The following is a 67,032-nucleotide window of genomic DNA, read 5'->3' as shown; positions in this document are numbered from 1 at the left end:
ACACTCCGCTCTTTTGGCCTGCTGGGACTGCACTGGGCTCCTGCAGGCAAGTGGGGGCAGCACGGCTGGAGGAGCCATGGGGGCGGGGCGGCACAGCATGGCCAGAGGAGGCATGGGGGGAACCGTGGGGGTGGCCGGAGGAGGAGCCAAGGGGCCGTGGCCAGAGGAGGAGCCAAGGGGGGGGCGCCTGTTTAATGTTTGCTCCCCCTGCTCTTAGAACCTGGCTACACCATTGAACAGGGCCACTAGGAATTAATCTGAGCCCTCCCCTCCCCCATACAGCTCAGGGCAATGACTTTCTGCAGCTGCGGTGGAGCTTCCGCAGGCATGACTACGGGAGGTCCACCCAAGCCGCGGGACCAGCGCCCCCTCCGCAGTCATGCCTGCGGCAGGTCCACTTCTCCCGCGGCTCCGGTGGACCTCCCGCAGGCATGACTGCGGAAGGTCTGCTGGAGCCGCCTGCCACCCTGCCGGCAAAATGCCGCCGTACGCGCGCGCTTGGCACACTGGGGTCTAGAGCTGGCCCTGCCCCCACGCAGAGGCAGGATTAAATACACCTAAATCATCCCTGAGAGGTGATTGTCTAACCTGTTTTTAAAACCCTCCAATGACCATTTCCCTAGGTAACCTGTTTCAGTGCTTAACTAGCCTTATGGTCAGAGTTTTTCCAACCTCAGTTTCCCCTACTGCAGACTAAGCTCATTACAGCTTGTCTTGCCCTTGGGGACATGGAGAACCATTGATCACCATCCTCTTTAACAACCTTTTACATATTTGAAGACGTATCATGTTCCACCTCAGTGTTCTCTTTGCCTTTGTTTCATACCTTTCCTCCCAGGATCTGAAAATTCTTCAGACTCTAGTGAATGGCCTACCATTCTCCCCAAGTGGTACAGGAGACTTAATGTCCCATTTGACAGAAGGGTAGACATACAGAGAGGCCAGGTGTGTTTTTAACACAAAGACTTCATGAGGCAGTAGTCATGCTGAACTGCCTGGCACTGTGCTGTAATCACTGGACAAACACTCCCACCATGTGGCGGAAAGAAATGTCCTCATGATGATTTAAATTTGAGCGGAGTCCTAGTTCCATATTTAAACATGATTCTTCTTGAAAGTCTTAGCACTTGTTTATCATTTGCATTTTGAAATTACTGGAGCAGCAGGTGTCATGGAGTGAAATTGAATATTTTGAAACCCAGTGATGCAAAAAGAGGAAGATTACCATGCATAGAGCAGCGGGCCCATGTAATTTTATTTTGACACAAAACTGTCAGGTTTCTTTTCTCCAGCTTTAGGTTTTATTGAATTGCAATATGTATCAGAGTCTAAATGCAGAACAGCAGAGAGCAAATCTCTTTATGTCAAGGCCAGTTCTTTGTTCATAGTATTTGTCTAGCTCTTGAGGTGTGATGCCTTTGGAAGGTCAAATCAAGGTCAGAAACCAGCCAGGCTAACCAATTTCACTTGTGTTAGGCTGGCAATTGCAAAACAAATGCATGATTAGCTGTGTTAAACTGGCAATTTTTTTTTAAAGCTCTACCAATATTTGTTTCATTGTTTCCTTGTCCTCCACTGTCAGCATCCATCTGTTCTCTTGTCCTTAGACTGGAAACGTTTTAGGGCAGGGACTGTCTTTCTGTTCTGGCTTTGTACAGGGGTTGGCACAGTGGGGTCCTGCTGTGACAAAGTGGGACTGTTCTTAATGTTTCCTCTGAATACCGTGTGGGTGCCTCAGTTTCCCCTATGCATTTCTTAAGTCTCCAGCATGCAGAAATGGCTGACACTCTGTCTCCCGGCAACAAATGACCCGGGCCCTTTCCCTCTGCAAGGGGATCCACAGGGTTCTTCCCTTTCGAGCTGCTGTATGGGAGGAGAGTGAGGGGACCCCTGGACCTGGAAGGGGAGGATTGGGAGGAGAAGGGGGAAGACCCCCAAGTGGATCTGTTCCCTGAGGTGGGAGCCAATCTTCCCATCAGGCGTTCCCCGTTCAAAGTCACTGGGAAAACAGCCCAGAACCTGGAGAGAGAGGTCTAGAACCTGCCGGCTTTAGATGTGATCCAGGCATTCAACAGCCCATGGGCCTCACCTGTGGGGCTGGCCCCCAAGGAAGATGGAATGATCTGGTTCTGTGGGGACTATCAGAAACTTAAAGCCATCACCGTGTCCGATGCCTACGCCATGCCTAGGCCTGGGGAGATTCTAGACAAGCTGAGGGGGATGGAGAACTTGGCCCTGGCGTACGATGACATGTGTGTCTTTACCCAGACCTAGGAGAAACATGTGTCCCAGGTGAAGAGGGGGGCTGGGCTGCCTCAAGGAGGCAGGACTGATGGTAAAAGCCAAAAAGTGCAAGGTGGAGATGATCAAAGATTGGCCCATTCCAGGATGGCGGGATGCTACCGGAGGTTTGTACCTCACATTAGGCCCCTAGCTGCCCCCATCCCTGAGCTATGTAAGACGGGTAAGCCAGACGAGGTGGTCTGGACCGAGCAGTGCCAGAGGGCTCTCTGTATACTTAAGGAGACTCTAATCCAGGGCCCGGTAAATCTGGTAAACCCAGACTTTGCCAAGCCCTTTGCAGTGTTCACCGATGCCTGAGATGCAGGGCTGGGCACGGTGCTCATGCAAGCCGATGCTGACGGGGGGGAGACACCCCATTAGGTACCTCAGCAAAAAACTGCTGCCCCAGGAGCAGAACTCTGCGGCCTCAGAGAAGAATTGCCTGGCCATGGTGCCGGCCCTTAGAAAGCTGCAGCTGGATCTATTTGGGGGGCGCTTTACTGTGTATACTGACTACTCTCCTCCAACGTGACGGCATCAAATGCAAGGGGCTGATGCCGAGCAGCTGGGGACAGAGACATCTGTTCAGAGGGTGGCCAAGGTCAAGATGGGGGCTCTTAACCAAAAAAGCCTGAATTGCAGCCCTCCAAACTGGAGCACTGGGAAAAGACCCAATCTCAGTTTAAACCCCAGGGGTATTGGGGTGGGAAAAGGGTACGGGCTGCATAAACCTTCCCACATGCAGCTTGCAGGCGCCATCAAGCACAACAGACCCACGGGAGGGTGTGAAACTGGAAGGGCCTGGTGTAACTCCCACCAAGGAATGGGAGAGATAATGGGGTATCCATGGGAACGTGGGTGGGTTTGAACTTCCCCAGGTCACTGGCTAAAGTGACCTCGCTCAGTTCAATCTCGAAGGGGGAAGAGAGGCGATAAAGTGGGACTATTCTTAATGTTTCCTCTGAATACCGTGTGGGTGCCTCAGTTTCCCCTATGCATTTCTTAAGTCTCTAGCATGCATAAATGGCTGACACTCTGTCTCCTGGCAACAAATGGCCCGGGACCTTCCCCCCTGCAAGGGGATGCTAAAGGTGTGGGAGAACAAAGAGGTCAGGTGACCTCCTGGCCCGGAAAAGGAACTCAGCAGAGAAGCAGGGGCTGGAGGGGGTTTCAGTTTGGAGCTGGCTGGGGACAGGAAGTGAGGGCAGACGGGGTTGTCTAGCTTGCTGGGCCCCAGAATGGACCCAGCCGAGGGGTCCCGTTCTCTGTACCTACAAGCTCTGTTTTAGACCGCGTTCCTGTCATCTAATAAACCTCTGTTTTACTGGCTCGCTAATAGTCACGTCTGACCCTCTGGCTTCCCCAGGACCTTGCCTGGGCGGATTCGCTGTGGGAAGTGCACGGAGGGGCAGAGGATGCTGAATGCTCCAAGGTCTGACCCAGGAAGGTGAAGCCGTGTGAGCTTCTTGCCCTGAAGACAGTCTGCTCCATGGGAGAGGAGGCTTCCCAAAGTCCTGACTGGCTCTGTGGGGAGCAGTTCCAAAGTATCGCCCGGGGACCCTGTGACACCTGCTTCATGCCTAACACTCCTGGGCACTACTGCAATACACCTACATACTAATATGATTGATTGTATTGCTGTAGTGCTTAGGAGCTCTAGTCTTGGATCAGGAGCCCATAGTGCTAGGCGCTGTACAAACACAGAACAAAAAGATGGCCCCTGCCCCAGAGAGCTTCCGGTCTGGGAAGTTGGCAGTTCTAGGTCCTAAGCATTTTGGCAGGTGTTAATGGCCACTGTGTCGACTAATTCACCTGGCCCCTGTGTATATGAGGCACCTTATGGATAGGGTTCACCTGGCAGCTGTCTCGTATAAGCAAATACAAGTAGTAGGAAGGCTTATTATTTGTACTGTGGTAGCAAGGAGGAGTCTCAGTCATAGATTTTTAAGGTCCAAGGGACCATTGTGACCATTTGTCTGACCTCCTAGCACAGGTCAGAGTGCACCTCGCCCAGTGATTCCTGCATCACATCCATCACTTTTAGAAAGATACTTTTTTAGTCTTGATTTAAAGGCTTCAGGGGATGAAGAACCCACTATGACCCAAGGTGAGTTGTTCCAGTAGTTAATTACTCTCACTGTTAAGTAATTGCACCTTATTTCTAGTCTGAATCTCTCTAATTTCAGCTTCCAACCATTGGCTCTCATTCTGCCTTTGTCAGCTCCACTGAAGAACATTCTGCAACTGGAAATCGCCTCCCTGTGTAGGTACTTGAGTTCAAGTCACCTTTTAACCTTCCCTTCAATGGTAACCACTTCCTCTCAGCCAGGAGCCCATTGGTTCTCAACCAGGGAGACGCGAACCCCTAGGGGCACACAGAGGTCTTCCAGGCGATACATTAACTCATCTAGATATTTGCCCAGTTTTACAACAGGCTACATAAAAAGCACTAGCAAAGTTAGTACAAACTAAAATTTCATACAGACAATGACGTGTTTATACTGCTCTATAGACTGTACACTGAAATGTAAGTACAATAGTTATATTTCAATTGATTTATGCTGTCCGTATGCATAGAATGTCCTCCAAGAACTCATCTATAAAGCCACTCGACTTTCCTTGAAATCCTTCCTCCCAGCCCCCACCCCACCCCCGACAAGGAATTAGCCCTGGCCCAGTAGGGGCCCCAAGGGAAAGAGCTGAGAGACACATTTGACTCTCTATTTTATCCCTCTCACTCCACCCTTGGTCTTTTCCACAGAATATAAACTCTTTGGGGCAGGGACCCTCATCTCTATATGTGCAGGCAGTGCTCAGCTCAGCAAGGGGGCTAAGAGAGGGCAAATCACACACCACGCAGCAACACTGAACCACTTTTCCAGGGTTTTTGTCCTTTGTCCTTTCCTGCCAGTCCAATGGGTCTGTGGCCACTTCATCCATTGTGATCCACAGCTTATTCCATGCTAAGAGGGAATCCTGCCCCAACTACCTGCGCTTCGTGTTGGGAGCCGTCCAGCTGCCTGTACTGTACACGCAGTTTGGTGCTCTCAACCCAAAGCCCCAGTGGGCATATAAGAAAGGGGGCTGAACGCGGCAGACCCACTAGCCAAAACCCAGCATTGGGGTGAAAAACTATGGCCAAAGCTTTCAAAGCATCTAACGTCCAGTATCTGAAGCCAGATCTAGGCACCTTGATAAGCAGCTTGATTATTTGGAGACACTTGACTCCTGCTGATTTCAGCAACTCTGAAAAATCAGCCCACTTATTTAGGTGTCTAAATAGGGATGTAGGTACCAAACTTGAAAGCACCCAAATGGGAACAGATTGGTCCAAATACCCATCCCTTGGTCAAATTCTGATGAACGGCCAATGACCTTCAAAATGCTGGACCTCCCTGGCTTCAGTTCGGGCTGATGCAGATGCTCAGCAACCCCTTTGCAATTTGGGTGCTGTGATTACAGCTGTGGAAAATTCCCAAGCCATGATCCTGGCTGAACCAATGCTTCATAGGAGCCAGGCCTTGGCTTTTCTTTATCTTAAAGGTAATTAGAAAATAATTTAATTTAAAATTAATTAGGTCCATTACGTCCATCACTGGCTATTAGGATGGGCAGGGATGGTGTCCCTAGCCTCTGTTTGCCAGAAGCTGGGAATGGGTGACAGGGGATGGATCACTTGGTTATTACCTGTTCTGTTTATTCCCTCTGGGGCACCTAGCATTGGCCACTGTCGGAAGACAGGATACTGGGCTAGGTGAACCTGTGGTCTGACCCAGTATGGCCGTTCTTATGTTAAAAATTAAGTGGGGAACTCAATGAAAATGAGACACTGCATCTAGCTCAAAGGTGCTAAACTTGATCATGCTAGTACAAGTGTGATCAGAATCAGGTCCAATATTTTAACCTCTACTGAAAGTCAAAGCTAACGTCACTCATTTCTGGGCTGTTGAACACTCATCAGACTTGTTTGCCGAGTGCACAACAGACAGATTTGTCAGGCACCACCGCTTTGAGACAGCCGTTACTGAATGTAATGAAGCCTGACATTGGTGTGTTTGTTTAGGAGGCCCTATATCTCCTTCTATATAAATTCCAATCTGTTTGGGATCTAAACAAATAACATTTATGGGTCAGCGAAGATCAGTATGAACAATTTCACTGCGATTATCGCAGCTTACAGACTGAAGATGGAACGTCGTATTTAGATGCATCTGATGGAGACATGGGGAAGATGCCTCATGCACAGCCTGCATGGAAGGGGTTGTAATACTAAGCCAGCAGACAGCCATTTGGGAACCTTACATTTTCCACGGCAACTTTAAACAAAGCTACAGGAGACACGAGCAGAGCCAGCAGAAAGCAACTAATTTGCATCAAATGAACCATACTGCAGGAACTATTGTCTTCAAAGTGCTTTTGACTCTGAAAAGAGAGACTGTCTAAATTTTATCAAGGGGGCCCATGTCCATCATCTCTCTGAGGCTATGGCTACACAAAGCGCGAGTGTGGTCGGAGAGCTCTCCCAGCGCTGTCCGTACTCCACCTCCCTATGGGGATTAACGTACAGCGCTGGGAGCCGCGCTCCCAGCGCTGGGGCTCTGATCACACTGGCGCTTTGCGGCGCCGCAACTTGCAGCTCTGGAGGGGGTGTTTTTTCACACCCTGCTGCAGCGCTGCAAATCTGCAAGTGTAGCCAAGCCCTGAGACGTCATAGTAAATGCGCTCACCTTGCAAGGAAGCAGAGGTTTTCTTCTACTCACCCCGCAAACTAATGCCAGGATCAAAGAGTTAAGCTGGGCTTTTCTCCTCATGCATCATTGCCTGTAATAACTGTTCTGTGGGTCAATTTCAAGGACACATGTGCTTAGTTGGCACAGTAGTAACTGATTAAGATTATGAGCAATCAGAACGTAAAAATGGCCATACTGGGTCAGACCAATGGTCCATCTAGCCCAGTATCCTGTCTTCTGACAGGGGCCAATACCTGGTGCTTCAGAGAGACTGAACAGAACAGGTAATCATCAAGTGATCCATCCCCTGTCGCCCATTCCCAGCTTCTGGCAAACAGAGGCTAGGGACACTTCAGAGCATGTGAGAGCAGTGCACAGAGAGACCTGGCCACTAAGCGCTGGACCTGCTGCTGGCCACTTTCTGGGTGCAGCGCAGAGCCAGGGCAGGCAGGCAGCCAGCCTGCCTTAGCCCTGCTGTGCCACTGACTGGGAGCCACCTGAGATAAGCCTGTGCCCATGCCCCAACCCCAGCCCTGAGCACTGCCCACAAACCAAGCCCCCTCCTGCACCCCAACCTCCTCATCCCTGGCCCCACCCCAGAGCCTGCACTGCCAGGTGGAGCCCTCACGCTCTCTGCACCCCAACCCTTTGCCTCAAGATGCAGCCCGCTCCTGCATGCTGAATCCCTTGGCCCCAGCCTGGAGCTCCCTCCTACACCCCAAACCCCTTATCCCCAAGCAGAACCCTCACTCCCTCCTGCACCCCAACTCCCTGTCCCAGCTTGGAGCCACCGCCACACCATAAACTCATCATTTCTGGCCCCACCCTGGAGCCTGCACCCCCAGTTAGAGCCCTCACCCTCTTCTGCACCCCAATCCCCTGCCACAGCTCAGTGAAAGTGAGTGAGGGTGGGCAAGAGCAAGACACCAAGGGAGGGGGAATGTAGTGATTGTGGGGCAGGGTCTCAGGGAAAGGGCAGGGCTAAGGTGTTTGGCTGCATTGGCTTCCCCCCACCACCACTGTCCCAGCATCCACGTGGCCCCTTAGCCACACTCCCACCACGCCCTGCGCCATTCCAACCCAACCCCAGGGGGCGCTGCCGCTAACTAAGCCCAGCGCAGGATGCTCAGGCACCACCCCCACAGCCCGCCCCTCCCTGCGCTGCCCGGCTAGCCCCGCCCCTTCAACTGGGAGGGGTGACTTGAGCAGCCTCGTTATGGTGCCCGAAACGGGGTGGAGGGGTAGAGCCTCGCTGTGGTCTCACAGCGGCGGGGGAGGAGTTTCACAGTGGCTGCTCCGGAGCCGAAGGAGCCGCCTTCGCACTGACGCCACGTGCTGGTCCGCGCAAAGCCTGGTGGGTAACGGCCGGCGCGCGATTCCTCTCAGCACGGCCGGGCGCTTCCTCCCCCTTTCCTCAGGTGCCCCCGGCCGGGTCGTTGGGGGAGGGGCGGGGGCTCTTCTCGCCTCTCGCGCTAGGTGCGGGTGGTTGGGGGGGGCGCCCTGCTTGCCGCGTAGGGGGGCCTGGGCTCGGGCCCTGCTGCCGGCCCGGGGCTGACACCGGCTGCCGTGCCCGGCCTGGCCCCGGCTGTGCGGGCGCTGCGAGCCTGCGCGGGGCCGTGGTGGCGCCCGGCTCGCGGTGTGGCGGGAGTGGCCCGCGCCACGGGGATGCCGGAGAGCCCGGGTCCTTGGCTGCCCGCGCCTCAGCCTCGCGCTAGGTGCGGGTGGTTGGGGGCACCCGCTTGCCGCGTGGGGACCTGGGCTCGGGCCCTGCTGCCGGCCCGGGCTGACACCGGCTGCCGTGCCGGCCTGGCCCGGCTGTGCGGGCGCTGCGAGCCTGCGCGGGCCGGGGATCGTGTTGCTCGGCGCCCCGCCTCGCGGTGTGGCGGGAGCGGCCCGCACCACGGGGGATGCCGGAGAGCCCGGGTCCTTGGCTGCCCGCGCCTCAGCCTCTCGCGCTAAGTGCGGGTGGTTGGGGGGGGGGCGCCCCGCTTGCCGCGTAGGGGGGCCTGGGCTCGGGCCCTGCTGCCGGCCCGGGGCTGACACCGGCTGTAGTGCCCGGCCTGGCCCCGGCTGTGCGCGGGCGCTGCGAGCCTGCGCGGGGCCGGGGGGATCGTGTTGCCCGGCGCCCCGGCTCGCGGTGTGGCGGGAGCGGCCCGCACCATGGGGGATGCCGGAGAGCCCGGGTCCTTGGCTGCCCGCGCCTCAGCCTCGCTCTGCGCCGCCCCCCAGGCTGTGGTCCGTGCCCCCCGCAGTGTCCTGTGGCTGATGGCTGCCCCCCCCCCAGTGCCCCGGGGGCAGGTGGGGTAGGACACACCAGTGCCTTTGCTGGGGTGCCCTAGGCCAGACCAACCAATTTGTCAAAGGCACCTCGGACATTGTGGTGCCAGTCAGATCTGCAGCTCACACTTTAGAGAGGGATACGCAGCTGACACATGTGGCCCATGTGTGCCAGTTTTATTAGGCATCTCCTTTTTGGCTTTTTTTTTTTTTTTTAAAGCAGCAACCATATTTTCTGGCGGGCAGCCAAATCTGAGATTCAGATTGTCTCTAGAGTGTGTGCAGTCCTTTATAAATCTAAATAAGACAGAATTTAATCTTGTGAGGAAGGATTTTTTAGATGAGTGATGCATTCAAATTGTATGAATTGCGGTGAAGACAGGAGAGAATCTAACTCTCTGCCTTTTTTTCTTCATACAGATCCTACTTTCTTCTTCAAAGTAGGTGTAAAAGTGTTGACCTGTCAGGCAGGTGGAGTGGCTCAGGATGAAGCACTAAATTGTGTATAAGAGATAACTGAGCTCTCAAAATACATGGCTTAACTTTTCTTGGGAACTGGTTCTTTTAACCCTTTTAAATTTATTGGGCAAGGAGGATGTTTCAGACAAAAAATCTTTGGATTTTAGCATCTTGGAGGAAACCTTTCTGTGTGTGGCAGAAGAATATGAGGTTCCAGGTGCCCTACGTTATATGTGGGCCACCTTATAAGCTTGTGTCCTAAGCATACATAGCATAGATATAAAGTCTACTGGCTGCTGTCATGCAGTTGATCATTGACCCTTAGTAGCTGTGATGAATAAATTGAAATAACTTTCAAGTTATTTCCAGTGCTTGCAAGTTGAAGCTAGAAAAATTTAGAGTGGAAATAAGGCTTATTTTTAACAATGAGGGTAATTAACCATTGGAAAAATTACCAGCTGTTGTGGTAGACTCTCCATCAAACTTTTGAAATCAAGATTGGATGCCTTTCTAAAGGATCTGCACTAGGTCAAATGGGAATTAAGTCAGGGCAGTCCTATGCCTTGTGTTATGCAGGTCAGCCTAAATCAGTAGTTTTCAACTTTTTTTTCATTTGTGGACTCTTAAAAAACTTCGAATGGAGGTGCAGGACCCCTTTGGAAATCCTAGATATAGTTTGTGGACCCCCATGGGTCTGCGGATCACAGGTTGAAACCTCTTAGATGATCATAATTGTCTCTTCTGGCCTTAGCAATCTGTGAATCTCTTCATTTTTGGTCTATAGGGTAGATATTTTAAGGAGGAGAGTGACACTCAGAGACTGGCTCAAAGGGTCCTCCAGCAAAACTTAAGTCAGCGTTCTTTCAGCATCAGTAAAATGGATTTAGAAGACAACTATGGTAAGTATTTCTTTGCTGGCTTGTAACATTCATGCAGGGGTCTGGACTAGATGACCTCTGGAGGTCCCTTCCAGTCCTACAATTCTGATTCTATTCATGGTTCCCGCAAAGATACAGTGAGAGACAGCTTAGATCTTTGAAAGTATTAAAGTATCTTAAACTTGATTAAAAGGAGGGGGAGTGGCTTCTAGGGAAGTAACTTTCCCCTCTAGGCATTAAGTTTGGTGGATATATGCATCTGTGTATTAGAGCAGTGGTTCACTGCACCTGATTTTGGGTTCCAGAATGAAAGAATTTGTGGTCTTCTTGCAGTTCAAAACCACACAAACTTTAGAGGCAATAAGAGGATGATGTGGGTCAATATCACAACAAGAACCCATACCTAGGTTTTGTAAGGTTGGTGTGAGACTACTTGGGTGATATGTAGTTCCTGGGTGGGTGACTGGGTGTACTGAGACAAACTCTTCTAGGCAGCATATTGGGTGCAGACATGCAACACCATGCCCCAACCTTTGTGAGCCGGGAAGGCTGGAGTGGGGGTGTAACTCAGCGGTGTGGGGTTCATTTTATTTATTTAGCATATGCAATCTGGCTAAGGCACAGCGTTCTTATCAGTAATGTTCAAGGCATGAAGGCCTCCAGGAAGTTGTCATTTTACAGTCCTCCACTGTGTGTGTGGGTTCCCACACTGACCTAGTGGACTATGTCCCCCAGCTGCAGCATGTCAGCGGTCTGGAGAAATGGCCGATCTAACTAGCAGATTTGCTGTGTGGGGTACAAACTGGTTACAAAACTACAGTCATGTCTGGTGCAGACAGGGCCTAAATCAGTTTCCTGGGGATCATCCCAGTAAAGTGACTTCTTATTAAGGCCCTATCCATGCCACATTTCATAATTTACTTTATTACCAGTGGCTGGCTCCAAAACATGGTTAATATCCTGTTAGTGCTAGGGCTGTCAAACAATTAAACAGGTTAATCACACGATTAAACAGTAAGAGAATACTATTTATTTAAATATATGTGGATGTTTTCTACATTTTCAAATACATTGATTTCAATTACAACACAGAATACAAAGTGTACAGTGCTCACTTATATTTATTTTTTATTACAAGTGTCTGTACTGTAAGAAAATAGTATTTTTCAGTTCATGTAATATAAATAATATAGTGCAATCTCTTTATCATGAACTTACAAATGTAGAATTATGGACCAAAAAAATTGCATCCTAAAACAATCTAAAACTTTAGAGCCTACACGTACAGTCAGTCTTACTTCTTGTTTAGCCAATTGCTAAGATAAACAAGTTTGTTTACATTTGCAGGAGATAATGCTGCCCACTTCTTGTTTACGTCACCTGGAATGAGAACACGCGTTCACATGGCACTGTTGTAGCCAGCGTCGCAAGATACTTAAGTGCCAGATGCGCTAAAGCAGGGATAGGCAACCTATGGTACGTGTGCCGAAGGTGGCACGTGAGCTGATTTTCAGTGGCACTCACACGGCCTGGGTCTTGGCCACTGGTCTGGGAGGCTCTGCATTTTAATTTAATTTTAAATGAAGCTTCTTAAACATTTTAAAAACATCATTTACTTTACATACAACAATAGTTTAGTTCTATATTATAGACTTATAGAAAGAGACCTTCTAAAAACATTAAAATGTATTACTGGCACGCAAAACCTTAAATTAGAGTGAATAAATGAAGACTCGGCACACCACTTCTGAAAGGTTCTGACCCCTGCGCTAAGGATTCATATGTCCCTTCAACCACCATTCCAGAGGACATGTGTCCATGCTGACGACAAGTTCTGCTCAATAACGATCTAAGGCAGTGTGGCCCAACGCATGTTACTTTCATAATCTGAGTCAGATGCCACCAGCAGAAGGTTGAATTTCTTTTTTGGTGGTTTGGGTTCTGTAGTTTACACATTGGAGTATTGTTCTTTTAAGACTTCTGAAAACATGCTCCACACCTCATCCCTCTCAGATTTTCGAAGGCACTTCAGGTTCTTAAATCTTGGGTTAAGTGCTGTAGCTATCTTTAGAAATCTCACATTTGTACATTCTTTGCATTTTGTCAAATCTGCAGTTAAAAATTGTCCTTTAAAATGAACAACATGTGTTGGGTCATCATCTGAGACTGCTAGAACGTGAAATATATGGCAAAATGTGGGTAAAACAGAGAAGGAAACCTACAATTCTCCCCCAAAGAATTCAGTCTCAAATTATTTAATGTGTTATTTTTTTAACAAGTGTCATCAGCATGGAAGCATGACCTCTGAAATGTGGCTGAAGCATGAAGGGGCATATGAATGTTTAGCATATCTGGCATGTAAATACCTTGCAATGCTGGCTACAAATGTGCCATACAAACTCCTGTTCTGAGTTTCAGGTGACATTGTAAATGAGAAGTGAGTAGCAGTATCTCCCATAAATGTAAACAAACTTGTTTTTCTTAGCGATTGGCTGAACAAGAAGTAGGACTCAGTGGACTTGGGGGCTCTAAAGTTTTATGTTTTGTTTTTGAGTGCAGTTATGTAACACATCTACATTTGTAAGTTGCATTTTCACAATAAAGAGATTGTACCACACTACTTGTATGAGGTGAATTGAAAAATACTATTTATCATTTTTACAGTGCAAATATTTGTAATAAAAACAAGAGTGAGCACTGTATCTTTTGTATTCTGTGTCGTAATTGAAATCAATATATTTGAAAATGTAGAAAACATCCAAAAATATTTTATACTTCAGTTGGCATACTGTTGTGTAACAGTGCAATGATTAAAACTGCGAGTAATCGTGATTAATTTTTTAATTGTGATTTTATTTAATCGCATGAGTTAATTGTGATTAATATACAGTCCTAGTTAGTACCATGGTCGGGTAAGGGAGCTGCCCTCTTCAGAGGCCTAGCCTGGCATATGGCGCTGGTTTGATGCATTGGGGATGACTCTCCTCGGGGCCCCCCCCCCACCACACACACACAGAGTAATTCATGGGTACACAGGCTTGGTGCTCTGGAACCATTGGATGAAGTTCAAGGCTTGTCTACACTACCTCTTAAGTCGATATAATTTATGTCGGTCACAGATGTGAAAAAGCCACCCCCCTGATCAACGCATCACCTGAGCTGTCCACACCAGCCCTAAGTCAGTGGGGGACACTCTCCTGCTGTCATAGCTTCCGTCTCTTGCTGAGGTGGAGTAATTATGCTGATGGAGAGGGCTCTCCAGTCAGCATAGTGCGTTTTCACCAGACTCACTAGAGCAGTGCAGTAGCGTAGACTAGCCATCAGACAGGACCCTCTTGTAGTGTGACCACCCCTCGGGGCGCACGCTCACTAGGACAAACCGCCTGGGCTTCAGCTCCTCCTGGGTCTGAGCGTTCAGCATCCCTGTTTCACGCCATAAGCTCCCTGCAGCGAGTCCACCTGAATAGAACACCTGGGGAAACCTTGCATGCCCCCCTAAGGGGCCATGCACCCCCGACGGTGTAAAACCGAAGGGTTTATTAGTCATCTGAAACAAATCATAGAGCAGAATCTTGTTAGCACAGAAAGCAGGAAGTTAAAGCAAAGTCCATCTTAAGGAGACCCAGAGCCCTGGGTTCTCCCGCTCAGTCCCAAACCAGGAGACTGACCAGCTTTCAGCAGCTCACTCTCAGTCACACCCAGTTGCCCCTCCTCCATCCTGTATGCTGTTGCCCAGGCAAACTGGTCACCTGGCCTCCACCTCTTTGTTCTCTAACTTCTCCGACTGGCTCTTGCAGAGAATGGGCCTCAGGATACAGAATGTCCAACCATTGGCTGGGCCCAGGTAGCTAGATGGCACTTGTACCTTCCCTCTTGGGGTATCTGCAAAGCTCTCACACCTTTATCCCACCGCCTAGATACTTGTGCAACACATAGGGAAAACTGAGGTGCACACAGTATTCATACAAACATTGACAATTCCCACTTTGTCAAAAGTAGCCATTTGTCCTAGTGACCTGTGTCAGTCTTTCTCAGTGGCCTGTCCCTCTGGTCTGTCTGACACTGTTTAGAAAGGCTGCAAGCTGGTCCCTGGTATTAAAAAAAAAAATTAAAAACACTGGTTTATGTAATCAGTCTGGCCCTTCCCCTTACTTCCAGCTCTCTAGAGAACATCCCACAGTCTGTTGACCCTTGTTCCTTTGTGTGCATGCCCTCTGTACACTGATACAAATGTGGGTAAATAGCATGGAAGGTGTGAGGGGAGACACATTTGTAGTGGCAGGAAAGCTGCTGCACGAACACAAACTGAATCCTGAAGAAGAGATCTGTGTATGCTTGAAAGCTTGTCTCTCTCACTATTGGAAGTTGGTCCTCACCTACCTTGTCCCTTCTATGTAACTTTTAAGTGATTAAGGTGACTCGTGCCTCTCTGAGTCCTAGTGTGGACTAGGAGGGAACATTTTCAAAAAGTGCCTGTGACTTAGGCCCTCGCTATATTCAGTGGGTGTTGGGCTCTTAAGCACCTGCCAACCTCTGCACTTTATAGAGCCAAGTGCTCTGTAGTGCAAATTGCAGCCTTAACTCCAGCCATGTTTGTTTTTAGTTTGATTTTTTTTCTTACTCCAGCAGAGATGGCCTTTGAGCATTGAAGATAAATGCAAAAGGATTTACTTCAGAATGCCATGCTTCTGCTGACCCTTAGCATGTCACTGCTATACAGCTAGCTAATTTGGTAGCTTCAAAGGTTTTTATAGTAATGTGTGTATTTCCAGCTCACTGTTCTACATAAGTGTACTCATTGATATGTACTGGCCACTCTGCACTACTGACTACACTTTCCTCATTTTTAATTTAATATTCCATTCACCAAAAGTCCAAAGTGAATTTGGTTGGGTGTACACAATGAGTGCCAACGTAGCAATTTTAAATTTTTGTCTAGGCTATTAAAAATTCATGGCTTAACCCCATTAGAGGAAAGCTCCAGTACCTAGTATGTTTCCACACTTGTTAATTGTGTTGATGATGTTCTTAGATCTTGTCTGGCAGAATGTTTTCTTGTCTTTTTATTCCTTCTCCTCCAGTTGATGCTTTGGATCCAGAGAAGTTAATACAATGTCCATATGATCGCTATCATCAAATCCGAGCCTGTCGGTTTCCCTATCATCTTATAAAGTGCAGGAAGGTAGGACAGGGTGTAAGGTCTCTAATGCACTTGGGAAATCATATTTTTGTAAATGTTAATGCATGGTGAGCTCAGTATGCTTTGTTGCCTTTTGCTAGAAGGATGCATTCACTTGCTATTAGACTGGAAGAAGCCATCTTTATTTCATATTTATATCTCTGTTATCCATTTACCACTTAGTAAAAGCATCCAGTTCATATTTAGTAATGCACTTCAGATCAGTGCATTTGCCCTGAAGAAAGGTGATATAGGTTCTTCAGAATACCTAGGTTAGTGATGGGGATCTCTTCCAGCAGTTCACTCATGGGACCCAGGTATTTGCTTCCCACTTCAGGGCATGGAGCAGATGCAACCAGTGTTATATGGATGCCTTCTGGCTGGCCAAAGCAAAAATGATCTGATGTTGCAGCTAATTCTTTAGCAGCTGCACTGCTCTGATTGCAAAGTAAACCATCTTTTTTTTTTATATTGCTAATTATTCTATTCAATGTACATCGGTCTGAAACTTTTTATCTCTTTTCAGTCTTCTATTCTGGGCTAGAATGCTATATATTTAACAGAAGAAGCTGCTCCTTTCTTTTGTCCTCTCAGTCAGTAGCTTATTTTAACCTCTCCAGTGCTAGTGTATATTAGTTGTACTGATAGGAGCACACTTATACAGGTATAACTGCATCCACATGTTAAGATGATGTACTGTATAACTGTATTGGTTAGGAATTACACCCCTAGCCAGCATAGCTATAGTAATATAAAAACTGTGCAGAGCAAGCCTGAGCAGTGTGTGTTCTTCCTCTCTGTTGCCTTGCTCTTTTCTAAGGGTAAAGGCTCTTCATTCAGTGGGGGATAGTAGTGCTCTTCTGTGTCCACACTAGTTTACTTATACTGGCAGAATGCCCCCAATATAGATGTGGCCTCAGCTGGAACATTGAGTAACTTCCCTCCTGTTTCAGGAGAGTTAAATTTACTGCAAAGACTTAAGCTCTAGTGCAGGCAGGAACTTGTTCTCTAGTTTGTTGCTTACTTAATTTAAAAATAAAGTGGCTGAATTATTTAGGGTTTCAAGGCACTTACTCCCCGTGTAGGCTTTTTAGGGCGATTTCATCTGTGCATCGAACCATGCCAGTGATGACACTGCAACGGTTTCACTGTGTTTGTTCTGGGGCTGATCTTCAATGAGAGAAAATCAGGGTGGTGTTTACATGTAAAAATGAACAACCATAGCATATATCATAAAGGATGCATATGCTTCACTGTTTCTACACTGCATTTGTGCTCAGGACCTGAGCTAAGTTTTGTCTTTCCTTGTTTAAATGTTTTCAACCTATTTCAGGATGCAGATTGCACAAACCCTTCACTAGTGACTAGAAAATACAAGGGCTAGGATGAATTCAGTGAGATAGCACGTACTTTTTCTGTTTCTCTAGAACCACCCTGATATTGCACAGCAGCTAGCCACATGCCCCTTTAATGCCCGCCATCAGGTTCCCAGAGCTGAGATCAGACATCATATATCAAGCTGTGATGACAAAAGCTGCATTGAGCAAGACATTGGTGAGAAAATATTAGACTCCTTTGGCTCTGTAAAGTCACTTCTGGAACTCTTGGGCTAACAGCGTTCTAACTTAATTTTTGCTGTTAAAGATTGTTTTAATACTCTATTATTCCATAAGCAACCCTTTACCTGTAGTGCTATGTGATACAGAAGCAGCAGGAGCCCTGGGAGACTTGAGCTTCATTCATTCTGTGTCCATGCAAATTCTCCTAAGCATCTGAGAGGCAACTGGCTTGCATTACGTTATCTGCCAGAGATTTTAGCGTTAAAATGGGAACTGTACATTGTGCCCTAAACTGTGTGTGCTGAAATGAGATCTAGATGGTAATCTGGACCGCTTAGAGCGGGAAAGATAGTGGTCATGAGAGAGGTGGGTCTCCAATGCAGATCTGACCTGATAGTGACCAAAAATCTTCATAGCCTGTCTAGTGGCATATGTGAAATAAATTGGTCTCAGTCCAGTTCTTAATGGACAAGTGTCCAGATCATAACAATCCTCACTTCTGTGACTGGGCCAGGAAGGCCGAATAACTTTCCCAATTGAAGGTGGGTTCTTCCAGTTCAGAGTGGGGCAAGTTGGGGAGGGGACTATGGGGAAGCTTTCCTACCACTGCCCATGCTGTCGGCTCTGATGAGGAGTTCACTGTCCAGGTCTGTCACCCCAGCACCTAAATCACTTGGTTATGTGGGTCGTGTTCCAATGTCTCCCCCCACTGATGTCTGTGGCTATCACTACACTGGAAGACGTACCTGTTTTCTGGCAAAAGTAGAGTTGTACTGAAGCTAGCAATGATGTGCATGTTCATGAAGACAGGGCTTGGAGCATGATAGTAGTGAAAAAACCCTGAGCAGATTTTTGTGACATGACAATAGAAACACACCTGAACTCTCTCCCAATGCATATGTTGGAGCAGCTGCACCATTGCTGAAAAATGTGTGCAGAATTGTTTAGCTTTAGAAAAGGCTTAAAACAGGGATTGGCAAATGGGGGGCTGCAAGCACCCTGCCAGATCATTTGATTTGGCCTGCCAAACATTCTGTGTTGTAGCAAACTTTCAGAGTTGGGCAATGTATAGCCTCTTAAGGTATGGCCCACCAAAGGGGTCTCATGGATTTTGTGTCCCTTTGCTACCTTCAAGGTGCCCATCCCTGGCCTAAAGAGTTTTTTGCTGCTAAGACTAGGGGAGTACTGATCAGCTTCCAGCGTATGCTGCTCCTCTCCAAAGCCTAGAGCTGTTCTGCAGCTAGGTCAAAAAACAATTAATGTCCCTAAAATAGGATTGTATTTTATCCAAAAATTTTCTCACTAAGAATTTTCTTTGCTTTAAGTGAGTCAGTCGAATAACTGCCACAGAGAGATGAACACTGTCAGCATGTGGCAGCCGTCCCCATGTGACGAAGACTGGGATAAAGGTGAGGAGGTTGATGACACAAGGTGGCTGTCAGCCCCTGCTATTCCCTTCTTCTTGCCCCCAAAGAAGTTACATGGACTAAGAGAGAGGTCCCATATATCCTTCTGCACAGATCATGTATTGGGACACCCAGTTATACTGTCCCTGAACAAATTAAGTTCTCCTGCTTCACAGGATCTACCACATGCCTGCTATTCTCTACAAAACATCTGTTGTTTTCCATGTAGTCTGTTGCACCATCTGTGCTTCGATGAAAATGGAAATTGATGATGATCATTACACTTTATATTTCTCAATTAAATGCCTGCTTTGCTGTCACTTATGCCAAGTCTTAGCTCAATTCTCATTCCATTTTGTAAACCTAGCAGCGTCTCTGCCATATTTCTCATTTTGTGTTGCTATGACGCTTGCAGAAGTTACTCAGTACTGAGCCACAATGATGTCTGTTTCCTTTGGCAGAGCTACAGGAGCAATCAGATTCTGTGTTCGTTTGGGGCACGTTCAATAGTGGCATAAACAACAGGTAACAAAAGGTTTATTTCTTTTGACAGTGCTTTTCATAGAAGATGTGCTTTCAAACTACTTGTAACTCATGCTGCTGTGTTGATGGGCAGATGCAATTTACTTTGGGGTGATGGTGGGGGAGTTCCCACTGGCATGAATCAACATTCCTATGCCTCTTGGTCAGTGTTTCCTGTTTCCTTTTAGTTGCAGATCCATAGGAGAGTATAAGAACATACTATTGCTACCAGATAATGGTTACTCCTCTAGTTCTGCTGTAGTACTATTAGTGCTGATGGTCCTGGATTCAATCCCCACTGGTTATATATTTATTGGGAGGGTTATTAAACACTAAATTGTTATGCTGGGCATGATAGAAATGCAGACTGATGTCAGCTCTTAGGCAATTTAGGCTTAAACTTCTGACACTAATCTAATCTCTCATGACCTGCTGCAAGTAACTTTTAACAGCCAGGAGATTTTGCAGGCAGTTAGAGCCCTGAATCAGAAGTAATTTTATTTTTGAAGTGTAATCACAATGTAGGTTTGGAAAATAAAGCATAATGTGTCTGGTCATTATCTGTCTCACCCCTGAACAACCAAATCATTGTACTATGCCTTACCTGTCTAATCAAAGGTCATCAATGTACAGCCTTCTACAGCCTGTAACCGTGACACAGAATTGAAGGACTGAAAGGAACCTCGAGAGGTCATCTTGTCCAGGCCCCTGCACCCGGGGCAGGACTACGTATTATCTAGACAAGTGCTTTTCAAACCGTGGGTTGTGGCCCAGAAGTGGGTCACAGAACAGAAGGCACTGGGTTGCGGTGGCTGTGGTCAGCACTGCTGACCGGGCTGTTAAAAGTCCTGTCAGCGGTGCTGCCCAGCTAAAGCAGGCTAGTCCCTACATGTTCTGACATTGTGCTGCACCCTCGCAGTGGCCAGCAGCAGATCCGTCTCCTACGTGGCGGGGTTGCGGGGGGTGCCACGGGGCTCCATGTGCAGCCCCTGCCCTGAGCACCAGCTCTGCACTGGGAGCTGGTGGAGGGCAGTGCCTGTGGGCAACAGCCACGCGGAGTCGCTTGCACGCCTCTGCCTAGGAGCCGGACCTGCCGCTGGCTGCTTCCGGGGCACAGCGTGGTCTGTGGTGCCAGGACAGGCAGGAAGCCTTCCTCTTCACCCCTGCTGCGCCACTGACCGGGAGCTGTCCGAGGTAACCCCATGCCCCTGCCCTAGCCCTGAGCCCCCCCAAACCCAGAGCTCCCTCTTGCATCCCAAACCCCTTATCCCTGGTCCCAGCCCAGAGCCTTGACTCCCCTCCTGCACCCCAACCCTTTGCCCCAGCCCAGAGCCCCCTCCCACACCCTGAATCCCTCACTCCTGGCCACAGCCCTCACCCCCACACCCCAACTCTCTGCCCCAGCCCTGAGCCCCTCCCAGACCCCTCATCCCCAGCTGTCTTGGATCAACTAGGTCACCAGAAAAAAAGTTTGAAAATCACTGATCCAGACCATCCCTCACAGCTGTCTGTCTAACCTGCTCTTAAAAATCTCCAGTGATGGAGATTCCACAACCTTCCTAGGCAATTTAGTCCAGTGCTTAACCACCCTGACAGGAAGTTTTTCCTAATGTCCAACCTAAACCTTGCTGAAATTTAAGCCCATCGTTTCTTGTCCTATTCTCAGAAGTTAAAGAGAAGAATTTTTCTCCTTTTTCCTTGTAACAACCTTTTATCTACTTGAAAACTGTTATCACATCCCTTCTCAGTCTTCTCTTCTCCAGACTAAACAAGCCCATTTTTTTCAATCTTCCCTCATAGGTCATGTTTTCTGGACCTTGAATCATGTTTGTTGCTCTTCTCTGGACTTTTTTCAATTTTTCCACATCTTTCCTGAAATGTCGCCCCCAGAACTGGACACAATACCCCTGCTCTACTCCATGCTGATTAAATGTCAACTGAAGAATTACTTCTCGGATCTTGCTTACAACACTCCTGCTAATGCATCTCAAAATGATGTTGACTCATATTTAGCTTGTGATCCACTATACCCCCAGATCTTGTTCTTCAGTGCTCCATCCTGGGTAGTCATTTCCCATTTTTGTATGTGTGCAACTGATATTGGAGTACAGGTCTCTCTCATCTTACGCTAGGGTTACGTTCCGCGGTCAGCGCGTAAAGTGAAAACCACGTATAATCAAAATTACATTGAGTTGAATGGCAGGCGAAATCGCCCGCACTACAGGAACAGTATTTAAATTATTTTTCTCTTTTTTTGCCAGCCGCGTAAAGCTGAATTTGTGCATGTTAAATGTACATAAGATGCGACAGACCTGTACTCTGGATTTGTCCTTATTGAATTTCATCCTGTGATTGGTTCCCCCCGGGGTGCCACCTGGAACTGGGGTTTCACTGAGCCCTGTGACTCACCAGCCTGGGCTCCCTCTTAGCACTGTGCTGCTGTGACAGGCTATAGACCGCTCCCACCAGCATTCACACAGGCAGGGACACACCCAGCTGCAGTTGCATGCAGGCTTTGGACAGCCACTGCATGAACCAACAATAAAGAGGCTACAGCCAAAATAACCCCCGGCCTGGGACCCCAGAGTTGTACCATCCTGCCCTGATCAAAACATCGACCAGTATGAATTTATTACCCAGTTTGCCACTCCCTCAATGTGGAGAGGACCATGCATACTTGTGTTAAGCAGGCTGAGATTTTTCACAAGACACTTTGGTCACAGGCACACCGGTTTAGATAAAATCTATCTTCTGTAGTTAATAAACTTCTTTTTTGCTTTAAGTGATTATAAGTGATAGAACACAGACCAAAGCGGATTACCTAGTAAATAAACAGAACCGCAAACTAAGCCTAAAATTCTAGAAAGATTGGATATGAATTAGCAAATTCTCACCCTGGCTGACAATATAAGCAGGCTTGCAGATTCTTAAGGGACAAGCTGCATTTGTTTTGCAGCTTGGGATCTCGTACCCCGTTCCAAAACTTTTTCTTTCAGAGCTTCTGTCTGTTGTTGAGTTGTAGGGGAGTGAAGAACAACTGATGATGTCACTCTCTACCTTATATAGCTTTTTCTTATGGCAGGAACTCTGTTTCAAACTTGGTTTCCAGACCAGTTTGTGGAAAAATTCAGGTACCCAAAATGGAGTCCAGAGACACGTGATCTGGTCACATGCCCTTGCAGAGTCGTAGCAGCCATAACTTACAGACTGGCCTTCCAGGAAGGCTAAGCTATTCCACAACCCGTTGTCTTTGTCGATGAGCCAGTAGCCGCCTTTGGCTTTTTCATTGTTGTATCTGAAAGGCTGGCTGTGGGTGTTTTCTAGAATAAGCCCATTTGAAATATAGATACCTAGTCAATATTCATAACTTCAGATACAAAAATGATACATGCATACAAATAGGATAATTGTATTCAGCAAATCATAATTTTCCCAATGACTCCTTACATGACCCATCTTGTACAAAATGCTTCATAATTATGCCATGATCATATCCTAATAATATTACTGTGATGAATATGGAGTGTAGTGTCGCACATCCTATTTACTTCAGACCATTTCTCCAGTTTGTCCAGATAACTTTGAATTTTAATCCTATCCTCCAAGGCACTTTCAACCCCTTGCAGCTTAGTATCGTCTGCAAACTTTATAAATGTGCTCTATGCCATTGTCTAAATCACTGATGAAGATATTGAACAGAACTGGACCCAGAACTGAGGCCTGTGGGACCCCACTCAATATGCCCTTCCAGCTTGACTGTGAATCACCTACTCTGTGTGAACGGTTTTCCAACCAGTTATTCACCCACCTTATAGTAGCTCAATCTAGGTTGTATTTCCCTAGTTTGTTTACGAGGAGGTTATGCAAGTCAGAATCAAAAGCCTTATTAAATTTAAGATGCACCACATCTACCACTCCCCTCCCCCATCCACAAGGCTTGTTACCCTGTCAAAGAAAGCTGTTAGGTTGGTTTGACACGATTTGTTCTTGGCAAATCCATGCTGACTGTTACTTATCGCCTTATTTTCTAGGATTCTGCAATTGGATTGCTTAATTGTTTTCTCCATTATCTTCCCAGGTACTGATGTTAAGATGACTGGTCTGTAATTCCCCAGATTGTCCTTATTCCCTTTTTTCTAGATTGGCACTATATTTGCCCCCTTTCCAGTCCTCTGGAATCTCTCCTGTCTTCCATGACTTTTCAAAGATAATCGCTTATGGCCCAGATATCTCCTCAGTCAGCACCTTGTGTATTTTAGGATGTATTTCATCATGCCCTCCCGACTTGAAGACATTCAACTTGTCTAAATAATTTTTAACTTTTTCTTTCCCTGTTTTAGCCTCTGATCCTACCTCATTTTCACTGGCATTCACTGTTCATGCAGATGTCGAAGTCTGCGTATATAGAGACGACTAGGGCATGTGTGCTGAGATGCCATTTACAGTTGAGGGCAGTGCAATATTTATAATCAAGCTTTAACTCTGATTTTTCTTGCTGTCTTTGGTTTATTTATTTCTTGTTTGGATAACTGATTAATTGGGGATTTTAGTCAAAAAGTAAATGGCATCACTGTATTCTACACTTTTGTCTAGCCTTTGCGAGGAGAAGTAACTGTTCTGATTGCATGAAGGTTTGTTTCAATTAACATACTCTGTCTTCAGTGTTAGAAAAATACTCAAATATTTATAGTAAAAGATACTTGGCTAGAAGAAGTACACGTGTGTAGGATAATTCTTATTTGATCTCTTTCAGCCCTGCATCCAGCGTAGTGATGGAACCAAAGAATAACCTAATGCCAGGCATGAGAGCACCCAGGTCCTTGCCATATAGCCTATCCTGGAAAAGCAGTAAGTGCAAAGGCAGGTGGTCTCCCCATTCTGTAAGCTGGGGCCTACATGTTAGCTCAAAGTGGAACGGGATAACTTTTCTCTGTATTTGTATTACGTGTGTCAGCATTCTCCTACATAAACTGAAATGCTCTTATTCCCACCATCAGCAAGTGGAGATGGAGAGCTCTGTAACACAGTCCTCCCTAGAAGCAGGTGCATTTCTGTGGAGGGTGGAGTATCCTCTGTGTCCAGGTTTTATTTCACTGTAGGCGGCATTGTGGCAAAGGTTGTCTGGCTCCATGTATTGCCCCCATTACTATGGCATCTGACATCTAAATGTCAGATTATTCTTCACTGCTATTGGTTGAACAAAAGTCGAGGCTTACAAACAGGTCTGAGTTTGGCACAGTGGAGCTCAACACAGTTGTGGTTCTTCAGGTGTAGCTGCTACGGGAGTCAGTGGAAGCTATACACGTGTGTAGCAGCTGTAGCGTTTGGTTTGGTTTTTGCAAAACCTGATTGAAATCTCATAGCTAGGGTGTGTCTATCCAAGGAGACCTACCAGTATTACTTCCAAGGGGATGTAACCTAAACTGAAAAGGCCTTTGTTATTTGAAATAAGTGTTCACATAGGAAACCACCCACATAGTGGTGTAGTAATGTGTACTCCTGAGGGAATTCTGCGCTAAAAAATTAAACATTCTGCACACAATATTTTAAAAATCTGCATATTTTATTTAGCAAAATAACACAATATAATCACACCAGTTTCAGTTATTTTGGTAATTTAATTCAAAATACCTGTCAGCCAGCAAAAAGATTCCCCCAGGAGTAGAGAGTCAAAGAAACTCCTCCAACAGCCCAGTTCCTGTTTCTCTGTTAGGCTTTTGTTGGGCACCTGTCTGAGTGTGTCACACGTGTCAGCTGGACACATCTTGGGAGAAATCTCTGCTCTTCCAGTCTGACACCCACACCCCCAGCATCCAGCTGTGGGACACCCCCCTAGCCCAGACACCTACACCCCCTACCAGCCAGAGCATAGCTGCGGGGGAAGCGGGGGGAGCGGCCGCTCCCCCCGAGCACATTTTCCAAAAGTGGCGCCTTTCCAGCCAGCACTGAACTCTGGAGCCGGGTTTTGCATGCGGCCGCCAGCTGGCTCTCAGCTCTGCACTGCCTTCCCGCATCCCCAGCTGGTTGCCTGGCTCTCCAGGGATGATGATGAGGAGGCTCCTGCCTGCCCACTCGCAGCTGCCCGGCTCGCTAAGCTGAGCCACGCTTGGCACATGCCGCCCAGGCAAGGGTGGGCTCTGCCGGGAGGGGAAGGTGCGGCAGCACGGTGTGGGAGGCTGAGAAGCAGCAGCCCCGTTGGCCCCCGGCAGCCCCATGCAGAGCGAGGCGGCCACACGGTGGGTAAGGTGGCTCTGAAGCCCAGCTGGTGCCGACGGAGGAGGTGGAGAAGGAAAGAAAAAGACGGGCGGGGGTGTTTCTCGTGGTCTGTCTTCAGTGGCATCTTTTCTCTGCAAGCAGCGGCAGCCCGGGGAATGACTCTGCTGCAGTCGAGCCACCGCTCTGCTCCAGGGGGTGCGCGGGGACGCCGGCCACTGCTGTCTCTGTGCTCTGAAGTTGGTCCAGCAGAGCAGGGAGGCGAGGATGATGTCGGGCTCTCCCCCGCGGAGGGGGCTGAGGGAATGGCAGGACCAGGAGGCAAAGGAGAGACATTGGGTTATTGCCCCCCTTCCCGTGCTTAACCCCCTCCCCTCTTTCTTCTTTCTCTCTCTGTAAATTATCACCAATTCAAAATAGTAGTGTGCAAGTTGACTGGATAATGGTAATAGCATAATCTCTTGTTGTAACATTCTAAACCCTACTTACCTGATTTTTATATTAAACACTTACTATACATCATACAATAAATCCGACAAACAAAACCTAGGAAAACTGTATTCTTTCTGTGTCTTATTTAAAGTTTTCCAGTAATCTCCTCTTGCTTCAGAATGCCTCATGCGTCACCCATACTGTTTGCAATAGGATTCAGCCTGTGGCTTGGCTGCTGACTCTTCACTGCTTCCTGAAGAGCTGGGAGCTCAATATTAATCTCAGACAGATACCCGGTACTATATCCAGAAGCACAACTCTGTATATGGGGGGGAGAGGAGGGAATTATTGACCTTGTGCATATGTAATTGTGTTTGGTGTTTGTAAGACAAGGTATAATAATCACACTTCCAAATTGCAATGAACTGTGGAGAAGTTCCTGTTTGGTGTGAGATGTTACTTATACCTAGATGCACTCCCCTTCCCCACCCCCAGCTCTATGCATGCTGGCTTGGGAATATCACTGCTGTAGTGTCAACTTTTAGAGAGCTTCACATGCACCTCTTCTAGTATTACGGTAAGTTAAAACAAGCTATAGTACATTGGGACACTAATACTCTATTACAGTGTTTGCATTAGCATATTAAAAGCAATAACACTTAACAGACCAGTGTATCCAGGACATAACTAGCACACTTCCCCCACCGATACCTAGTAGTTGCACTGTTATTTCCCATAGCTACTTACATTGCAGCTTTTTTTGTTAAAACTAAATTGGGAAGAAAGACGATTGATTCAGAACTTGTTTAATGGTTACTTTATTGCTATAGGCTTGGAGGGAGGAAGGTTTCTATGATGTAGGCAAGATCAGGTGTTTTATCCAAAACCAGAATATGAATGGTGCTCTCCTTGGTGGCTGGCTGACCTTGAATTATTGTCAAAAATTAGAGGGTGTACACATCTCCTTCCTCACAGTTTGGTTGAGGATTCCATTGATAAGAGGATTGGCCTCAAATACCTGGTTGTAGGACTCTTCCATGGTATAGTTTTCATCTTGGGTGGCCCGGTCCTAATTATATTAAAGCATGTACTTTAGTCTTTGTAATTATCTGTTATAACTCTGTAGCTTTTTATGAAGGCATGAGTAAAATAAAAGTAGCTGCAATAGTTCCACGGTTAACTCAAACTGAAAATTTACATAATTTAAATCAGACTCCTAATCTTAATTTTTGCTTAATAAATAAATCTATAAGAAAACTCTGTTGGGAAACTGCTACAGTTTACTTGAGTGCACTTCTCCTATATAGGTCAATAAGGATCCTGTCTGGCTGAATACTGGCTGCTCTTTCTTTCTTTGATCTGCAGAGCGACTGATGCTTTTCAGATATGGGTTGTGGGTACAGGAGGGTTTAATTGCATCTTATCTCTTGGCCCTAGCTACTGATCTCCCTTCTTGTTGCATTGATAGTGGGTGTGTCTCACCTTTTTTTTTTTTTTTAATCATATATGCTAGGGACAGTCATGTCCTCTTCTCCTCTCCTGATGTCAGTGTAGCTGCAGGCAGTGCAAAATGTACTCAAGTCATATAGTATCTCAAATGCAAAGCTGCATTTCACTGATCTGAGGTTTGAAGAACAATGTGGAACTAGCTATTTTGTGGGATGTCTAGATTTCATTCCTGTAGTAACAGAACTGGTTGATAGGAAAGCAGGAAGAAAGTTTTTTTTGTTGGGGTGTGTGTGTGTGCACGTACACAGCTTAAATTGGTTAAAAACCCTAACTTTCAGTACTCAGTGTTTCAAAAATGTTAGACTGCCAACCTGTGTCGTAGAGATGTCTTTTGTTTAACCTCCCCCCCCCCCCCATGAGTGAAGCTGCTTTAGGGGAAATTACTGCTTTGTAAACCCTGAAGAGCTATGAGATCTTTGCTCACCAATACTCATTCTTGTATTTGTCATGCCTTTTTGGTGACTTTAGTATTACAATCTATTATAAATAAAGTGCATTTCATTGATTTTTAAAATGAAATTAGTAACTGGAAAAAATATCACAGGTTTAAAAAAATACCGGCCAATTATAAACTACTGTATTGTCATTTACTTTCTAGAATCTAAAGTATATCTAAGTATAATCTGTGCAAACACTTCTGTTGCCTCTATCATTCTTGTGTTTTTATTTTAAGTACAAAATAAATATGTATGATGAATTTAAAAGTATGTAATTAGTAATTTGATATGTTGGGTGGTGTCTTTTTTAATGTGTTCGCTCCCCCTGATGTTAGAACTTGGCTACGCCACTGAGAGGGAGAAACAGCCTGATGCTGGCTCCCAGGCTTGTACAGAGTTTCCTGCATGCCATTTCCTTCCTTCAGGACATGCTGGGAACTGCACCTGCGTGGAACAGTCCAGCTCCCCGTCCCCCTGGCAGTGTCATGTATTTGCAAGTTGGAGAGCCAGGCTCTGGTTGGTCCCGCATCTGCTACTGACGGTGCTGCAGAGCTGCTGGCTAATTCTGCTGGCCGGGGGGGGGCGGGGTGTGAGGGGGAGGAAATGAATTTTTGCATTGTGTTGTGGCTTAAAATTCCTCCTGGAGTAAATGTTGGAAAATTTCCCTTATATACAAGCCTGGGTCTGTGCACAGCAGTGTCTATGGATGAGTCTGTTGTCATTGTTGGGGAGTGTGGGCTCAAGACTTGGCATTTTTCTCAGTCATCTGAGTCCATCCCTGATGTGCTGAAATGGCTTACACCCCTCCCAGAGTCTGACCCTGGGCTTCAGCTCCATGCCCTACTGTGAATGCCCTATCTCAGTCCTTTGCTGCATGGCTGTCCTGCTTTCCTGTCAGCTACACATCATGCCAGTGGAGGGGATGGGGGTCTCTGAAACTGATGTCAGGTTGTGGGAACTGGAAAAGGTTCAGAAAAGAGAAGCAAAAATGATCAAGGGTCTGGAATGGCTTCCATACAAGGAGAGACTAAAAAGATGACTAAGGGGGTTACGATAGAGGCCTATAAAATCATGACTGTTGTAGAAAAAGTGAATAGAGAAGCATTATTTCCCGTTTCACATTATACAAAAACCAGGGGGTCACCTGATAAAACTAATAGGCAGCAGGTTTCATACAAACAGAAGGAGGTACTTTGTCACACAGTGCACAACTAACCTGTGGAACTCATTGACTTGCGGTGTTGTGGTGACCAAAAGTGTAACTGGGTTTAAGCAAGAATTGGATACGTTCATGGAGGATAGATCCATCAATAGCTATTAGCCAAGATGTTACCCCCTTGCTTTAGGTGACTCTAAATCCGTGACTGCTAGAAGCTGGGCGTGGAAGAGAGGGGTGGATCACTCCATAATTGCTCTGTTCTGTTTATTCCCCTTGAAGCTCTGGTAGGGGCCACCAATGGAGACAGGATGCTGGACGAGATGGAACGTGATCTGACCTAATATGGCAGCTCTTATGTTCTTATGAACTCTGCCACATATGACTCTTCTCAAGGTTTTGTTCTTTTAAAAACTGATTCAGTTGCTCAGTGTCCTAATAGCCCGATCCCCAAAGCATGGAGTTCAGGGTAACTATTATTAAACCGCCTCATTGTATTCCATGATATTTGGATCTTATGGAGGGAGTTTCATGTACTCGCCCTGTACTTACTTGAAAATCTTTTTACCCCTTAGACAGCAGCAAGCACTAACTGGAAGGAAGTGTGACCCACTGAGCGTTTGTCTTGGTCCCCTTGTCAAACTGTAGCTGTGACGTCCTGGCAATAAAGCTGTCCTGTTCTGGGGATGCCTGAGGCTTCAAAGGAATTTTCTTGTAATATCTTGCTCTCTTTCAAGTGGCCATTAGTTTAAACGTTAGGGGGGGGTTATGATCTTTTACTTCTGAGTATCTGACAGAGTTTCTGTGATGTGGGCATCTGTTCCCAGTGTGAGCCCCACCAGCTACAGAGACTGTCTCCTTGATCTTGGGCAAGTTACTTAAGCTCTCTGTGCCTCAGTTTCCCCATCTATAGACTGGAGGGACAGTAATACTCACCCTGCAAGCTAAGTATTACTAGCTATCTGAGAAGATCAACATGTAACTTATGAAGCATCCTCAGATGAAAGGTGATGGAGAAGCACAAAATAGCATTATTAGGGTTTAAAACGCTTTGAGTAGGAATTGGCCAGTTTTAAAAAAAGCAGGCCTCCACTTTGCAGGAGATCCCCATTGAAGTACACCCGTTACTTGATACCAGCTGTAAATTGCCAGGCAAAAGCATGAATGAACTGAGGATGCAGTATCGTGGGCGCAGTTATTTGCAGTGCAAAATACACTCCACATAAATGGGGGCTTGGTGTGAAGCTTATTTCTGTAGTTTTCGCACCCTTTATTTTTATCACTGTATTTTGAGCTAGCAGGTCAAACTGTAACTCTGAAGTGTTGAGTGATGAATACGTTTCAAAAGCATAATGTCTAACAGTCTGGTTGTAATACTCTCATTTAAGAAAACTCTGAAAATCATAATACACTATGCTATGGGGGAGGGGAGCTGAGAGAGATGTGATTAATTCCCAAGAAATGTGGTTTCCCCAGCTGTTAGGCCTGCAAATTCATGGTGATATTATTTATATTGTTACAACCAGGATCTCATGGTGCTAAGGGCTGTACAAACAGAACAAAAAGACAGTCCCTTCCCCAAAGAGCTTAGAATCCAAGTAAGAATCTGAAAGTCACGCTGGCTTGTGCATTGCCAAGAATTAGAAATTCTGCACCTGGAACTCAGTTTGACTAATCTGGCTGTACACAAGCCAGCTCTCACTCTCAGCTGTGCTGGCTTTGCAGTGCTAACAGAAATAGTTTGGTCAGTAAAGTAAGCAGAAAGATAACAAACAAATGCACCTAAGTAGCAGGTCAGAGTAAAGGGAACTGTCTAATATCCTCGATTTTTCAAGCCAGTACTATACTTTAAAAATGCCCCATTAAGTGGATGTACTTAGAGCAGCAGTGAAGTTTGCGTTTTGCCTTCAAAACACTCCTCTTTTGGACTCCTTTTTAACCAAACCTGTTGGGTATAACCAGATGCTTAATCACCTCCCACATTTAAAAAGCCAGCCAGCCCAGGATATTGTACCAATTTCACAATAAAACCTGTTTGGTGCATGTGTCTAGGGAGTAGAGGATGCATTGTTGGCAGTCCTCTGCTTTTTTTTTTTTTTTAAATGCAGAGGTGCATGGATGGGAAATTGGTACTTGGAAAAACAATGGCTCATCAGCTTTTGCTACAGTCATCACTATGGGCTGGCTGGCTATTTTATGGAATAATAGACCATTTCCAGATGCTGGAAAGTAGGTATCCTGCTACATGTGGACTCTCCACCTGGAATAATTGGACAGGTACTGGAACATTTCACAGACAAAACCTGCAATTGGTCTTGTTACTGTATGGGCAGGCCACCATGGGAGTGTGTGCACCTGTATCTGATTAGATTTTCTAGTACATTAATCTTGTGAGATGAGATTTTCTGAGAAGGATACTTGAGAGGAAGGGGGAATGGCTTAGCTCAATGCCTGAAGGTCACAGCATTGATAAACACACACTGGAGATGAATTCAGAGGTGTCTGTGTACATTGGATTGGTTGAGGGTGAGTTAAAGCAGAAGGACTTATTCCAAGTGTGCGGTAACCACCCTTAACATGCCCAAATAGAGCAGCTGGTCATAGAAAGCTTTAGCCAGCTTTCTAGCCAAGGTGTGGTGAGGATCCAGTCTAGCAGGGCTTCCCAGAGACCTATAGAATGTACCTGTGCTTCATATTTGATCTTTCCTAATGAATCATTGCACTACGGGCTGATGCATGGGATCAGCCTTGTTCTGCTGGGTAAAGTCACAGCAGTAAGGACGGTTGCTTGGTTTTGATTCCACTGAAGGTGTTGGAGCTCCAGCCAGACAGGCTGGGTCTATTTTGGGGAAGGAACTAATGCTGAGCTCACTCGGGTTGGGCACTAGTCCTGCCCTTGCATGAGCACAGCCAGAGGGGCGGGAATAACAGTAGCACCACCATACATTGGGACTTTGTATAGAGCAGTGAGACGTCTGCTTCCCCCAGTTAAGGAAGCTTTTCCTGCGTGTTGCTTGTAAACAGAACAGTTTGTCTAAAGTGGAGAATAAATTCCCTCCTTCTCTGTGTATATAAAAGAGCCCCCAGGCCTCCAGCCCCATCTCCCTGCTCCCTAGTATGCTGACCAAGGAGCAAAACACTCGCTCCTCTGTGCTAGTACAGGTGTTGCTTGTGCTCTTATGGTGGCAGCACGAGGAGTGCTGCTTCGTTGCCCTGGTGAGACCGCAAACTGCCTGGTTCTGAGCACAAGTGTGGAAGAACAGTCCAAGTGTCTCAAAGTTTCAACACAGTGATTGACTTGGCAGGGGGGGATGGGGGTGGTGGTAGCTTGTGCACCTACATTGAGTCCGAAGCAGCTTGTCTGATGCTTACAACTGGGGGATGATGTTAGAGCTGCTGCTATTGATTATCTACAATGTCTTGCTTTGTAATCTAATTGCAGGAGCTGGTAACTGAAGACCAGAGAAGAGAAGAAGCTGCTATTGAATGCTTATCTGTTTCCTTTAGAAATGTGAGGTGCTGCTTAAGAGACTCAGATAAACTCCCTCTGTGTTGGCTAAGCACTCGCAGCCCTAACCTTCCTGCAGAACTGTCCTTCACATATCTGGCTGCTGTCCTGAAATCATCCCGACCAAGGTAATTGGACAGAATGCTGTTAACCCTTGATACCAGAGATTCTCAAAAACTAACTCCATACACGCTGGTGCCAAGGAGCTAGCAGAGTTCAAACGGTCTGAATACAAATGCTCTACAAGTTACCTCCTGTAGGGTGTTTGCATTAATCATTGCTGGACTCCTGCATATCTTTGCATTAAAATGTGTTGTGGCTGTTTACCCCTGCATGGTACTGATGGTGCGTTTCTCTCATAGGGATTGCAGTGCCAGGTCAGGCCATTGGTCCAAGTGGGCCCCCTCACACTGGGGGTAAGCTCTCAAAGTAGTACGGCTCTCCCTGATGAGGAGTTAGGCATCTGAATGTTTGGGTCCCTCTAAGTTTCCCTTTAGAGACCTTGAATGTGTACTAGTCCTCGGGTGTCCCAGGGTCAGATCAGCCGCAGCCCTAAGGCTGCCTGTTGTGCCCATCCACCTAGATGTGAAAAGGAGCTGCCATTCAGACTGCAGATGGTGTATGGGGGAGTTGAAGCAAAAAGCCTTTTAAACAAAATATTCTCATTGCTGTTTTGATTAGGCCTAAAAGTTCATCTGTAAGGGAGCTGGGATGGGGGATTCAGTGAGGTTAGGGTGGCAAGTGCTTAGCCAACACAGAGGGAGTTTAGTCTGAGTCTCTTGAAATGGTGCCTTATCGATAAAACAGTTGCACTGGGCCCTAACACCGCACCTCATACATGGTGCCCAGTGCATGCTGCTGCTTGAGCACCTCTGGCCTGGCGCCCCTCTCTAGTCTCGCTCAGATTCTCTTGTGCAGTGGGGGCTTTTATACTCAGTGGTGTTTAGTTCTGAGCAGGAGTGTGTGTAGGTGTCCTTGGACTTCATGGGGAAGGTGAGGGAATGTTAATTTCTATAAGGACTGGGGTGTCAGGAGTATTATGCATGCTGGAATGTCCCCCCGGTCCAGCACCTCGTGTCAGGTGAGCTGGATAACATTAAAGCAGGAGAATATCCAGCCAGATCCTGGTCCATAGCTCTGTCCCATCTGTGTCTGTCCAGCAGAGCAAAGGGGACAGAGGGCAGCCAGGGATTTCCCTGACATCAAGCTGGCATAACGGGTTTCATGCTACCTGCCCCCTTCTCCTGGGGCAAAGAAGTGCAGGAGTGGGCCTCCCTAAAGCATGGTACACTCCAACCATTGGCCCAAAGAGCAGTCTCAGGAGAACTGCTGTAGTCAGCATAGTTTCAAGTAGTCCTTAGGCTGCATTAATTACGCTAGAAAATATTTCCGTCCCCGGCTGGCTCCAGCATCGGCGTGTCAGCCAGACATAGGATCTGGCCCATCACATTCTAGTCAAATCTGCCTTGTCCTGTTCCCCTCCACTGCACAAAAGAGATTTGATATTCTGAGTAAAGAGCAAAGGCCCCTCCTCACTCTTCGTCTAGCATCACTACTTGATCCTGCACAGGAAGGATAATCCTGCGCTTGACATCCGCTTGTCACCATGGAAACACATATAGGGAGTGAAGTGTGTTTGGTCAGAAAGCAAGTGTAGCAAACACTTGCAGGGGTGTTTTTGTTCTTAACCCTCTGAAAGATAAGACCTTAACTTGAAAGGGGGCATCTTGGAGAAGAGGACACCTACTCCGATGTCTCCTCTGCTCCGCCAGAGCTAGGCAAAGCGCTGCTGAACTCTGCACTCAGCTGCTCTTGAGGTTACAAGCTCTCTGCTGCTCTAACACCCACAGGTTTTTTTTATTGCATTTTTTTTTATTTGTGGGTTTGGATTGTGAGGAATCAGTTCCTTTGATTCTTTTCAACCCACTCTCCACGTTCGTTATCCTTAGTTTGTGAGCAGTCAGTTCATTTGGTCTGTCACCCCCACCAAGTGCTGGAGGGATCCGTCTCTGCTAAAACACAGGACAGCAGCGTATCCCTGAGCTGTGCTGAAGCCTGGCCCTGTTCAAGGCTTTCAAGGCACTTAGGAAAGTGTGCTCCAGAATGAAACCGGGCTGTAATCCTTTCTAGCAGGGCCTCTAGCAGTGCTGGTGGTGTAGGCAGCCCAAAGATACGTCACTGTCCTATGAGGTCTCAATCTCACATGAACTCAGAGAAAAATTGTAGCTGCTTTGCTTAGAAAAGCTGTTGTGTTGCATGTCTTCAGAAGCCTCATGGGCATTGGCTGAGGTTGTAGGAGAATGGCCTGGGGAATGTCCTAATAACAGGAGAACCACTTCAAAAAGTGTGGGAATGTATCTGAAGCTCTCTGTCACCCTCAAACTGGCAGCTGGAAGGTGCTTGCCTGTGACCAAGTTTCAGTCTGGACCAAAATCCCTTGAAAACAGTGGTTCCTGTTGGCACCCAGATACAGCTGTGACTAGTGGTACACATAGGAACTGTACAATCGGCCAGATCCTCTTCTAGTGTCAGTCGGCTTCAGTGGAGCCATGCCTGTCTACAACGGCTGAGGATCTGGTTGTAGAATTAGAATATCTAATTCTAAAATGCTGTGTTCTTGCTGAAATGGACCCACCAAAGGCACTTATACCTGAGCTGGAAACCAGGGCTATGATGTCAGAGACCACCCAGCATCTTCTGCCTTGTGCAGAAATACAGCCCTTTTCCTAAATCGGAGCCAGATCTGGTGTTTGGACAGTGACTCCTGCAGAGAGACACAGGACCCAGTTCATTGGTGCCCTTGCCCTTGTGGCTTGTCACAGCAGCTTTGTGGTGGTGGGAGTGATTGTCTCAAGGCACAGGACAGCAGTGAGCTGGGGCAGAATGTCTGTATGCAGGATAAATCAGTGGTGGTCTTCCTTACAAGAAAGCTTCACCTGACCACCCAGCAACTTGATGTTCCTCCAGGGTTAGAAACAAGGGGAAGTTTGAGAAGCCTGTTGGCAAAAGTTACTCTCTGGTTTCCTTTTTTTTAAAAAAAAGTGCATTTGAGCTAAAGTTTTATTTTTGGATGTGTTCAGGCTGGGCTGAAAACCTACAATTTGCTAGTCTGATTATGGGTACACAGGGCCATTAGCAACAGTGTAACTAGCTAATAGCCATTGGGCCACCATTCCTGCACTAGTTAGGTGCAGTTCTGAAAATGGGGTTCCCACAACTTGGTACCAGATTTTCAAGATTACGGAGGAGTTTTTGTTTTGTTTCCCATGTTTTGAAAATGCTGTTCCTAAAAGCTGTCCCTGGCTGTAATTTTGTTTGTATTTCAATAAAACCTGTTTTGGGTTGCTCAGACTGCCTTGTCCTCTTACACCACTTTAGCAGGCCATTTTATTTCCTTTTCCTTTGTCTTCCCACACAAAAATGAAGAGAGAGAGAGAGAACCTCTTTATAGCATCTCTCTCTCTCTCTCTCTCTCTCTCTAATCCTGTAAGCAGCCCTGTCTGCTCTGAAGAATTCCATCATCTCAGAATGGTAGATTACATTACCTCCAGCACTGAGTGGTGAATTCTAGATTGTAGTGAGATTGGTGTGACTGAGCTGTGTGTGCCTTTAACGAGGCTGTGCATTGGAGAATAAAATCTGATTTAAGGAGGTAATTGATCCAGTCTAGCAACAGGAAAATGAGCCCCCAGTAGTGGCAACCTAGAACAACACAAATAGGTTTTAGGCTGTAGGTAACATTTCCAATGCTTAAATTACTTAAGAGCCTTTGGCCTTGTCGGTGTGGGAAAAGATTTTTTGGTTTAAGTGAAAGTCTGAATTTTAACCATTTGAGCTGCATGGGTCTGAGGCTCATGGACATTGAGTTCAGTATCCAAAAGGCCTTTGTTGGTTTGGTTTATAGCAATTGAGAAGGGATTTAAGCTAAACCACCCCCACTAAGACACTCTTCTACTGGAAGAAGAGTGCCCCTGCAGGCGGGTTACACCGCTGGCATCACTAGTCCTAAACAGCTGCATTGACCTGAGTTCCAGTCATGCCCATCGCTCATTTCTCAGTTTCCAAAGCATACAGTATTAGGAAATACAAAATTAAGATTTAAACGTAAATTCCATTGTCTGGTAAAATAGCAAGACTCCTAATTTATTGTCACAAAACCACCCCCGCCTTCACCCAAACCAAATTACCAGTTCTAATTAACCTAATTTTGAGTCTGAAGTGCAATAGCTACACTATCTTCATCAGTGTGTATAACTTATGGTAAAGCATAACATTGACACTGACCTTACGTGTAAACAAAATATCAATCACAATGACTAACCTATCTCCAGCCTTGGAAGTCTGTAAAACATGGTATCAGTCAGTTTCATGGTATTCCCCTGATAGTCAAGACCTAAATCCCATTTTCAAAGGTGAATGAGAAACTTGAGTTTAATGTAAACAGATTGTGGTGGTCCAAAATACTGTTCCTTGAACACTTCTCTTTTGGAAGCTATTGCTAAAATCTTTCACGAATGAAAGAAAAATTCTGCATAATTTTGAAGCCTGTGATGCAAAATTTAAAACAGAAGGACATCATCTGCTAGGGGAAACTGTCAGCTCTACACTGGAGCGAGGGCAATCTGTACCGGCAACCAGCTCTGGCCCAGAGCTAACGAAGAAGGTGACTTAAATCTGGTTGTGCAAAGGCTTATCTAAACGTGCTTTTCTGTAGGCACGTGTGGTCCCATTGAATGGGACTCTGCACATAGCGTTAAATACATGTTTGCAGGACCCAGGGTTATGAGTCAGCCGTGCATGTCACACGAGTTTGGCTTTCAGAAGCAGAGAACTTTTACGTTGGGATGGGTTTGTTCTGTTGGTGGTTAGTGCTGTGCCCTTTGAACTTGAGCTGAAGTGAGAGCTCAGTTTGAATGGGCCCTAGGATGATTCTGGTTTGGGAAGGTTCTTTAAGAAAGCATTCAGTTCCCTGGTGCTGCAGTGCATTAGCTCTGCTGCCTTTGCTTTGATCATGTTTTTTAGCTGTCAGTCTAAAATAGTCTCAAAATTGTGTTTTGGGTACTGCAAAGGGAAACAAACACTTCAAGCACCTGCCAGAATTAATCCAGGTAAAAATGTCTGATTTGGGGAGAGGGGAAAATAAACGTTTAAATAACCCTTCCCAGGTCCCTGCAGACCTGGGGTTCTCACAATGCAAGTGACTCCTTGTTTATCTTTATTGCCTGGGACTAAATTTTTGAAAGCACAGACGGTTCCAAGGCCTGCAGCTGTGCTTGTCAGACAGGAGTGTGAAATCCCCTTTCTTTATGTGCGGAGCATCCTTCCCACCAGGCTGGAGAAGCATCTCAAATGCTGTTGACCCCTTTATGGCACCTTAAGAAGCGGCATATTTCTGTCAATACATTCAGCAAATTGTGTGTTGTCTATTTCATGTTGGCCATGAAATACAGACCGCCTGATGGAAACCTTATTTCAGAATGTCAACGCTGGGCGCTTTGAAGGGCAGGCAGCGTTCGCAGCCCTCACATTCGCTCCTCACACGCGGCAGGCTCCCCGCGGGGCCGAGAGTTGCTTTTCTTTCTTTCCGAGGCGCTTTGTGTCTAGAAGGCTGCAATTGAGGCTTTGGCTGTGCAATCTCCTTCTGGGCTTTGCTTCCAGATTTGTTTAAATTGGGTTCTTTGCAGACTTGCTTTTCTCAGCCTCTGTGTTTGTGTTTCAGCCTGAGAGAATAAAAGCATTTAGCCACTCCGGTTCCATGGTGGAGTGAATAATCCCCACACAGCCCTGCAGGTGCAGGGAGGCTGGCAGGTATACTTCTTTAATTGCAAAAATAAAGCATCAACCCAACTTAATTTGGCATTTATCCATAATCAGTGAGCGCTAGGGCAGGCCTGTTCCTGAGATAAGCTGCAGCTGATGGCCGGAAGCCAAGCCAGAGGCCTTGTTCTGTTACTGCAGATACAAGGAGCCAGCAGGGTGTGTGTGGGTGGGGGGACAGAGTTGAGCCCTGGGATGGATGTTGCCCCATGAGCTGAGCCGAGGTCGGATTCTAAGGTGGGGTGGCTGGCTGGGGTCACTAGTTTGGGGCATGGAAGGATGAGCTTTAAAGTGCCTGGTTTGTTTCTGGGTCCCTGGGGGACTCCCCATTGGCTTTGGCTTGGGAGGGCGACAAGGTGGCAATTACCTCTCAAGATGCTGCCCTGGTAGGCATGGCCCTGTGGCATCATGGGAGAGAGGACGGGAGTGACCTCTGCAGGGAGGGTTTGAGCCCACCCCTTACACCAGCGAGCCCTCCCCAGCCATGGCAGAGCGCAGCCCACCCTGTGGGCACAAGGGGGATCTGGGATCTGTGTGCCCCTGCACAGCAGCCTCCCTCAGGGCAAAGCACCCCCGGCTCCTGAGGAAATGGCCTGGCTCCTTGGCCTCAGGCCCTGCGCAGCCTGTTCCACCCCACCCCTTTAACACCAGCCCTGCGCTAGCGCTTGAATGTGGCTTGTGTGGTGGCTCTAAAAAACCCACCTCCCCGAGGGGCGTAGCTCCCAGCGCTGATGCACTGTCTACACTGGCATGTTCCAGTGCTGAAACTTGCAGTGCTCAGGGGGGTGTAGACAAGCCCGCACCCTCTTCTGCCAAGCAGCAGGGCCCCGCGCCGCCTGAGCCTTTCTGGAGATCAGGAGGATGGCGGCGTAGTTCATGTAGCGGCTGCTTCTTCCCTTGAGCCGGGAGCACCAGCTGGCAGGCCTTGTGCCTGTAACCCACAACGGGGAGGGGACGGGGGACGGACAGACAGAAGAGCTGTCCCTTCTGCTCCTGGTGTCTGGGCCAATGGAGATGTCAGGAAAATGGGGGAGGAGGTGGGGGCAGGGAAGGATAGGATAGGGCACGGAGGGGAGAGGCGAAGCTGGGGACCGAGGCAGGGAAGGATGGGATGGGGTGCAGCGGGGGGAGGCAGGGACGAGGGTAGGGAAGGACAGGATGGGGCGCAGGGGGAGGAGGCAGTGATGGGCAGGGAAGGACGGGATGGGACACAGAGGGGGCAGGGAAAGATGGAATGGGGCGCAGAAGAGAGGTGGGGATGGGGGCAGGGAAGGATGAGATGGGGCTGGGGAGAAGGTGGGGCTGGGGCTGGGGCAGGGCAGAGAAGGACGGAATGGGGCCAGAGGGGTGAATGGGGGCAGTGAAGGACAGGATGAGACAGGGCCAGAAGAGTGAGGGGGAATGGGGAAGGATAGGATGGGATGGGGCTAGAGGGGAAGGCAGGGAGGGTAGCAGGGCAGGACAGGATGGGGCACAGGGCGGGGCGGGGGGGGGGGCAGGCTGGGATGGGGGCCGTGGGGGGTGACGGGGAGGGGGGGGACGGGGCCAGAGGGGGAGGCGGGACGGGGGGCGGGGTGGGGGGGGATGGGACACAGAGCAAGGAGGCAGGAACAGGGGCAGTGAAGGATGGGATGGGATGGGATGGGGCCAGAGGGGGCGAGGAGGGAACAGGGGTGGTGAAGGATGGGGTGGGACCAGAGGGGTGAACGGGGGCAGGGTAGAACGGGATGTGACCAGAGGAGGAAACAGGGCAGGGAAGGAACGGATGGCAGGGCCGCCCAAAGGGGAGGGCAAGTGGGGCAATTTGCCCCAGGCCCCGCAGGGGCCCCCACGAGAGTTTTTTGGGGCCCTTGGAGAGGGTCCTTCACTCGCTCCGGGGGCCCGGAGCTTCTTCCGCATCGGGTCTTCGGAGGGGGGGGTCCTTCCGCCCTGGGGCTGAAGGACCCCCACCGCCGAATTACTGCCAAAGTGGGGCCCCCTGCTACCTAAGACCCCAGGCACCCTGAATCCTCTGGGCGGCCCTGCGAGATGGGACCAGATGGAGGCAAGGGGCGAACGGGGGTGGTGAAGGATGGGCAGGAAGTGGGGGGGAAATGGGGCAGGGAAGGACTGGGCCAGAGGGAGCATGAATTTCTATGCAGCCCTGCACACCGCTTATGGGGGAGGGATTCCGGCTCCTGAGGGAGCTCACGATGGCACCAGAACACACAGGAGGAGACAGGCCAGACCAACTGGCCCCTCTGCCATGGGGCACAGGGTGGCTTCCTGCAGGGCCAGCTCTGGGCCTGTTCGACTCGTCGGCCCCTGTGCAGACACAAGAGCCTCAGCTGACCAGCTCCAAGGACGTGCGCCTCAGTTTCCTTCTGAGCGATGTGAGGGCTCATGATCCCAACACCCTCCCAGGGCCCTGCAGGCAGGGAGCCTGCAGTGAAAGCAGCGAAGGGAGCCCAGAAGGGCTGGGGTCTGCCTGCTGCTCTGCTCCAGCTAGTGCAGGGCTCTTAGCCGAGGGGTCGTGACCTCCCTGCCCTTCCCATATTGCTCAAGGGGAGGGGGCCTGGTTGGCTGGGAGGAGGGGAAGGGTTCAAGGCTCTGTCCTGTCTCCGAGGGCTGCTGCTCTGATGGCACAAGAACCTGTGGTTCGTTGCCTGTTTGGAGATGAACCATGGAAACAGAAGGCAAGTGGGGTCAATCAATGTGATGAACCAGGGCAAACAGACGTGGGAGGCTGAGTCAGTGCAAGCAAAGCACGGCCGGCTGGGGCGACTCAAGAACTGGGCTGAAGTCGGACTTAACAAACAAGCGATGGGGCCGGAAAGTAATGGGCCAAAATCGGTGGTGTGAGTATTAGGGTTAAGTGGTGGACAAAATACTGAGCAGAGGAACTGTGCCCCCCGTGGCCTCCCTTGTGGGGTTCTTAAAAAGAGAAGGCAAAAAAAAAAATCCCAGTCCAGCTCTCACCTGGATCCCAGCATCCCAGCTCATCTTGTCCAGCTCGCATCATCTCATCCTGCCCACCCCCAAGGCAGAGGGAGCCGACCAGACCAGAGGACTTCCTTCCCGGCCAGCAGACCTTGCTCTTGTTCAAGGAACTTTGTTTTTCATTTGTGAGACTCCTGAAAACCCTCCTGGCACCCAATCCCCAGCCCAGCAGTGGGGACAGCCGATGGGCAGCGCTGCAGGGACGTGTAAGAACCTTGCGTCCCCTTTGGGTTACCCCACTATTTCTTCCCGCCGGTCCTCTCTCTCGCTCCCTCGGCTTTTCCGCGACTCCTGAAATCAGCTGCACTGCGCGCATCACCACAGCGAGACGAGACCACCCAGTCCTGTCTGAGGAGAACAGACCCAGCCAGATGGTGTCCCTGACAGGATGTGAGCCTGAGACCAGACCAGGTGTTGTGGCCAACCTGCCAGCCTAAAGCAGCCTGCCGTCCTGTGGTCCAAGAACAGCAACAAACGCTGTATTTCCCCCACATGTCTGTCCTTTCTCTCCCCCACCGTGGGTCTGTCTGGCTTAAAACCGGGAACAACGAATACCCAGCACACGGCAGGGCTAAAGGTGAAATGCCCCCTTTCCTTTTCCTCAAAGAAAGGATGGTCATCAAAATAAGAGACTCAAAAACATTTTGCCTCCAAAAAAGGCTGCAATAAGTTTTAATTCCGGTTGTTTTGCTGAATCTGTTTCCATATAAACACTTGTTTTGATTTTGTTCTTGTTTAATCAAAAAACTTTCATCTTGAGAATAAATACTTAAGCCAGGGCCTCTGTAAAACAAACCAGGCTGCGGGGGCAGCAGATGGCGCTGGAGAGCTGGGAGAGGGAATCCCTGTGTCAAGTCTCCCTTGCTGCCTTCACTGCTGGGAGGGTGGATGGTCTAGTGCAGGTCCGCACAACATGCGGCCCGCGTGGGCTCACTGTGTGGCCCTCGGGGGTGAGCAGGCAAGCGGTGGGGGAGGGGGGGCTGAGGAGGCGGGCGGGTAGTGGTGGGGGGTAGGTGAATTGGAGGCAGGTGAGGGAGGGGGGGCTGAGGAGGCGGGCGGCGCAGGCAGTGGCGGGGAGTAGGCGGCAGGTGAGGGAGGGGGGCTGAGGAGGCGGGTGGGCAGTGGCAGGGGGGGGGTAGGTGAGCTGGTGGCAGGGGAGGGGGGCTGTTTTCTTTGGAGTAATATGGCCCTCGCCGCTTTACGAGTTGTGCAGGCCTGGTTTAGTGGTTAGAGCAGAGGAACAGCGAATCAGGACTCCAGGAATGTGTTCGCAACTCTGGGGTGAGAGTGGAGCCTCGTGATTAGAGTAGGGAGGAGGATAGGCTGAGAGCCAGGACTCCTGGGTTCTATTCTCAGCCCTGGGGTGGGAGTGGGGTCTAGTGATTAGAGCAGGAAGGGGGAGGGGCTGAGAGTCAGGACTCCTGGGTTCTATTTCCTGACTCTGTTGACTGGGGAGGTGAACACTGCTTCCCACATCAATAACATGGCTCTCCCCAGCCCAGCCCTGCCCCCCCGCCACCTCAGCACTGGGCTCTTCCCCCCCCCCCACATCCGCACCCCCTGCCACCCCAGTACTAGGCTCCTCACCCCCAAACGTGGGATCTGCTACCAGCACACGGCGGCTGAGCCCTGGCCCAACCGTGACTCCATCCCCATGTGGGTGGAGCTGCTGGGCAGCACGGAGCGGGAGTTCTTCCAGGCGGTGGTGCAGCTGCGGAGCGGCACGGAGAACACAGCCCACCCCCCTGGGCTTCGCAGCGCTGCTGGTGGCTGAGGCGGATCAGTTTGTGCTCACCGCCCTCAGCCCCGACATGCTGGTGCAGTGGCTGCCCGGGACCTGGAGAGCCCCCTGGACCTGCTGCTCTTCAGCCTCACCGCACCCTGGCCCATCCCCGGTGGGTGGGAAGGCGAGGATCTCCGGCTGCGGGGCTACCTGCTCAGCACCGACGAGCCCAGCCGGCCGCTCACCTCCTCACACGCTCCGGGAGCCCCTCTCGCCGCTGCAGCCCAGGCTCAGCTCCAGGGGACCCCGCTTCCCTCCCTCCCCGGCTCCTCACACACTCCGGGAGCCCCTCTCACCGCTGCAGCCCAGGCTCAGCTCCAGGGGACCCCGCTTCCCTCCCTCCCCGGCTCCTCACACACTCCGGGAGCCCCTCTCACCGCTGCAGCCCAGGCTCAGCTCCAGGGGACCCTGCTTTCCTCCCTCCCCGGCTCCTCACACACTCCGGGAGCCCCTCTCACCGCTGCAGCCCAGGCTCAGCTCCAGGGGACCCCGCTTCCCTCCCTCCCCGGCTCCTCACACACTCCGGGAGCCCCTCTCACTGCTGCAGCCCAGGCTCAGCTCCAGGGGACCCTGCTTCCCTCCCTCCCCTGTCCTGGGCTGGCTCCCGATGGGGGCGGCTCTGCAGAGTTCTCTCCAGGCTGCAGGCCATGGGGCTGGGCATCCTGCTGGGCAGGGAGAGGGGGGTTCCCTTGGCAACGCTCAGAGGCTCTCCCAGCCCTGCAGGTCTGGGCCACTGTGAGGTGGGCAGCCCAGGGGACCCGCTCCCAGTGGCTGGGTTTTGGTGAAGCATGTGGGAGGGCAGGGATGGGGGCTCTCTCCAGGGTAGAGCAGTCACAGAAACACCTGCCCCAGGGGATGCTGGGATGCTGCCTTCTCCTGGGGGGAGTGGGAAGGGGGCTGTCCCTGCTGTTGTGTATTTGGTTGTCATGGTTTCTGTTGCTATGGCAACTGAGTTAGAGTATTATGGTCTGTAAATAAAATGGTGGTTTTGTTAGCTGTCTGCTCTTTGGCCTCAAGTGATTTCTTCCTAAACTGGCTGCCCCCAAGGATATAACAAGTGGTGACGAGGATGGGATTCCGGTGCTGCTCCAGTAACAGAAGGAAGTAGAAGTCAAGGTAAAGAACAAACAAACAAAAAAGCTGCTTCTTTGCACTGACTGTGAAAGTGAAACTAAAATCATGGCTACTCTGACCAGGCCTCTGGAGCCTTTTGATGAGAATACAGAGCAGTGGCATGTGTATACTGAGCGTTTTGAGCTTTTTTTTATTGCAAATGACATTACAGAAGCGAAGAAGGTGCCAATATTCTTAAGTGTTGTAGGAGCTAAAACCTACTCCCTGCTACACAGCTTACTACACCCTGTTGAGCCAGCAACTAAACCTTACAGTGACATTGTGGAAATCCTGGGGTCCCATTTTTCCCCAAAACCACTGGTAATTGCTGAAAGATATAGGTTCCACAAAAGAGACCAAAAGGAAGATGAAACAGTTGTACAATTTGTAGCCATTCTAAAAAAGCTAGCAGAACACTGTGAATTTAAAGAAATGTTACATGATGCCCTGCGTGACAGGTTAGTGTGTGGCCTGTACAGTGAAGCTATACGGAAGCGCCTACTGACAGAGGCTCAGCTTACCTTACAGAAGGCTGTTGATATTGCTGTCTCCATGGAACTGGCCACAAGGGAGGCACAATACATCGGTGCACCCCCTAGGGTGCAAAAAGTGTCACAAGAACCGACCCACAAAACTGTGCAGAGTCAAGAATGTTACCGCTGTGGTAAGCCAGGACACCAGGCATCAGAATGCTGGTGTAAGGACCTGTGTGTCGACACTGTGGCAAAAGGGACACATTGAGTGTGCCTGTAAACAAAAGAAAAAGAGGCCTGTGGTCTGGCCGACAAAAAGAGGAACCTTGCATACTCTAGAGCAGACCCAGGATGATCAAGGAGACACCTCATCACAAGAGGAAGTGCTACTGCATGTTTTGTCTTTGGCAGCGGGCTCACATGAATACTGGGTAACCCCCTTATTGGAGGGCAAACCTATACGCATGGAACTGGACACCGGTGCAGCTGTCTCGCTGGTCTCTGAGACTGTGTATAAAGAAAAGCTACAGCATCTTCCGCTTAAGGCAACAAAAACTGTTCTGAAGACGTATACGGGAGAAGCTGTGCCCATGGTCGGCACTATTGATGTTAAGGTGGAGCTCAATGGACAGGCCGCTAGATTGCCACTGTTTGTGGTGAGAGGTAACTACCCAGCCTTAATGGGTAGGTCTTGGCTTGGGAAGATTCAACTGAACTGGGCAGAAGTGCACCGGATGACTAAAGAAGAAACCAGTCTAACCCCTATACTAAGGAAACATGCTGCTGTTTTGGAGATGATTTGGGAAGTATGAAGGGAATCACTGTGACATTGAACATTAAACCTGGCAGTCCACCAAAATATCTGAAAGCCCGAACTGTGCCATATGCCATCAGGCCAAAGGTTGAAGCAGACCTGGAGCGCCTGGTCACCAATGGAGTCCTAATACCAGTTACCCATAGCTCATGGGCCACTCCTATCGTTCCAATAGTGAAGAAAGATGGCTCTCTCCGGATTTGCGGTGATTTTAAAGTCACTGTCAACCCAGTCTTGTGTGCAGAGCAATACCCGCTTCCCCGCATCGATGACCTCTTTGCAGGCCTGGCTGGGGGACAAAAGTTCAGTAAGATTGATCTGAGTCAAGCATATTTACAGATGCACGTCGATGAAAAGTCCCAAGAGCTGTTGACTATTGTGACTCATAAGGGGCTTTATCGATACTGTCGCCTACCCTTCGGAATAACATCGGCTCCCGCCCTGTTCCAGAGAGCTATGGACCAGATCTTGTGTGGCTTGTCAGGAGTTCAGTGCTATCTGGATGACATCCTGGTCACTGGAAGAAATGAAGAGGATCACTTAAAGAATTTAGAGGCTACCCTACAAAGATTGGAAGAGTATGGCCTACGAGTTCGCAAAGACAAGTGTGAATTCTTCAAGCCCTCTGTTGAATATTTGGGACACATCATCGATTCTGCAGGTCTTCATAAGGCCCCTGCAAAAGTTAAAGCTATTGTGGAGGCTCCCCCACCACGAAATGTAAGCCAGCTGCGCTCGTTTCTAGGACTACTGAACTATTATGGAAAGTTCATCTCACAGTTAGCCACACTGCTAAAACCACTTCACGAGCTCCTTGGGCAGAACAAGGCCTGGAAGTGGACTGAAGCCTGTGATGTTGCATTTAACAAAGCTAAGGATGCATTGTTAAATTCTGAAGTTCTAACGCACTTTGATCCATCCTTACCCCTGCAATTGGCCTGCGATGCCTCCCCTTATGGAGTGGGAGCAGTCGTGTCACACATTATGCCTTCGGGAGAAGAGAGACCTATTGCTTTTGCTTCACGCACTCTAAGCAAAGCAGAAACTAACTACGCCCAAATCGAACGGGAGGCATTAGGAATTGTTTTTGGAATTCGGAAGTTTCATCAGTACCTCTTTGGGCGAAAGTTTACTCTTCTTACAGACCATCGACCTCTGACGTCACTTTTTGGACCCTACACAGGCATTCCCCCATTAGCTGCTAGTCGTATGCAACGTTGGGCATTGTTACTTTCAGCACACACATATGAAATTAAATATCGGAAATCCACTCTGCACGGCAATGCAGATGGCCTCTCGAGGTTGCCTTTGCCGGTCAAACATCAAGATAGCGCCCAAAAGGAAATCTTCTACTTTGAACAGGTAGAGAATACACCCATCACTGCTACTCAGATAAAGAAAGCAACTCACGTTGACCCAGTATTGTCCCAAGTTATGGACCTGGTGATGCATGGAAAATCTCGACAAACCTCTCCGGTCTCATCCGACCTTGTTCCCTACATGTCCAAACGGATGGAGTTATCGGTCCAATCTGGTTGTTTGTTGTGGGGGAGACGTGTCATTATTCCACCACCACTGAGATCACAGATGTTAGAACAGCTACATTCCGGTCACTGTGGAATAGTGCGCATGAAGGAAATTGCACGAAGCTATTTTTGGTGGCCTGGATTGGACAGCGCTATTGAAGAGAAGGCAAAAGCTTGTATGTCATGTCAGGGTGTGAGGAATGCACCCCAGCGGGCACCCCTACACCCATGGGACTGGCCTGAAAACCCGTGGCAACGTATTCACGTTGACTTTGCTGGCCCCCTTGAAGGAAGCATGTTCTTGGTGGCAATAGATGCCCATTCTAAATGGCCAGAAGTCTCTATAATGCAGTCCACTTCTGCAGAGAGTACTATCCAAAACTACGAGGACTCTTTAGTCGTTTTGGTCTGCCAGAACAACTTGTGAGCGACAACGGACCGCAGTTCGTTTCTCAGGAGTTTCAAAATTTTATGAAGGCAAATGGGATACACCACATCACATCAGCACCATATCATCCGTCCACCAACGGACTAGCTGAAAGATTTGTGCAGACAATGAAAACGTTTTGAAATCAGCAAGGGACAACACTCCATTCAAAAGCGTCTTGATATCTTCTTACTTTCCTACAGAAACACCCCTCATGCTACGACCCAGGCATCCCCAGCCTTTCTAATGTTGGGACGACAGCTGCGCACTTGCTTTGATCTGCTGAAACCTTCTGAACCCCGACAAACTGTGCAACATCAGCAGCAATATCAAGTCATCAGACGGGCACCCAGAGCAAAAGACCGAACCTTTAGCCCGGGACAGCCAGTTTTGGCTCGGAATTATACTTCCAGAGCTAAATGGGTCCCAGCCACAGTCATCACTCAAACAGGACCTGTTTCCTACACAGTCCGGACTGCAGAGAATGTTACCTGGAGGCGACATGTAGATCAGCTGTTGCCAGGTCATGCCAGTCCTCAGGACCCATCTGCAGTTCAGGGGTCTGACTTCACCTCTTCTGGTGAGGCACCGAATCACGAGTCACCTGTTCCTGACTGTTCTCCTCCATTACTGCCGGCGGCTGAGATACCCCTTTGCCCAGCACGAGCTGATACCACCTCCTCACCCGTTCGTGCTGCGGACCCTGAGCCTCTAGTGCTTTCGGGTGCAATAACACCAGAAGTTCGCTGTAATCCACCTAGAGACAGAAGGCCTCCTCATCGGCTGGATCTCTAGCTAGCGCGAACCCACGGTTATGGGGCAAAATAATCCCCAGGGTTTAGCCAGGAATGGAGGCAGTCTACCCTCCTTCTCTAGTCTAGTGTGTGTGTGTTTGTTTTTATTTAGGGGATGTTCTTATTAGGGGGGGAGGAATATGTTGTGTATTTGGTTGTCATGGTTTCTGTTGCTATGGCAACTGAGTTAGAGTATTATGGTCTGTAAATAAAATGGTGGTTTTGTTAGCTGTCTGCTCTCTGGCCTCAAGTGATTTCTTCCTAAACTGGCTGCCCCCAAGGATATAACACCTGCCCCATGCCCTGGAGGTGCCTGTCACTACAGCTGTTACCGATACCCCTAGAGACGAGGTGGGAGCCACACGAGCCCTGCTTCAGGGCTGGGCATGGCCGGACGCGCATCAGAGCAACACGCAAGGTGCCAGGATTGCTCAGCATGAGCCGTTAGCACCTGCTGGAAGGGGGCAGGCGAGGGAGAGTGGCCCGTTAACATAGGACAAACAGGGGGGCTAGTGGGTTACAGGTTCAATTCCTAACTGCTAGACCAGGGGTGGGCAAACTACGGCTCGTGAGCTGGATCCGGCCCATCAGGGCTTTGGATCTGGCCCGTGGGATTGCCACCCCCATGGCGCTGCAGGCCCCACACTGCTCCTGCGGCCCCAGGGGGCGGGAGGGGGCAGAGGGCTCTCCACATTGCCCTCATCTGCAGGCACCACCCCCCTGCAGCTCCCATTGGCCAGGAATGGGGAACTGCGGCCAATGGGAGCTTTGGGGGAAGTACCCGCAGGCGACAGCAGCACACAGAGCCCTCTGCCCTCCCCCCCAGGGCCACAGGGACGTGGTGCCCTCTGCTTTGGGGCCAGGGCAGGCAGGCAGCCTGCCTGAGCCCCATTGTGCACTGCTGCCACCCCGGAGCCGCTCCATGTAAGCAGCGCCAGGCCAGAGCCCAAACCCCGAACCCTTCCTGCACCCTACATCTCAACCCCCTGCCCTGAGCCCCCTCCTGCACCCCAACCCCCTGCCCTGTGCCCCATGCCACACCCCTCCTGCACCTCAGCCCCCAGCCACACCCCTCCTGCGCCCCAACCCTCTGCCTTGAGCCCCCTCATAAACCCAATCCCTTGCCCTGAGCCCCTTCCTGCACACCGCACCCCCTCCCACACCTTTACATTTACTGCTGCTTAGTGCAGAGGGGGAGGCCTGGCAACTCCACAGCACCCCCTGGCCAGGAAACTGGGCAGCCAGAGGAGCCACATGAGGGCACCTGGCCTGGGCAATGGGTGCAGGGGCAGTGCCTGAGCAGGGTTACAGGAAGGGCCCCGGAGCAGGGCCCTGCCCCACTGAGCCAGCATGGGGCAGGAACCGATGGGGGAAGAGGGACTGTGCCAATGTCAGGGGCAGGGAGGTTCCCCAGGCCCTGGTGAGCTGGGGGAAGGGGCTGGATGCAGCAAGAAGCAGGGAGCTGGTCCAGGGAGGACACAAGGGGTGGGCAGGGAACTGGTCGCAGGGGGCTCAGAGGCAGAACATGGTGTCTGAACAGCCTGCAGGAAGGGAGGGTTGTTCCCCCTCCCTGCAGAGAATGGGCCGGGGGGCTGCCCTGGGTGTGTGTCTCCATCCCCCCTCCCTGCAGAGAACGGGCTGGGGGGCTGCTCCAGGTGCGCGTCTCCATCCCCCCTCCCTTAACAGAACAGGCCAGGGGGAGGGGCGCTCGGGGTGTGCCTCTCCATCCCTCCTCCCTGCAGAGAACGGGCTGGGGGGAGCGTGGAGGGTGGACACTGCTGGGAAGACAGCCGCAGGGAGCAAAGGCCGCACTGGCTGGCTCACAGGCACCGAGAGGTGGGCAGAGGGGAGACAGGGCCGTAGAGCCAGGCTGGACACAGGCCCCGGGAAGCGGCTGGCCAGGAGGCGCCCTGCATGGCTGGGGGGTGTGCCAGTCTGAGCAGTGCTACTCCTCGCAGCCGCACACAGGGCCGGCTCTAGACCCCAGCGCGCCAAGCGCGCGCGTGGGGCAGCATTTTGCCGGCAGGGCGGCAGGCGGCTCCGGCGGACCTTCCGCAGTCATGCCTGTGGAGGGTCCGTTGGTCCCGCGGCTCGGGTGGACCCCCCGCAGGCATGACTGCAAGAGAACACCAGGAGCCGTGGGACCGGCGCCCGGCAGTGCGCCCCCTGCTGCGTGCCGCCCTGCTTGGGGCGGCCAAATTCTTAGAGCCGCCCCTGGCCGCACAGACTGGGCACTGCCTCCAGGGGCGTCCCCTGCAGCAGCAGGCCCCCCAGTGCTGCCCCCTGCAGGCCTGTGGTGTTACCGTTCTTCAGGAAGATGAAGAGCAGGATGACACGGATCTTGTCATAGGCCTGCACGCTGGGGTCCAGCAGGACGGGCATGATGATCTCCATGGGGTCCTCGATCATCTCCCCATCCCTGTCCGTCCCCATGGCCAGGTCCTGGGGGACAAGGGGGGCAAACACACAAGGCCCAGGTCAGGCCGCTCCGCTTCCTCCCGCCCCTGCAGGAATGGTTTGATAGGATAACGTGATTTAGTCAATAGGTCAATAACGTGCGCCCACTGGTAATTAGTACCGAGGGTCAATGTTGGGATATTGAAAGTCTTTTTCCTGAGTGTCTGGCTGGAGAGTCTTGCCCGCATGCTCGGGGTTCAGCTGATCGCCATATTTGGGGTCGGGAAGGAATTTTCCTTCAGGGTAGATTGGCAGTGGCCCTGGAGGTTTTTCACCTTCCTCCGCAGCATGGGTCAGGGGTCGCTTGCTGGAGGATTATCTGCTACTTGAAGTCTTTAAATCAGGATTTGGGGACTTCAACAGCTGAGTCAAGGGAGAGAATTATTTCAGGAGTGGGTGGGTCAGCTTTTGTGGCCTGCATCTTGCGGGAGGTCAGACTAGATGATCATAATGGTCCCTTTTGATCTTAAGTTCTATGATTCTATGCAGCGGGATGGGGGACAAGAGGGCCCCACAAACCACAGCTCGCCTACCCCGTGTGCCAAGGCCCCCTTCTCCCTGGGGTTGGCTCCCCCTGGGGTGAGCAACAGGCCCCCAGGGAGTAACCCAAGCCCCATGTCCCCCTTCTGCACCCCCGGTGCTGCATGGTGGGGCTGGCCCTGGCTCCATCGAGCCTGCGGGTCTGAGACCCCTCTCTCCGGGCTGAGTCATGAGCCAGACTCTGCCCCGAGCTGCCTTCTGCCCACAGACCCACCTGCTCCACGCTGCACAGGTTCTCCACCGATCCTTTGAAGTGCCGCATGCAGTGCTCAGCCAGGTTCAGGTGTGTGGAGTACTGCGGGGAGAGACCAGGGCACGGGGGAGTTTACCACATCACTGGCTGGTCCAGAGCACCTGCACCCCCCAACCCCCAAGGAGGGCCCCTCGGCCAGAGGGGCAGCCCCAACCGGCTGTATAAGGCAAGTATATAGGGCTTGTTTTGCCCAGCACTGAGGTGCAGCCACCTCTGGGATGGAGCGGGGCAGCTGGAGGGGAGGATCAGGAGGGAACCTGGGGGGGAAATGGCTCTGCCTGAAGGAACTGGTCAGCAGCTCTCATCAGGCAGTAAGGCAGTCCCATCACTGGGGCAGGGCTCCTGTCTAGATCTGGACAGAGCCCCCCAGAGTGCCCTGCCCCCCAGAGAGTCCCTACTGTCCCTCACCAGCCCCACAGAGCACCCTGCCCCCCCATCAGCCCCACTGAATGCCCTGCCCCCCGCCCACTAACAGCCCCAGCCCTATTACCTTGTTCAGCTCTTTCAGGTACTCGGGCATCTTCTTCAGCATCTGGGACAGGTCCTTGATGTTGGCCTGGTGGGAGGCAGTGGTGAGATCCTGGCCCCTCCCAGTGCACGGAGCCCCCTGCAGGGCAGAGCCCTCGCCTGGGGACAGCCGCAGCAGCCCAGCCACGCATGCCAGGGCCAGGGCGGGTCACTCAGGCCAGCTGGAATAAGCCGGGAGCCCCGCAACGCGAGTGCCCCCCGGGGTGTAAAGCGGCAGGAGGCCGGGGAGATGCCAGCGCTGGCTCTCTGCAGCTCTCCCTGCGTGGCCCCGATCCTGCTGTCTGACCTCGCCCCATGGGCCTCCGCCCTCCCCCACCGTGGGGAGTTCCAGAGCTCTGTCTGGGGGGCAGGGGGCTCCACATACACCTCTTAGCCCTTTATAGGCAAACCCTGGGAGCAATGGGACAGCCTCCCCCCCAACCGCCAGCCCCTCCTGGTGCAGCAGGGCAACCTCTCCTCCCCATCAGTGGCACTGGGATGGGTTCCCCCGTCCCGGACTCCCCAGCCCCCACCGCACCTTGTCCATGGTCAGCCTCTTGCTCTCAGAGAAGGTGTGCAGCAGCTCCGTCACCTTCCTGCAGCAGGGAGAGGGGTCAGACTGGAGCCAGGCACTGCCTTGGAGGTAGGGGGTGCCCTGTCCTATGCTACAGGGGATGGAGCCCCCGCCCCACAGGCACCAGAGTTCTCTGCCTCGAGAGCCTCAGACGGGATGGGGGGGCACTCTTCTTAAGTTACCCCAAGGCAGAGAGTTCAGTGCACCTCTGGGGGCTCCTGGCATCCTGCTGGGGGGGGGAATGGGGGCAGCAGCAGGCCCAGCAGGAGGTCGGTGAGGGACTCACTCAAGGGGGCTGTGAGGTGCATGGGGAGATCCTGGGAAGTGTCCAGGGGGATCCCTGAGAGGAGATGCAGACAGTGGCTCTGGAAGAGAGCGCTCAGGGGTCCTTTGGGGAGAGGGGCTGGGTCCAGGAGGTCTCAGCACTCAAAAAGGAGCATGTCTGAGGGACGGGCCCCAGCACTGGGTGGGAGGGGGAGGGGGAATCCTGGCAGTGAGCAGGAGAGGAGTGTGTTGCGGGGGGGGGGGGTGTCCCTGCACTGCGTGAGAGAGGAGTGTATCCAAGGGGGTGCGGTTCCAGCACGGGGGGGGAAGGGAAGAGGAGGATGGGGGAAGAGGGGAAAAGAAGGGGAGGGGTGTGTCAATGGGGTGGAAGTTCCTGGCACTGGGTGGGAGAGCTGTGTTCCAGAGGGGAGGTCCCGGCATTGGGCGGGGAGGGGAGCGGTGTGCCGAAGGGGGAGGGATAACGGGTCCTGGCATTGGGTGGGGCACGGAGTGGTGTATCCAGAGGGCGATGGGTTCTGGCCCTGGGTGGGGCACGGAGGGGCATGTCTGGGGGATAGGCGGGGCACAGAGGGGCGTGTCAGGGGCAGGGCTGAGTGCGCTCACTTGGAGACGTCAGCGATGTGCATGTGGCGTAGCTGCACCCAGAGTTCGTCATCTTCATCCAGCAGCGCCTCCTTCTCCTGCGAGTCGCTGGTCCCCGTCGTCTCGTACCTGCAGGGGAGGGGAGACTGGGTCAGGCTGCGGCACCCCTCCCCCAAGCCTGGGGGCTGCGGAGCGGTGCAGGTGCCTGGGTCACATCCCCCCCAGCCCGCCTCAGGAGGAGTGCGGGGCGCCCCCTGCTGGCAGCCAGGCCCTACTTGTAGGTGTCGTTCTCAATGCTGAGCAGGCCGTAGGCCATGGCCTGGTAGGTGAGCTCGTGCAGCAGTGGGGACACCAGGTCGAAGCTCCGGTCCACAATCAGCAGCTGAGAGCGGGCTTTGTCGGGGCCCTGGGGCAAAGGAGAGAGAGAGACCCGTCACCCCCTGCTCCAGCAGATGGGTCCTGGCCTGGCTCACACGGCACAATCCAATGGGTCCTGGTGGCCTGAAATTTCACCACCCGCCCTCTCTGCGGCCCAGCCCCCAACCCCAGGGGGAAGCCAAGAGACACCCTGCAAGCTAGCTGGGATGTGCCCTGGGGTCCTGCCCTGACCGGCAGGGAGAGCTCCCCACCCAGCTCTGCTGCAACGCCCCCTGCAGGGACAGGCCACCTGCCTCTTGTGCTAATAGCAATGCCCCCCTCCCCCAAGCACACTCTCTGCTTGTGCCTCTCCACCAATGGGAGCATGTCCCTTACAAGGCACCCCCCCGACTGCCCCCTGCCCCATATGCTGCGTGGGGGCGGGGGGAACTACACCAGAAGGCCCTGGCTAGTCTATCGTTAACCAACACCAGGCCCAGAGACTCTTTGATACAAGGTCCCAGAGGGGGACAATGGGACGTTATCCCGATGCCCCACCTTGCATCTGAACTAGGACCCCATGTGAGGCTCTAGCTCCCCACTCCCAGCCTGGGTGGCCTCCCAGCATCCAGTTGGACAGAGACCACTCAAATGGTCAGCAGCTCAGCCCCACATCATGGGCGGGCTGGCCCAGCCCCTGCTCCCTGCCTGATCAGCATGCACTGCCCTCTTGGTGCAGCAGGTGGCGATAGGAGACCAGCCCTGCACTCCCATGGCAGACGGCTCTGAAACTAGCTCCAGCAGCCCCAGTGGAACCCAAGCCCACCCAGGAGCACCTCGGCAAGGGGCTGCGTCTGCTCTTTGCTGGGTAGCACAGACAGTCGGGGGGGGGGGAACGTACAGCCCCTGACGCTTCCCCAACTGTCCCACCTCAGAACGTGGCCCGATTTTCAGCCACACTTGGAAGCAGAACCTCAGACCAGCCACCACCCGCCCGCCTGGCAGGTCTCCACAGCCTCTGAGTAAACACATTGAGGCTGACGGGGAAGCACCTCTCTTGGAGGAGTATCTAGCCCCCACCACTGTAGCACTATCATTGCTTCATCCTGCCTCCCCACAAACCATGCACGTGGGGCTGGGCAGCACTGTCACCCCATTGCAGAGGGGGATGGAGGCCCTGAGAGGCTGGGTGACTCACCCAAGGTCACACAGGGAGTCTGTGGCAGAGCAGGGACATGAACCCAGAGCTGGCGCCATCATTCCTCTCCAGACCTACCCAGCCTGGGTGGGTTGCTATGCCCAGTTGCCCCCCCCCCCCCGCCGACTCTGCTCACACCTTTGCCAGTTCGACTCTGCTGGAGAGATCCCCGGGTCACCCCACCTTGCCCAGAGCAGAAGGGGGGTTAGTGAACTGCCTGTGCCAGCTACTCCTCAGGGCTGGCAGCTGGAAAACATCAAGGCAAGAGGGACTAGTGCAGACAAGGCCCCAGGGCACCGTGACCGGGGGCTGGGTGGCTTTGGAGACCTGACTGCTAGAGGCCATGCTACAAGAGACCCTGGGGTTCCGCGCCAGCTGGCAAGGCGGGAGCACACTGGACTGGCCAGCCAGGATTGTCCTGCATGGAGCAAGGGCTTGAGTCAGCACTCCCAGCCCTGCGGTGGGCGAGCTGTCTGGATTCTATTGAAGGGGGCTGGGCAGTCAGGACTCCTGGCTCCTATTCCTGCCTCTGCCACCTACTCCTGGCACGCTGCTCCATGCCTCAGTTTCCCCCAGGTAACATGGGGATAGTGCTTACACCTGTTCTAGGGAGGCTTGGCAAGAGCCTCAGGAATATCCCTGGGGGGACTCACAGGAGTAAGAGCAGCAGGGTGTGCACGGAGCAGGACTTTGACCTCCCCAGCACCGCCCAGCTCCTGAGAATAGCACAGATCAGACAGGGGCTGCAGGCTGGAGCCAGCTGTGCTGCAGCAAGTAGCTCCGGTGGTTAACAAACATGCTGTCAATCCCTTCCCTGTGTAGACGGTTTGGGCAGCCAGGTGTGTGCCAGGCTCCCCTCTGGAGGCAGGCCTGTGCTGCCAGCTGTGAGTTAGAGAGCGTCTGTGCCATGGCAGGCAGCTATCCCAGAGGGGCCCCCCCGGCCGAGACTGGTATCATTATCCCCATTTTACAGATGGGGAAACTGAGGCACAAATAGGCGAGGTGACTTGCCCAAGGTCACCCAGCTGGGAATAGAATCCCCCTCTCCCGGCCCAGTCCAGGGCTCTATCCACTAGGCAACACTGCCTCAGTGGATGGGAAAGTAGAGAGGAAAGGCGCTCATGGATCCACAAGGTCAGTGCCAGGACCCCAGCTGGGGAAGTCTCTGGGACGAAGCCCTTTGCTGTGCCAGACCCCAACAGGTCTATCTCTTCCTCCAGGACAGGCCACACGGCCTCCCCATCTCCTGAGACTGAACCGTTGGGCTTCACCCCGGGAGCCCTACCCAGCGAGTCCAGCTGAGCCAGACCCTGGTACAGACCCGTCCACTCCGCAGGGCCCGACGCCCCTCGGCCCAGGTGACAGGGCCACTCCCCCAGTGTTGTCAGAACAGTCGGTTTCTTAGGCACCTGGACCCCAGCCCCGGCAGCCCAGCCCACTGAAGGTTAAAGCAAGAGGCCATTCTGGTCATCCCAGAGCCCGGCCGTGTTGCAGCGAAACCTGTTTTCAGGCTCCGGGTCTCTCACTCACGGCCTGTCTACATGTAAACCACTGCAGCTGCGCCGCTTGGTCAGTTCTCAGGCGAGAGCTCCCAGCTTCCCCCACTTATCCCCCAGTTCAAACCTTCCCAACTCTGTGTTCTCGAGCTGGGGGCCCTGCTCCGATTCCCTGCTGGGAGCATCCAGCCAGGCGCCATTGGAGCCGGCACATTCTTTCTGGCTCCCTGGCTGATCTGGGTCTGATTCTCTTCATTTCACCAAGTTAAGGAGGTGACCAACCCCCAGCCATGACTCTTACTGTCCCTGAGAGTCCTTCCCCCCCATGCCCTGCCAGAGAAGCCATGAAACAAATAGGGGAAACTGAGTCACGCATCAGCTTCATAAAAGATATTACAAACATTCCCAGTTGGTCACAGGTGCACAGTCTCCCAGCAGCTCGGCAAAGGCTGGAAGCAAGAGCAGAAGCAACAGGAGGGAGAGATCTGGGCAGGTCTTGGATTTTATATCACTTTACTTCTCCTAGGGGGACAGGAGGCACTGGGTTTCCTGTGCGAGAATCCAAGGCAGGGTGGGTTTGCAGCTCCCCTCTGCTGGGGGTGGGACGGGGACGGCAGGAGCTGGGGGGAGCCCACAGGCCAGGGCTGACTTGTGGCTAAGGCTTAGGAGAGCTGGGTTCTAATCCTGCTCTGGCAGACTCTCTACATGCCTCAGTTTCCCCATCTGTAACACAGGCCACCCTGCCTCCCCTGGGAGGCTGAATTCATTAGTGAGGTTCCGATACCGTGGGGATGGGTGTAGGAGCACACACAGACAGGAGTGTCCAGGTGTGGAAGAGGCTCCGTGTGCAAAGCTTAGTTCTGTGACCAAACTGCCCTGTTTATAAACAGAGAGATTGTGCTGGGCACACACTTCCCCAGGCGGTGCCTCGGTTTCCCCATCTGTACAGAGGAGATAAGGACACTGGCCTTTGTAGAGCACTTTGAGATCTGCCCACGGCCAGTGTTAGAGAAGGGCTGGGGCCATTAGTCCCCACACAGGGAATGCTATTGTTCTGCCAACCCCTCAGGATCTCCAAGGAGGTCTAGACCCCACCCCTCCCCCAGCCAGGATCTCCAAGCAGGTTTGAAATCACTCCTCCTTCCTTCTACTTCTCATGTGCTCCCCCCGCAGCTCTGTCCCAGGGCGAGTGCATGGCCGGCACAGCTTACTCACCTCTCCCATGCTGGGCTCGTATTCCTTGAACACCTTGAGTTTGGTAGGCACAGCGCGAGCCAGGTGGAAGTTCTCTTCATGGTCCCTGCAGCAAAGACAAACCCTATGGGTCAGAAACCTCTCCTCCCGCAGGGGCACACACACTTCCTGTAGGAGATGACCAGGTACCCTTCTCCCTCTGGGCACACTCACTTCCTGTAGCGGATGGCCGGGTATCTCCCCGGCACACTCACTTCCTATAGGGGATAGCTAGGTACCCCTTCCCCCGGCGCACTCACTTCCTGAAGCAGATAGCTGGGTTCCCCTTGTCACAGTGTGGGGGAGACAAGGCCCTGCACCCCCAGCTTCCTGCGACTCACCATGACTCTCAGCCAGCCAGTAAAACAGGTTTGTTTAGATGACAGCAACACAGTCCAAGACAGGTCTTTCAGATACAGACAACAGGACCCCCTCAGTCAGGTCCATCTTGGGGGCGCCAGGGAGGCCAGAGCCCTGGCTAGGCTCCCCTCCATTTTCCCAGCCAGCTCCAAACTGAAACTCCCTCCAGCCCTCTCACCCAGCCTCCCCCAGACTCCTTCTCCAGCCTTTGTCCATTTCCTGGGTAAAGGTGTCACCTGGCTCCCACCCCCCTCCTGGTTCTCAGGTTACATGCTCAGGTATCTGGCCTCAAGGAAAGTCTCCCATCCCCAATGCAGACAGTCCCAGCAAAAGTCCCCTGCAACCTGCCCAGGTCAATACTCCCCTCTCCCTGCTGCGTCACAGGCACCCACGCAGTATTCAGAGAAAACATTAAGAACATTCCCACTTCGTCACACCCCTTCCCCCAGCACACTCACTTCTGGTAGCGGATGGCTGGATACTCCTCCAGGGTTTCACACAACGTGGCAATCTGCTCTGCCAACATCTCCTGCTCCTTGTTCTTTTCCAAGGCGCGGTAGGGGTTGAACCAGATGTGGAAGGTCTGTGGCCTGTCCAGGGAGTACACCTGGGGGGCGAGGGGAGCAGAGATCAGACCCTGGTGCCAACCGCTGGCAGCCAGGCCAGCTGTGCCCCATACCACGCCCCTAAGATGCGCTGTTGGACCAGACCAGCCTGGCAGAGCCATAGCGAGCCCCTAGTGAGGGAGATCCCTTTGCCAGAGCCACTCCTGTTGTGGCAGAGGGACAGCTGCCCAGAGATTCACGCACCAGCCTGGGATGAAGACTCCCCGGCTTCAGGTCCTTACTGAGCTGCAGACTCCCAGGTGCCCTCGGGGTGTGTCTCTGCCCTGGAGAAGTCAATGTTGGGGGAGGGGGCTTGGCCACGCTTCTAGTCTGGTGAAAGCCCCAGTGTAGCCACGGGCAAACCTGGCATCAACACGTGCCTGCCGCTGTCGCTTATTTCACCGGCCAAACAGAATGAGCCATTGGGGCAAATGTGCTTGGACACCAATAAAACAGTATCGGCCATGAAGGGTTCGCTGGCGCAACGGGACGGGTGAACCAGCAAAGCCTCCTGACGGACACTCAGCTTATACCTGCCAGAGCTTCTCTTGGCACAGCTGGCACCAGTACCCCAGGTGAAATAAGCTACAGTGACGAAAGGACTGCTTTGCCTACCCAGCATCTACCCAGTTTGGCTTACAGGCCTGTAATTGCCAGGATCACCTCTGGAGCCCTTTTTAAAAATTGGCATCACATTTGCTATCCTCCAGTTATCTGGTACAGAAGCTGATTTAAATGATAAGTTACAGACTACAGTTAGTTTGATACTGCAACCTGGGACAGTTCCTCTGATTTGTCACCTAAGGTATGGGATTCTCCCTCCCATCCTCTGCAGTGATGACCAATGCAAAGGATTTATTTAGTTTCTCCACAGCAGTCTTATCTTCCTGGAGTGCTCCTTTAGCACCTCAGTCATCCTTCCAGTGGCCCCACTGGTTGTTGGGCAGGCTTCCTGCTTATGATGTACTTAATTTTTTTTTTGGCTGTTAGTTTTTGTGTCCTTAGCTAGTTGGCAATCAGTTAGTCCCTGATTATGTGAGTAAGAACAGCCTAGGCAAACATCTGAACAAGAGAATGCTGGATGCCACCTCAGAGGCCCATCTCCAGCCATGGCCATCCCTGATGCTTCAGAGGAAGGAGACAAAAAAACACCTCTCCTAATATACATTGCTGGTGGGTGATCCCCTTCCTGACCCAAAACCCTGAAGCATGAACTTTAGGAACCTAAGACATAAACCAGAAGTGATCCCCATGGCTACTGAGCCCTTCTCCCCCCTCACCACCACAAGAAATACACTCATACATTTATCCATCTCTCTCTTAAAACTAATTAAGTTGTGTCCCCTTACAGCTCCTGTTGGAAGGCTGTTCCAAAACAGCACCCCTCTGATGGTGAGAAATCTTCTTTTCATTTACAGCCTGAATTTGTTCATGGCCATTTATATCCACTTATTTTTGTTCCAACAAAGAGACAGAATTAGGAAGAGGAGCTCCGGCATAACTTGTATCCCAGCACTTAGGGGTCTTATCTGGGATGAGAGAGACCCCCGCTTCAAGTGTCTGATGAGGACAAATCATTTAAACAGGTATCTGCCCCCGCCCATGTGCGTTCCTGACCCCTGGGGTCATGGGATGTCCTGATGTGGGTCTCTCTCTCAATCTCTCCTGTTGAAGCCTGGGTCCCTTTGTGAATCTAACCCCAACTGGGGATCAAATCTATTGGTTCTGTCATAATGTTGCATATGGGTCACAAATGTGCGTGCCAATATCAGGTCAGACTGTCATAAGCCAGCAGACACTCCCTAAACTGGTGATATACTATCATTTTATTTAACCAAGCCAGCAATAAATATGTGCTCACCATGAAGCCCCAGACAGTCCTCTTAGACACTAGGTTTCTATTAGCACCCAGATAAACTGGACTTCTGTGATGAAAGGTTATTAATACTGAAATCACCACACATTATGTCACTTACCCCCAGGAGGGGGTGGCAGGCAGCTCTGCGTACTGCCGCCCCTGCAGCTCCCATTGGCTGCAGTGCCCAGCCAATTGGAATTGTGTTGCTAGCACTCAGGGCACAGGGGGACAGGGTGCAGAACTGCCTGCTGAGCCTCTGCCTAGGAGCAGTCAGGACAGGTGGCTGCTTGCGGGGAGCCACTTGAGGTAAGTGGTTCCTGGATCCGACATGCCATACCCCTTCCCATGTCCCAATCCCTTGCCCCGAGCCCCCTCCTGCACCCAAACTCCCTTCCAGAGCCCGTGCCCCAACCCCCCTCACTGGCCCAACCCCCTGCCGGCCCCCTCCAACCAGATTATAAACTGGAATTTCAATGAAAATCATAAATGCTGGTTTATAGAGCTTTCCAGTTGGTGATGTGCCAGATAAAACAGCTTTTACTGTACATCCTTTTGGTCTAGAGTTAATGAAGTATAATGCACATCAACAAGTTGATCAGTCAAGACAATAGCACTAACATGTCCCTTTAATCTATACCTACACGTGAATTGGGTCAAATGTACCACAACCTTTTAGCATTTATTTGGTCTTCATACCCGAGTGAATTACCCTGTTGCTCCAGACTGAACCTGAGCCTGAGCTTCTCTGCCAGGGTCACAGGCTCCAGTAGAGCTATAGCTGATTTACATATTCTGGGGATCTGGCCAATTGACTTCAATGGATCAATGCTGATTTAGAGCAGTGGAAGACTTGGCCCGAAGTGTCAGTCATCTACCTGAGCTGAGAATGTCCCAAACATTGTTCAAGGCTAATTCCCCACTCTGGCACTTCAAGTGCAGAAGGTGGGGCCCGCAAGAATTCTAAAATTAATACCGGCCACTCCAGACCTGTATTAAACTCCCAAGGTTACAGCTTCTCTCTGATCTTGGATTGGTTGATGCTGCCACCACCCAAGTGCAGAACCCCTTTGAAAGCCCAGGAAGGCCCACTTGGGAATTCCTTCCTGTTTGGTACCCTCAAGCCCTTTCACACACACCCATCCAGGGAAGAACTGAGAAAGAAAAAAAAAGGAAATCAGCTGTTGCCACCAGCTAATTAAACAACATGTGCACAAACCTAAGACACAAAAATTCAATTCTGTTCTTAAAAAAGGTATATTTTATTTATTTTTTTTAAAAAAAGGAAAGAAAATACATCTGGGAATTCAGCTATTGCATGATTTTAAAAGAGCAATTACAAGGATTAAGCACCGAGAATAGCTTTCTTGAGGTCTAGCTTAAAATTTTACGAGCAAACCAAAAACACCGTGGTTAGCACACAGAGGAATCCACAAGCCATCAAGAAATAAAAGGGATAAAACTAATCACGTCTTCCTAGACATTTCCTAATCGACTTACATATCTGGTGTTTAAATGAGTAGTTTCTAGGTATGATATTGATGATTTTTTCATACCTGGCCCACGTTTTTCACAGCATAAATCTGCCCTGTCCGCCTCTCTCCAGGAGAATTACAACAGACAGACCAAAGGGGAGTTGTTTTTCAATTTTAAAAAGTTCTAGCCTTCCCAATGGCTCTTTTGGCCAGGTGCCCACTCACTTCCTTTTACCTATGCATAGCAGTGAGACTTCTTAATCCTTTACGGGTAGAGCAATTAGAGAATAGCTTCTAAGAGGGATTTTATAGCTACTGGTTGGCTGGGTATCCATAAAAGGGAACTCCCCCTCCCTTCATTTATCGCAACACTAGTTACCCACAGTTCTATGTTCAACATTACTTGAGAAACTTGAATTTCCCCAATAAATTCCTTAGAGCTGTTTTCACCTCCTCATTTTTCAGGCTGTAGATGATGGGGTTTAGCATGGGAGTCAAGATGCTGTACTGGATGGAGACCATTTCATCCACAGCCACAGAGGAGACTGATCTGGACTTTGTGTATTGGATGAAAGCTGCCAGGTACAACAAACCAACCACAATCAGGTGGGAGCTGCATGTGGAGAAGGCTTTTCGCTTGCCCTGCACAGAGGGCATCCTCAGGATGGTGGAGATGATGTGAATGTAGGAGATCAGGGTGAGGAGGAAGGAGATCGCTCCAAGTATCACAGCAGAAGTGAGAAGCACCACTTGATTGGTGAAGGTATCAGTGCAGGACAGTTGTAATAGGGAGGAGCTCGCAGTTGAAATGGCGGATTTGATTGGGCCCACAGAAATGCAACTTAAAGGTGAAAACTGTGTTAAGCAGGGCATTTAAAAACCCTACGGTCCATGCCCCACTCACCAGCTGAACACAGATCTCTTTGCTCATCATCTCCATGTAATGCAATGAGTCACAGATGGCAGCGTAGCGGTCATAAGCCATTGCTGAAAGCATGAAAACTTCTGTACCAGCTAAGAGGATAAAGAAGAACATCTGGGTAATGCAGCCATTGACTGAAATAATTTTGTGCTTTGCTAGGAAGTTCATCAACATTGTAGGCACTGTGATGGAGGAATAGCAGATATCAACAAAGGATAAATGGAAGAGGAAGAAGTACATGGGGGTGTGAAGGTGAGAGTCAGTTCTTATCACCAGCATGATCAGTATGTTCCCAACCAGAGTAACCAGGTAAATAACTAAAAACACCAAGAAGAGGAAAATCTGCACCTTTGGATCACTGGAAAGTCCCAGCAGAATAAATTCAGTCACTTTGGTTTGATTTTCCATTAGCATTTATTTAGGATATCTTTGATCTGGAAGACCAGAAAAAAATTAAATTAACACTTCTCATAAAAGTAAATTGCAACATGTGCACATCCTCAGACAAGTAGCATGCATGTAAAGAGAGCCCTATTCCTGCCCGTAAAAGGTGTGTTTTAAACAGAGTAAATTGAAAGAGAGAGAGAGAGGCTGGATGGAATTTGTGTTTTTTAAATTGACAATATGGGCTGGATACACAAAAGGACTTGGGCATCTAACTGCCCCTTTCGATGCCTAAATCCCAGCATCAGGTCCCACCGGTATTCACAAATACCATGCTCAGCTGTGGCTAAGGGACAGTCTGCTGTGGGACTCCCTCAGCCTCTCCTCTTGACCCTGTTCCGCTGTGGATACCTAATAAAATAGGCAGTGCAGCAGAGTTACTGGATCCTTGGACTTCTGCATCTGGGGTGAGGGTTCTAACCACAAGGCTGTGAAGGTATTCCCACGCTCGCTCTTCAATCTGGTCATATGACTTCAACAGAGCTACAACTGAGTTAGACCAGCATGGGGTCTGGAAGATTGACTCCAACGGTGCTATGGATAATTTGCAATAGCTGGGCAACTGGCCAAATCTATAAAAATAATCTTTCTCTATTACATTTTGTCCGTTGTTCTAGACAATTTTATTGAAAACACTCTTTAATATCTGTAGTGTATGTTTGGAGTCACATCTATTAAAATCATCAGGATTTTTCAAGAAGAAGAAATGAATGGGGCCAGCAAACATTCTCTCAGCACTGTGACATAAATTTGAAAAGAGAGGCCTGATAGAAATTAATGGGACTGTTGTTCGTAAGTCATTTAAACTCCGACTCAATGGAACTTTTGACTCATTATTCTGCAAGTCTGAATATCAGGCTTTACATATAGAAGAGAATCTATCCTGCCCCCATGGATGTCAGTGGTTATTTTAACATTAGTTTTCAATGGAAATGGGAATGACGCCAATGCTTTCTCTATGTCCCATCTGTTTTTTCTCCCCATATGACCTTAGAGAGAAAATCGCCATGTCTTCATTATCAACTCATGAGACAAATACCTAAGCACAGAGATTGACTTTGTACTAGAACCTGAATGTAAACAGAGGCAGATTTTGTGTGAAGGGAAATTTCACAGTAGATAGAAGTAAATTGCTGGCCCCTGGCAAAGATCTTTACTGGGAACACTGGTCTTCGTTACAGACACAAGTGATCTGGAAAAAATGGTTAAATCACACAAAATGTTTGCATACAATACAAAATTTCTCAAGATAGTTAAGCCCAAACAAACTGCGAAGAGTTACAAGGGGAATCTAACAAAATTGGGTAACTGAGTGACAAACGGCAGGTGAAATTCAGTGTTGATGAATGCATATTGGAAAACATGATCCCATACATACATAAAAAAATGAATAGATCTAAATTATCTGTTATCCCTTAAGAAGAGAGATCTTGGCGTCATTGTGGATTGTTCTCTAAAAACATCGGCTCAGTGTAAAGTGGATAGCAAAAAAACCCTAACAGAATGTTGGGAACCATTAAGAAAGGGATAGATAACAAGACAGAAAATATCAGAATGCCACTATACAAATGCACGGTATGTCCACACCTTGAATTATGTGTGCAGTTGTAGTGGGCCCACATACAAAAAGATATATTAAAATTGAAGGGCAACATTAGTATGAAACAGCTTCCATATAAGGAGAGATTAAAATGACATGATAGAGGTCTACAAAATCATGAATGATGTGGAAAAAGTGAATAAGGGAATGTTATATCCCTTCACATACCATACAAACCAGGAGTCACCCACTGAAATTAATAGGCAGCAAGTTTTAAACAAACATACACAATCAGCTTGTGGAACTCATTACCAGGGGATGTTGGGAAGGCCAAAAGTATAAATGGATTTTAAAAAAATTAGATAAATCCATGGAGGATAGATCCTTCAATGGCTATTAGCCAAGATGGTCAGGGATGCAACCCCATGATCTGGGTGTCCCTAATCTGCTGACTGCTAGAAGCTGGGACTGGACAACAGGGGATGGATAACTCAATAAATTACAATGTTCTGTTGACTCCCTCTGAAACATCTGTCATGGACCACTATTGGAAGACAGTATACTGAATTAGGGGACTCTTGGTCTGAACAAGTAGGGCCATTGTTACATTCTTATTAAAACTCAATGTCTTCTCCTCTCCAGTCCCATAAACCACACACATACCACACTCTCCAAAAAATAAAAATTACAGCTAACGTGTACAAATGAACTTTCTCAGTGCTGCCGAGAGAGAGAGAGAGAGAGAGAGAGAGAGAGAGAGAGAGAGAGAGAGAATGATGGGTGATTCAAGTAGCAGCTGGGTTCCCAGTCATCGTCCCTGTGCTGTAACTTACTCTGTGTGCGCATGCAGTGTAGCTGTAGCTGTCTCGGTCCCAGGATATTCAAAAGATAAGGCAGGTGAGATGATATCTTTTACTGGACCAACTTCTGTGGGTGAGAGAGAAGAGCTCTGTGTGGCTCAAAAACTTGTCTGTCTCACCAACAGAAGTTAGTCCAATAAAAGATATCACCTCACCTACCTTGTCGCTGTGTGAGCAGGCAGAAGTCAATGAGACTCAGTAGTGAGACCCACCCCTAGAGAAGGAGGGACAGAATCTGGTTCTTTGGAATGGAAAGGATAAACTTTTTTTTTATAAAGGAATAAAAATATGGATCAACTCACCTCCCTTTTTAATGTGGATCATAAACATGGTGAGATCATTCTGACCTGTGCTTTTCTCTTTCTGTTGTCTTAGTCTATCTACCTACTTACTGATTTGTCTGTCTAGTCTCTCTATTTGCCTCCGCAATACAGCACCTCAGGATATCAACTCTTCTTTACCCCAAACACTTACATCTGACAAGGGAGCTACAGTTAGCATTGGGAGTGGAGCAAAGAACCTGTCCCCATCTGACTCCAAGACTAAGAAGTGATTCCTGAGAGCTGTTTAAATGGTGTCCTGTTCCCCTTGGGACAAGATCCCTGAAGTTCACTCTCTGTAACAAGCTACCAGTAACACCATGCTGGGTCAGTCCTTATGCAGTGATTTACCATGCATAAGAATGAGAGAATTGATGCTTGGATTACAAAAGGAGCCTAATGGATTTAGGTATCCAATTTTAGTGACAGGGTCAGATTTTCAAAGCCCCCAAGAAGCTAGACAATCAAATAGCAAATTATTTTCTCTCCCATATGTTACTTTGAAGATGCTAGCCACAATGTAAATGGAGCAAATAGACGGCATGAGATAGTGGGGAAAAGTAGGGGATGAAACATTGTTTTCTTGCACCCATCAAAAAGCAGTATTGGTTGACCCGGTACTATTTGCACATTTGACACCTATTTGCCAAATATTTTAGTTAATGGGGGGAGGGGGTGTCAAAATTACAATCCAGCATATGGACATGTAGCACCCACCCCAAATCCCTTTAGCCTATTGGTTGGGATACTTGGATGTGGGAGAAACTCATTCACTTCCCACCTCTGCCTGCTGTGAAGAAGAGATTTGAAGTTACACCCCCCCTCCCCGTAAATATTTTAATCTCTGGGCCATAAAGTAATTTAGGGCAAGGCTTTTCTCAGACTCTCCTGCTGA

The 67,032-nt window shown here is 50.2% G+C and overlaps 3 protein-coding genes across 9 annotated transcripts; 1 reads left to right on the top strand and 2 right to left on the bottom strand.

Annotated features, from left to right (window-relative positions):
- Positions 1–8,198: 8,198 nt before the first annotated feature.
- On the top strand, positions 8,199–32,880 carry LOC120381317 (gametocyte-specific factor 1-like). Of its 7 annotated transcripts, none has more exons than XM_039499516.1 (8): positions 8,199–8,367; positions 10,534–10,648; positions 15,709–15,809; positions 17,234–17,360; positions 18,691–18,774; positions 19,233–19,296; positions 24,047–24,153; positions 25,651–26,051. In XM_039499516.1, exons 1-8 carry the CDS (start codon positions 8,230–8,232, stop codon positions 25,869–25,871), a joined length of 957 nt encoding a protein of 318 aa, XP_039355450.1. In that variant the 5' UTR covers positions 8,199–8,229; the 3' UTR covers positions 25,872–26,051. The 7 variants fall into 7 exon arrangements, with proteins under 7 accessions (XP_039355450.1, XP_039355453.1, XP_039355451.1 ...); XM_039499519.1 differs by having other exon boundaries at positions 8,200–8,367; positions 24,047–24,141; XM_039499517.1 differs by having other exon boundaries at positions 8,200–8,367; positions 24,047–24,141; positions 25,648–26,051.
- Positions 32,881–50,374: 17,494 nt separating this feature from the next.
- On the bottom strand, positions 50,375–61,478 carry LOC120380084 (syntaxin-binding protein 2-like). Its single transcript, XM_039497581.1, has 9 exons — positions 61,455–61,478; positions 58,575–58,723; positions 57,739–57,823; positions 53,748–53,878; positions 53,494–53,601; positions 52,570–52,627; positions 52,015–52,080; positions 51,486–51,566; positions 50,375–50,716 (listed from the first exon to the last, which is right to left on the bottom strand). The coding sequence occupies exons 1-9, from the start codon at positions 61,476–61,478 to the stop codon at positions 50,477–50,479; spliced, it is 942 nt and encodes a 313-aa protein (XP_039353515.1). The 3' UTR covers positions 50,375–50,476.
- A 972-nt stretch (positions 61,479–62,450) lies between these two features.
- LOC120381271 (olfactory receptor 5V1-like) lies at positions 62,451–63,387 on the bottom strand. Its single transcript, XM_039499454.1, is given in 2 exon segments — positions 62,451–62,838; positions 62,840–63,387. Coding segments are annotated over 2 exon segments (936 nt in total).
- Positions 63,388–67,032: the final 3,645 nt, after the last annotated feature.

Source organism: Mauremys reevesii, linkage group 13, assembly GCF_016161935.1.
Source record: "Mauremys reevesii isolate NIE-2019 linkage group 13, ASM1616193v1, whole genome shotgun sequence".
Taxonomy (NCBI): Eukaryota; Metazoa; Chordata; order Testudines; family Geoemydidae; genus Mauremys; species Mauremys reevesii.
Note: the sequence above shows the minus strand (reverse complement) of the source record. Positions and strands in the feature narration are given on the sequence as shown.

Bases quoted from the DNA above. Each gene is read 5' to 3' on its own strand.
- LOC120380084 (XM_039497581.1), bottom strand. From the start codon at position 61,478: ATGTTTGGGACATTCTCAGCTCAG. The intron at 53,879-57,738 runs GTGAGTAAGCTG...CCTTTGCCCCAG, and splicing joins ACGAGCCCAGCATGGGAGAG to GGCCCCGACAAAGCCCGCTC. The intron at 52,081-52,569 runs GTGCGGTGGGGG...GCCTCCCACCAG, and splicing joins AGAGGCTGACCATGGACAAG to GCCAACATCAAGGACCTGTC.
- LOC120381317 (XM_039499516.1), top strand. From the start codon at position 8,230: ATGGTGCCCGAAACGGGGTGGAGGGGTAGAGCCTCGCTGTGGTCTCAC. The intron at 10,649-15,708 runs GTAAGTATTTCT...CTTCTCCTCCAG, and splicing joins GGATTTAGAAGACAACTATG to TTGATGCTTTGGATCCAGAG. The intron at 17,361-18,690 runs GTGAGAAAATAT...CTTTGCTTTAAG, and splicing joins CTGCATTGAGCAAGACATTG to TGAGTCAGTCGAATAACTGC.